Source organism: Megascapheus bottae, chromosome 2 (genome assembly GCF_031878675.1).
Source record: "Megascapheus bottae isolate mThoBot1 chromosome 2, mThoBot2.hap1, whole genome shotgun sequence".
Lineage (NCBI taxonomy): Eukaryota > Metazoa > Chordata > Mammalia > Rodentia > Geomyidae > Megascapheus > Megascapheus bottae.
This window is the reverse complement of record NC_143510.1, coordinates 6,017,227-6,089,315: the sequence shown is the minus strand read 5'-3', so window position 1 is coordinate 6,089,315 and position 72,089 is coordinate 6,017,227. Positions and strand designations below refer to the sequence as shown.

General features: G+C 42.3%; 1 pseudogene across 1 annotated transcript; it reads left to right on the top strand.

Moving 5' to 3' along the window:
* The first annotated feature begins 38,215 nt into the window (after positions 1-38,215).
* LOC150066303 (protein O-mannosyl-transferase TMTC1-like) lies at positions 38,216-49,912 on the top strand (annotated as a pseudogene). The gene is made up of 9 exons (XR_016534644.1): positions 38,216-38,357; positions 38,531-38,644; positions 41,014-41,118; positions 42,203-42,338; positions 43,146-43,291; positions 45,402-45,539; positions 46,679-46,801; positions 48,273-48,350; positions 49,269-49,912. The product of XR_016534644.1 is annotated as a protein O-mannosyl-transferase TMTC1-like (transcript).
* The last annotated feature ends 22,177 nt before the right edge of the window (positions 49,913-72,089 follow it).

Below are 72,089 nucleotides of genomic sequence, written 5' to 3'. Positions count from 1 at the left end.
AGTTACCACAAAGTATGTATAAAATAATGTGACTGGTCTCAAAAAATATTTTGGCAAGGTGGTAGTGGTGCACGCTTGTAATCTGAGCTCCCCAGCAGCCTAAGATTTTAGGATTGTGGTTCAAAGCCAGCCCAGGCAAGAAATTCCATGTTCCACACAGCTGGCTGGGCACTGGCTCTCCTCTAAGCCACAGCAGCACATTTCGATGAACCCCAGACAGCCAGTGAGAAGAACGCGGGCCTGCTCGGCCCTGTGCTAGTTGTGTCCTGTCTGTTTCTTGCTTATCTACCAACATTTATGTTCTTCTGATACACTTAATTTCATAAGGATGAAAAAACAAGATTCAGCATCAACTCAATAAGCAGTCCCACCTTGGATTTCCTAGATAGGGCCAGACCACAAGTCATGTGAAGGACTTTATGCAACCAGTGGGATGAACATTTATTCCCCAAATCTGGGGAGTAAGAAATCTGGAGAAGGGAGGGAAAGACTGGGAAAGAGTGAGGAAAGGGCTGTCATTGTCCAGAAAGTAATGAGTTCTTTGCCCGTCATAAATGACTGTAACCCATTGTACATCACCTTCATAAGAGCAATTAAGTCTGTTTTATTTAAATGTGAAAAGGTCAGATTGTCTGCACAGACAGGCAAGAACTTGAGGCTGGAGGAGTAAGCAGCGGCCAATTGAGCTAAGCAGTTTTGCTGGTCATTGGCAGTGTGGCTACAATGACGTTAAGTTTGAGAACCCTGGCTTCCATGCTCCTAAGAACTTTTTTAAGAAATCTGAGTGGACAAGAAAAGACATATACAGTTGTTACCATTTTAGATGAATGTAGGTATTTAGCAATCACAAGTTGATCTGGAGAACTCAGTGGCAATCTCAGCACTGGAGGAAACATGGTGTCCTTCTTAGCCTGCCAGTTCCCCACTGGGTTGAGAGGCCACCAGGTGTTAATGAGCTAATTAACTTATTTGCTACCCTGAAATGTCCAGACACCTAGGGATACGCTCTGCCCTTGCCTGAAGCAGAGAAGGAGCAGGAACCTGCCTTGTTCCATTTTTAACTAACTAAACTTTGCATTTTGAGGGTGCTGAGACTAGAGGCTAGAGAGCAAGGAGAGGTGGCAAAGCCAGGGAGCAAAAAGCATTTCAAGATAAGTTCCCAACAGGTTTGGGATTTTTGTTTTTGTTTTCTTCTGTTATCCCAGACTGAGCATTTTATAAACAGAACTCAGTTTGCTTTGCAGAAGTCTTCTGTGACAGAAGACGACATAAGGAAGGAGCTTGGTACGGTGTTTTGATGCAATATCCTTGAGAAGTTTCAGTTCCAGGCAATTCTACAGGCTCAGGGACCGCAAATTCCTATTGGACAGTCCTGCCTTTGTGAGGAGCACTGTTGTTTACACTCCTACTCCAGGAAGGCAGACAGGGAAGCACTGTATCACTGAGTGTCCTTTGATCTCAGTCTGATTGGTGTCATGCTTCCTACAGGTCTGCAAATGCCTGTGGCCCTGAAGACTCTGCACATTCTATCTCCATCTAGCTTCAAGTTCACTGCTGAGAGGCCAGAGTTCCTACTTTCATACTTTATTATATCTTTTCCTATTTTTTCTTATTGATCTTATTGATCTATTTTATCATGTTTATCCTGTAATATTGCAATGTGCCCTGAAGTCCCTGTTACTCACAAATGTGGGTTCCTTGTTCTTTTCATCACTATTAGATTTTTATTAATTAATATATCAGGATATCATTAGTATAATTATTAATATCATCTTATGTTCACACTAGGCAATTAACCAGTTCATTGAATCAAAGTGTACAGGCAACATGACTCGATTAGTTTTCACAAGTTATCTGTGATTGTCTACACCAGTGAGGAGAAAATGAGCATTGTAGGGAAGTCATGAAATGAAACAACCTGAATTTGAGGCTTTTCAACGGCTGCTCTGCTAAGACTGACCAATATTGTAATGACTCCGTATCTCTCACTAATATCATAGTTCAATATTCTAGGTGTGAGAATCAGAAAAAAAATTCATTTGAGCGCAGCATTCTCTGCAAGATCAAAGTAAAGATGTGGTCAAGATGAATGAGTAATTTTGAAAGGTATACCCACATGAACAGCAGAGCTCCATTTTGGAGAATGATGATCATCAACCACAGTATAATAATTAATAGAAAATTCACATCCAGGCAAGGCAAGTAAGAGAGATGAGAATGCTCTCCTGAGCTATAGCTGGTCATAGACAAAAAGCCTGGAGACCTGTGTCTCAATAAAGCCTGCTTTCTTCACCTCATCCCTAATGCTGTGAGTACCTCAAGAAGCAGGTGAATAGAAGCTGAGTTTGGAAAGATCTTACCAACTTCTGTTAACCAGTCTCCTGCCCTCTTCACATTCACAGTAATTATGCTACCTATTCAAAGAACAAACTTCAGAGGAAAATGTACATCTTTGCCAACGTTTTAGACTGCACCATTTTTAAGACAGTAATTGTCTCAGGCTAAGTTAATTTAAAGCTTCCTCTCGTGCATGTAGAGAAGCCTGAGATCTTTTGGCTCCAGTGCTCTCCCCTTGAGTGTTTCCATTTAAAAAATATCAGAGTGGCAATCACCATAACATGATCATTAATTATGTTTAATAAAATAGACGTATGGCCTTTCTCCTAGGGGAGGTGAGGGCAGGCAAAAGTGTGCTGTCTCAAGCAATTGGAGCAAGGCAGCAACGGGCTCTTCCTATGTGCAGAGGTCCAGCCTTTCCCAGGAAGGAGAGGTTTCAAGTTAATCCACCTCCTGATCTACTCAGTAATTTCCACATAAACAATAAAACCACCTTAGCTTTCTGTTTACAAGCACCAGACACCTGTGGTTGCTGGTGGCCCAGATCTGACTGCCAGTTCCAATAATCCACAGAGCTTAAGACAGGAAGGGAAGGGGGGAGGAGGAGGAGACAGCAGTTTTACAGATCCACTTAACATGAAAAGAGCAAGTTAATCAGAACAACAAGACAAGGGAGGAAAAGAAGGGAAACAACTCTGTCCTCAAGCCCTCTGCTCTTTCTGGTGCAGTTTCAGTTATACATTCCCAGTGAATTAAAGCATTTCTATTTCTCTTTCTCTTCCTACTGCTTGTCAACCTGCTTTCAACCCTGCAACACTTCTGACTTTAAGAGGCAAGTATAAAACTTGAGCCTAATGTGTGATACAAGATCATTGCCACTATGTATATGTGTGTGTATGTTTTGTTTGGAAAATAGGCATCCTAACACTTGTTACTTTGTTTTTCATGAACATAATAATTATACAGATTTACAGAGGAAAGGTGATACATATCTGAAGCAATGCACCTGTTACAAACTTGATTGATTATTTCTTAGCACACTGTGCAGAGTGGCGTTCGATTGTGTCTAATCTGTGGAGGCTGTTCTCACTCAGGGAGATTTCAGGGTCACCTTTAAAGACAAACACAGTGTTACTCTTTCTCTATAATTTCATCTCAGTTTTAGTATGTTTGTAGTAGTAAGCTATTGACTTCCCTGTGTAAAATCTGGAATGTACCAATGATAGAATATGCTCATAAAAGGTACACTTAAATAACTGACAAAAGCATGAAACCAACTAGCCAGATGACTCACCTAATTACTTTCTCTGAGGCCTCAGTTTTTTAGGAAAATTGAAGATTTCTATCCATTGCTTTCAACCTCACAGGATTGGCAATTTCCCAATATGGTAACAAAAAAAGAAAGATTCAAACTCTCTAAAAGGCACCAGGCAAATCTCAAGATGGAAGGTGGAAATATGTATTTAGTTGGCCAATCCTTTAGCAAATATTTACTCATGAGCTATGTGCAGCACCTACTTAAACATCACTGGATCTTCACCAGTAAACATTTTATATTTTGGTGGAAATTGGCATGAGCAAAAATAAATTGCTACTTATCTAGCACTTGCTAGATTTCGCCACTTATGCAGCACTTTCAAGATTTCAAGGGCTTTGTGCATGGTGGTCTCAATTATTCAACCTTCTTACGGCCGTTATCAACATGGCAGTGGTGAACTGAGGACTGACTACATGCCTGGTGCTAAAGCAAATGCTTCCCCTTCACTTACCCATCCTGGAACTTAGGAGAGGGACACATGCATCCAGGGAAGCTGATTCAGGGGAGAGGGCAGTTGTATTCACAGAGCTTGTAAGTGGCAGATTTCCACCCACCTCTACTGAATCCCAGAACTCACAGTTTTAGCAACCAGTCAGAAGACGTTTTTTCCAACTCAACACAGACTGAATTCATAGGGATGCAGATTCAATAAATGATACACAACACAGTGCCACGATTTGAGCCTGATTTTATATCCTTGCAAAGCTTGTCTTTCCTCCTCCATGACACAGTTTAGTAGCCAGACATCAAGAACTCAAACCATTCTGGGACTCAGAATGATAGTATGTGACTTAAAGAGGAATTATCTGAAACAGTTGAGCCTCAGAAAACTATTCTTTTAAAGCCATTTTCTTTTTAAAGACTGTAAGAAATCTTATTTATAGTGTTTAATTTCACATTTCATTTTATTTTCCTTTTTCTGTTATAACCTGCTGATTTCATAGGATGTCTTATTTTATGATGCATCCTTTAATTTTTTCTATTATTTCACACTGGGTGTTTTAATAGGTTTTGAGAAAATTTCCTTTTCTTTCACAGAAAGAGACTTCTTTCTTGGAAAGATTTTCTTTGGTTCATTTCCAGCTGTGGAATAGTCTCCTAAGCAATATCAAAGGTTGTTTGCACTGTTCTCTTCCATAGGTCTATGGAGATGAGCTTTTAATATTTATTTCCAAGGGCTGTTTTCTTTTCTCTGTTTATACCCTGCTGTTGAAATGAGCAGCTCAGTAAACTTCTTAATAAAGGTGATTGAAGCATTTCCTTTCACTTCTATTTCTAGTTTTTTGAGATGACAATGTTATATGCAGTTTCAATTTGAGTGTTTCAAACTTCTAGTGAACTTGAAATGCCCTATAAATGATACTGAAAGTATTAACTGGCATAGTGTCAGCTGAGTTTAGAATTATACTGTTTTGAGAACACAATTCTGCTTTAAAATGATTGTTTTGTAATTAATTCTCCATTGTCTTCTATAATAAAAGTTTCCTCTGGAACGTCCATAGTATATTTCAAGGCAGTAGAAAGTCTGATCCTAAGACACTAAGTGAGTAATTCACCAAAAATACAGTGTTAAAGGGAGAGACTCTAGCACAAAAGTTATTTCTTCATGTTGGGTAAAAGTTATTTCTTCATGTTTTTTGTTTTGCCAAGGCTTGATTATACCTACACATCCATCACCATCTCAATTAAGTCACTCCTTATCTTCCATACAGTTAAATAAATGATAGCCTACTATTAGCAAAAGTATTTACCACAACACAACTTGTTTCTTCTTTTCAATGGTTTACCAGGCTCAAAGTAGAAACTGGCAGAATGTGTCACAGGTTTGTTTAAAATTACATGTGCCAGAAAAAATCAGTAGACAGGTTAAAAGAAGCTTAGTGTTTCCATTATCTGTCCAGGATATACAGGAGTCAACATGAAACTGCGGACTCTGATACATGATCCAAAGGCAAAGTGAGTTCTAAAGATTAAAAGTGACCCAGAAGGGCTGCATAAAGCATTGGCTCTTAATCGCACCAAAGCCATCAACACCATCAATTTTAAAACTCTCTCACAACATGGTATTTGATGAAAACTTTTCTATAGTATAAAAATAAAATTAATGCTATCATGTTTATGCCATATATTACTTGAAGCTAGCTAAAAGAATGTCTCAGTCAAAGCTCTCACAGGATAATAAAATACCCAGTGTTCTGAAATGAAAGTAAAAATCTGTGAAATTTGAGTTCAGTGGTTCTAGAAATTTCTATATAGCAAATGCTAGAAAACCTGCAAGTTGGAACATATCCTCAAGTTCTTAAAAGGATATTGTTGATTGTTTGTGAATAGTGACTGAATAATTAAAAAGAAGAAAACTTTCAATGTGTGCTAAATCAAAGTCACTTAGAGGCAAGAAGTTCTGGAGTGTTACTGTATTATTTGGGGATTATAGAACACAATAATGTACTGTGTATTTCAAAAGCTACCAAAACTGTTCTTTAATTTTTACATAAAGTAGTAAATGGGGAAATGCCTATGCTTATTCTGATTTAAACACTGCACAAAGCAAACATACATCCAACCTGAGAAACAAATGAAGAAAAAGTTGCGGAGAGTAAAAAAAAATGTTTCTTAGCCTCATATAAACTATAAACTAAAAAATGACATAAAGAAAAGAATGGAAGCTAACCAATTTAGAAAATCATTGCATCACAAGAAAGAGAAAAACCGAGCATAAAATAATAAAATGCAGTTAAAAATATCAGTAGGATGTTCTTGTATATCCATAATTATTTTAAACGTAAGCAGATTAAATTTTCTAAAAAGACATCGAGTATTTGAATACAAAAAATACTTAACTATATTCTACCAGAAAAAGATGTATTTCAGTTTCATTATACTAAATAGATTTTAAATTTAAAAATGTAAAAGGAAACAAAAATATTTGTTATATAACAATCAAGGAAACTAATCAGCATAAAGACAAAATAGTGATATCATCTACATACAACTTCAGAAAGTCCAAAGGTAGAAAACATATATTTATTTTCTGGCAATTATTGACTGGATCATTAGCTTTCAAGTCAGTTTGTAAACTGATAGTCTTTAGGTACAATGGATAATTTTCAATGTCTACATTTAACATCTCTCAGTAGCCTCATGTCTGAAGATCTTTTGTAGGGCTACCAGTTCCTTTAGTGAGACAGATGTGTTTTCTTGGATAACTGAAGGAAGGCTAGACATTCGTGTCATCTCAGAATCCAGTTCTCGTGTGGGATCAGAATCATGGGTGGGTCAACCTCTTGAAGCCTCTGTACCATGCAATTCTCTCTGATGGAAAACCTTGGCCTCCTGTCACAGGGAGAATAATAACACATATTTGCATTCTTCTCTAAGCATCCAGTGTTCCTTAACAGAGCTTTATTTCTCTTTACAACCTATGCCATGGAAAAGTTGCACAAGATGAGAGACACCAGCTGTCTCTCTACTGTGGGGCCAAGATACTGGAGGCAGATATTCTGGCCCAGTGGTGACAAAGTGGTAACTACCAGTCACTTCTTTTATAGCAGATCACTTTCTGCTGACAGACGTTATAGGCCAAGCTAAGGGCCTTGATTATGTTTGATTAGTGGATTTTTGTATGAAAATGACTATTTCCTTTATAATATACTTGGTTCCAGGTGAACTACCAATTCATTAAATTATCAAATGCCACTAATTCTTCTATATGTGAGTGATGTTATAGACTTAGAAATAACCAGAAGCATAGTTTTAGTATGGACAAGTGTACTTTACTCAGGACAAAAAAAATAGTCATGAAGCATAAAACATATATATGTTTCGACTGTGAAAATAATCTAGGCAATGAAATAGAAGGGAGAAGACAGTGGAAAGGACTGTAGACTGTGTCTAAACTTGAGCTATTTTTCAACTTATCTACAAATGGAATTGATGGCAAAGGGATACAGAAAACAAATTGCACGGTCAGCCTGTACTAGGTTTTCAGAAACCAGGTGTCATTTTCTCCTTCTTCCTCTTCCTGGGAACAAGCCAGAGAGATTACAACTCCTCCCCAAATGCCTACCATGCCATCGTGTCACACGGGTAAGCCAGGACTGTCTGTGGGGACCACTGATTTGCTCAGCTATAGAAAGTGGAAAGCCTGTGATTGTCTTTGCTGGGGCTGGTGTTTAAGCCTGTCTGGATATACCACTCTCTAGCCAAACAAACCAAACTCAAAAAGAGGGAACTCTGCCAACCCAAACTTTCAAACCCAACATTAAAATCACTGGAATTACTGTCATGCTGCACTCCAATATAAGTGTTGTCACATTGGTCCAGACCAGCAGCTTGGGAGGGGCTGAAGGCGTTGGTGGAAAATCCTTCGGCGTCATTGACTAGCTCTTGTTGGCAGAGCCAGGGAATGTTGCTGGCCCATCCAATATTATTCTCCTTTCGTTTCCTTAAAGCCTGTGTTTTAGCAGGGCCCACTATTCTCCATCAGCCAGCTGAAGGACCCAGTTATTCTACCACTGCTTTGCTTCAAACCGTCTCTCTCCTGGGCCAGGTGGGCCCAATAAAATTCTAACTAGTTTCCCTTCTCCCTGTCTTACTTATATATGGTGTTATTGTTGTTGAGGATACAGTTCACAAGAGCACATTCCAGCCATGTTTATCTTCTCGAAATTCTTTAATGAGTTAGAATTCAAAAGTATCACTCCTTAAAGCTCTGAGCTCTGGCCATGTTTTCCACACAACTGTGAGGCCATTGTCTCTGGGCCATGTTCCATGGACCTTTTTCATGCACTTCCAGGGGGTCTGGGTTGACAGCCTGACATTTTAGTGACTCTTCTCTTCCTGGGGGTGTGACATCTCTGGAGAGAGGGTTTATGAGACGACAACATATCAGTGAATGATTGCTTGGACGGCATGCAGATGGTTCATGGAACACAGGGCTTTTATGGAGATTTTTTTATAGGGTACAGAGAAACAATGCAAAGAAACTGGACTGGTAAGGTAACCAGAGGTCAACCCCTACTTCCAAAAACTTTGCTCCATATTATTTGTAAAAACTTTAGCTTGTGTTTTAAGAAACTCTGAAGAATCTCTTTACCTTAGACTTCCTAACAGGGAAGATGCCAATCAGCTCTTCTGTGCTTTCAAGAAATGCTGTGTACATTCTCATGTTGCAATACTTATAACATTTTCTCAGGGATGGTTGTTCCTAAAATCTCTATCCTTCCATAGATAATTGATATTTCTCTTGCTTGTCATTATATTCTCTGAGCTTTCTGAAGGAGTTCAAACAGAAAAGGTTCATTGCCCGTTTGAGTACTATGCATAGTACCATTGGTGACACTTGTGAACTGTTTATTATTTTTGCACCAGGAACATAAATTTCTTTTGTCTTCACTCCAGAGATATCACGTTCTCCAGGAACAGAGGAGCTGCTGAGGTATCAACACTCCACCAAAAACAACCTCTGACTGCATGCAGAAAGTAGAGATCCTTGACATACGTCACTTCGTATAAGAGATCCTGAGAACTGGGAACAATGGCTCATGCCATTGCCTACTTGAGGGGCTGAGATCTGAGGATCCTGGTTCAAAGCCAGCCCAGGTACTAAAGAGCATGAGATTCGTGTCGCCAATTAATCACTACAGAAGGGGAAGCAGGGCTGTGGCTCAGGGGTAGGGTTGTAGCCTTGAGCTGACCAGCTCAGGGACAGCACATAGGCCCAGAGTTCAAGCTCCATGACTCACAAAAAAAAAAACCCACCACCAACAATAAAGAAACATATAGATCCTGGAACTCCTTCATATGGTTTTAAGATAGACACAGCCTGGGCTAGAGAATCTGTGGTCAATGTTATTTAATTTAATTATTTTAATTGATGCTCTGAATAGCTCTGCAAAAAGAGACAGTCTTATTATTCCAATTTTATCACTATTAAAACATATTTTATGTAGCCAATAATCAGTATTAGCTATGATTTATGATGGCAGAATCCAGAATTTTCTGCATGAGAACAATTCATGAATTGAGGCAGTTATCATCTCTGCAAGGCAATTTCTAATCTCTTCAGTGGAATTCTGACATACCATTTGTGAAGTCTATTAGATATCTTTGACCTATGACATGAGCATCTGCTATTCCATGAATAGAGAGTCAGTCTAGTAAAGCTCACCTTCCTGTTTTGCCCGCTGCCCCAGCTTGTAGCCATAATCAGCCCTGAGCTGAAAGCCACAGGAAGAGTTTTCCTACACTGGCACCATAGCCACATTTGCTTCATGCTTTCCCCTACTCCGCAATGTCCTGAGACATCAGATGGGAAGAATTCACGAGGACAGCATCATTTCAAAGAAACCCCTAGAATAGCAAACATAGTAGACTTCATTTGACATAGCAACTTACACCTATCCCTTGCACAATATGTACATAACAGCATATTGTGTTCATCTGTATTATGGGAAATTTTTATGTTGCATTTTAAATAATTGTAGTGACAAGGCATCATCTTGAGAAGATTATCATCCTGGGAAAAGAAGTGAAATCTTATTTAAGTATTGCATTTTTTTTATTTTGGGGGAATTTGTACTCAAGGCTTTGAATATCTCAGGAAAAAACAACATAAACCTGGGGGATAACCCTAACGGTCTCTGCTTCAGTTGCTTTTGATAGCCTTAGTTTGTACCCACGTGAGCTTGGACAGTAGTCCACTTATTTACTCCCGTTGACCAGCTAGGGTGTGAATTAGACCATGGAGCCCAAAATCCATTGCTCCAATTGGCTTTACACAAATTGTTTTGTCTGGACTGGCCTGAATTGCCACCTCTCTAGTAGCGAGGATTTCAGCTATGAGCCACCATACCTGCTCTAACATCGGAGGCTTGAAAAAGATAAAATCTAAGGCTCTGTCACAGAGCCAGCGTAAGCATTGGTATCATAACTTGAAGTGAGCACAATACATCTGAAACATATTCTTTTGCTATATATTACATTATCAGTCATATTTGGGATCTTATCTGAGTTAAGAAGACAATTCGATCACCATCTTGAACCTAAGCCACAAAGAGACACATGATTAAGAAATATCTAAAGACAAATAACTCATGTGAGAAATAAACAGTGTTGTGTGGTCTGGAGTGGGTGGGAACAGGGGCTCACGCAGCCTCTAGGGACAGACAAAATAGATGACAGTAGGTGGTAACTGATGTGATTAAAAAGTTAAGGACCATCTCTGGGGAGGTATTATTCATAAACAGGGTACGCAATACTCCTGTGCGCCTTTTCAGTCTGGACAGACACTGGCCAGATTCACACAGTACTGCTTCTATGATATTTAAGGAGCTTTCAAGAAGTGATCACTAAGATGTTCTACATGTGTTTTTCAAAAGCTCTTGTAGCTAAGCCAAATAACCAATTAGACCAGCCTAAACAAATTCTTAACCTTGGGAGAGTTTCCTCTACCTTAGGCACATGTAAACATTTACAGAATTATAAAAATTGTAAGACTGGGGAAATATAACTTAAGCAGCTGTTTGTAAAATAAAGTCTTCCTAACTTTCCATTTCCACAAGTTTCATAATTTCTTTTTCCTAGAGAAGTATCAGGATATTTTAAAAAACATTGCTCTATATCTACCATAAAACTTTAAAGCCATATAGATACTGAAATTGCATTATATATGTATGTTAAAAGTCCATTATTAGACTATAATTCAATCTTAAAATCAACTATAAGTAAAAAAGGAACACACCAGCTTAGAAAAATATATATGGTTCATCAGAACTTATACCCAAGCCTACACTATGGCCAATACACCTTTGTGGTTTCACAAAAGAAATAATTGATTTAAACAATGTTTTCTCCACTACCAATAAAGTCAAATAAAAACTTCTAAAATCCTTAAACTTAGTATTATATCCTATTTTTCCCCTTTTGCCAATCATGGGGCTTGGACACGGGGTGTGGGAGCTGTCCCTGAGCTCTTTAGCTCAAGGCTACCGCTGTACCCTTGGGCCTAGGTGTTGTCCTTGAGCTCTTCAGCTCAAATCTACTGCCCTACCCCATAAGCCACAGCCATACCACTGGTTTTCTAGTGGTTAATTGAACGTAAGAATCTCCTGGTCTTTAGTGTCTGGGCTGGCTTTGAATCTTGATTCTTAGATCTCAGCTTCCTGAGTAGCAAGGATTACAGATGTGAAAAAAGCTTCTACTTACTTTTGCTTTATGTTTTATGAATCATAACTTTATATGTAAATGTGTATCACAGTGATGTTGAAAAATTTACATCTGTTTGTCTTGGCAAAGGCTGTGAAACCAGCTCCTGACAGAGCTAGTTTAGGAACATGCTCTGGACAAATGGACCCTAAAGTGCTCATTCTTGTATCTCTTCTCAATGGCAAACACCACACCCCATTCAGAATTCCAAATGAATTATAACAAATTCAACATAGGACATTTTCTTGAAACCTTGCTTTTAGTTTGAATTTATGCCCATTTCAAATATTCTTTCCCAGTATAAGCCTAATTGTGAGGATAGAAAAGGGAAAACTTAATAACTATTATTGCCTTCTGCTCTCATTTTTGCTGCTCACTTCACAGTATTGAATTTCCTTTTCAAATTTAACTAATATTATTTCAACTATTCTTTCCCAATAACTTAGCTAAATTCATAAAAAAAATACTGAGCAGAAACAATGTTAAAGAAAAGTAAATATTTGTACTATTGAAGATCTTCCATTTTTAAAATATAATTAAAAAAATTATTTGTAAGTGAAAAAAACTAAACAAATAGTTTTTGGCAATAATAATAATAATAATAATAATAATAATAATAATATACATGTCCTTTAATTCTATTCTTTTCAACAACTATAATATATTTTTCTATAAAAGAGAGTTCAGAACAGCAGATGACTTCTAATTGTACTTGTAATGTAAGATCTTACAAGGGACAATTGAGGAAAATTACTTTGTATTTGTTTGGAAAAATATAGACAATGACAAATTAAAGGACGAGAATGTAGCTTGTGTACATGTCAGACAGATTCACAGAACAGAAAATGTGCCAAGGCATCTGGCAAATCAACTGGCTCTTCTCTTTCCTGTTAAAAAACTTGTTAGCACTCATCAGAGATGTGTCATTCTTTCTGACAGCAGCATAGAATTCCATTGTGTACAAATACCACAACTTGTTGATCCACTCATCAACTGAGGGACATCTAGCTTGGTTCCATATCTTTGCTATGGTGAATAGTGCTGCAATGAACATTGTTGTGCTAGTGGATTTAGTATGCCCTTGTTTCTGGATGGTTGGGTAAATGCCAAGTAGTGGTATTGCTGGGTCATAGGGGAGTTCTATGTTTAGCCTTTTGAGGCACTGCCACACTGCTTTCCATAGTGGTTGAACGAGTTTGCACTCCCACCAACAGTGTAGTAGTGATCCCTCCTGGCCACATCCCCTCCAGAATCTGTGGTTATTCGTTTTCCTGATCCTGGCCATTCTAACTGGAGTGAGGTGGAATCTTAGAGTTGTTTTGATTTGCATTTCTTTTTTTTAATTAATTTATTTTTTATTGTAATTAGTAAAAGGGTTACATGATATTTGCCAGATAGAAGGTGCATTAATTCACATATATTGATACCCTTTCACATGTCTTGGTACCCGTTTCCCTCCCCCCCCAGACCCCCACCCGTCTTGGTTTTCTCCCCTTCCCTATCAAATTTCAAATATCCAAATACAAATAAATTCAATTTATCAGATAACAAAGTGAGATACTATACCAATATGAGATAACCAAGGGACAGCAAAGGAGATGAGAGACAACATACTACATTAAGGACAACAATCATTCATTATATGGCTTTTGTTTCACTACCCTGGAGGTCCTTTCAATTAGCTTCACATTATATGGCCTTATGTATCAAGATTTTGCTCTATTGCAAATCTCTGCTAGTAGAGCCCAAGGTTTCTACTGATTATGACGAATGAGGGAAACCATTGAGCCTAAGTTCCTTTGAGTGTGGCTTACTTCACTTAATATGATTTTTTCTAAGTCTTTCCATTTCCTAACAAATGGGGCGATGTCATTCTTTCTGACAGCAGCATAGAATTCCATTGTGTACAAATACCACAACTTGTTGATCCACTCATCAACTGAGGGACATCTAGGTTGGTTCCATATCTTTGCTATGGTGAATAGTGCTGCAATGAACATTGTTGTGCTAGTGGGTTTAGTATGTCCTTGTTTCTGGGTGGTTGGGTAAATGCCAAGTAGTGGAATTGCTGGGTCATAGGGGAGTTCTATGTTTAGCCTTTTGAGGCACTGCCACACTGCTTTCCATAGTGGTTGAATGAGTTTGCACTCCCACCAACAGTGTAGTAGTGATCCCTCCTGGCCACATCCCCTCCAGCATCTGTTATGATTCGTTTTCCTGATCCTGGCCATTCTAGCTGGAGTGAGGTGCAAATCTTTTGATTTGCATTTCTTTTATGACCAGAGATGTTGAGCATTTCTTCATGTGTCTATAGGCCATTTTTGTTTCTTCTTCAGAGAAGACTCTCTTTAAGTCTTTGGCCCATTTTTTAATGGGATGGTTATTACTTTGGAGATTAGTTTTGGAGTGATTCAATTTTTTGAGTTGTTGATATATTTTAGATATGAGGCCTTTGTCCGTTGTTTGGTTGGTGAAGATCTTCTCCCACTCTGTAGGCTTCCTGATTAGTTTACTAGCTATGTCCTTTGCCATACAAAAGCTCTGCAGTTTAATGCAGTCCCACTTATCCAGCCTTTCTCTGATTTGTTGTGATTCTTGGTCCTTATTAAGAAAGTTTTGACCTGTGCCAAGGAGGCCTAGTGTATCTCCTATTCCTTCCTGTAAAGTTTTCAGAGTGTCAGCTTTTACCTCCAGGTCTTTGATCCATTTGGAGTTAATTCTAGTGCAAGGTGACAAAGAAGGATCCAACTTTAGTTTTCTGCAGGTGCTTAACCAGTTCTGCCAGCACAACTTGTTGAAGAGGCTGTCTTTCTTCCATTCTATTTTTTTGGCTCCCTTGTCAAAGATTAGGTGGCCATAGGTCTGTGGTTTAATATCTTGGTCCTCAGTTCTATTCCATTGGTCTTCAAGCCTGTTCCTGTGCCAGTACCAAGCTGCTTTGATAATTATAGCTCTGTAATAGTTTTTAGAACATAATCAAAATTAGGCTAAGGGTTTGTATATCATAGATACATATTAATTTATGAAATAAAATATTATGTCTCTAGAGTCATAGTCAAATCCCTTTCTTTCAACACCAAAATTTCAGGACAAATCTTTCTATCCCTATGGGCATTAAGCCTGTGCACTATAATTCTAGCTACCGAACAAGCTGAGTTCTGAAAAGAGAGGTTCAAAGCTAGCTCAGGCATAAACTGCCAAAAAGCCAGAAGTGGAGCTGTGGCTCAAGTGGTAGGGCACTAGTCTTAAGTAAAACAGCTCAAGGAGAGCACCTAAGCCCTAAAATTAAGCCACAGACCAGCACCTATATATATATATGCATATATATACATATATTCCTCAAGGGCTTTTCATATTCACAAAAGCAAACATATTTTCAGGACTCAATCTCTGGAAGGAAACATAATTGTGTTGACAATGAATGCCATCTTATATTTTCCATGTCATAATGCTAAGAATGATTGTACTGCTCCACAACTTATTGTGACAGCTCAGATGTTTAAATCAGTGTTCTTATTCCAAATTATTGTTGCTTTAGGTGACCATACTAAAGTATTTATAACTGTGTTCCCTACTAGGCTGCACAATGGTGTGGATATGTCTGTGTTTAACATTACAGATTTTGAACTAAGCAAAAAGAAAATCTAAGCCCTTCTCTTCCTCAACATATATTAAAAATGACATAGTCTCTCAGCACAAATGCCATATTGACCCAAAAAAAGTCACTTCACATCTGTGTGTTTGAAGGGAAGGAGTTTTATTTTTTATTTTTTCAAGTCTTTTTTATTCTTTTTTCCCATACATTTTTATTGTAATTAATAGAGGGTTACATTATATTCACCATATAGAGGGTGCATTACTTCACATACATTAATACCTTTTCTCATGTCTTGGTCCCCATTTCCCTCCCCCCACCCCCACCCCTCATCTTGTTTTCCCCCCTTCCCTATCCAATTTCAAATAACCAAATACGCATATATCAGATAACAAGGTGAAATACTGTAACAATATGAGATAACCAAGGGACAATAAAAGAGATGAGAGATAACACAGAACATTAAGGATAACAATTACTCATTATATGGCTTTTGTTTCTATATCCTGGAGGTCCTTTCATTTAGCGTCATACTACATGGCCTTATGCATCTATGTTTTGTTCTATTGTAAATCTCTGGTAGGAGAAGCCAAGCTTTTACTGATTATGACAGTAGAAACCATTGAGGGAAACCATTGAGTCTATGTTCCTTTGAGTCTGGCTTACTTCACTTAATATGATTTTTTCTAAGTCTTTCCATTTCCTTACAAATGGGGCAATATTGTTCTTTCTGACAGCAGCATAGAATTCCTTTGTGTATAAATACCACATCTTGTTGATCCACTCATCAACTGAGGGGTATCTGGGTTGGTTCCATATCTTTGCTATGGTGAATAGTGCTGCAATGAACATCGTTGTGCTAGTGGCTTTAGTATGTCTTTATTTTTGGACCATTGGGTAAATGCCAAGTAGTGGAATTGCTGGGTTATAGGGGAGCTTTATGTTTAGTCTTTTGAAGAAGGGAAGGAGTTTTAGAAATCAAATTTCCAGCTCTTATATCTTGGTCATTACTGAACACTCTACCAGTTCATGCTTCTCCAAACGATCTTGTAACTGAACATTCTAATCACAAATGTTCTTTCAGTGACTTTCTCCTAAATATTAAGCAAAGGAGCATTACAGGTTGAGAGATGGAATTTCAAATCCTGCTTCTACTTGGGGGCTCATCTATTTGAGATCTTATCCCTCTCTCCCTCCCTTCTTTCTTCCTTTCTCTCCCCAGCCTTCTTTCATTCACCAGTGCTGGGCTGAACTCAGGCCCTGGACGCTGTCCCTGAGCTCTTTTGCTCAAGCGTAGCTCTCTACCACTTGAGCCAAAGTGCTACTTCTGTCTTTTTGCTGGTTAATTGGAGATAACAGTTTGACTTTTCTGTCCAGGTTAACTTTGAATTGCGATCCTCAGATCTCAGCTTCCTGAGTAGCTAGGATTATAAGCATGAATTACCAGTGCCCAGCTCTGATCTTTTGCTAATCTACTTTAGTCCAGAGTCAGATTTATTGCTATATAAATACTGCCTTTGTCTGAGCACCCTAAATGTAGTCATTATTCCCAAATGCTAAAAGTTCTGTGATGAAGTATCCCTCAAGTGCCATTCTATTTCAGAACCTTTGGGCTCTTGTTCACACTTGCAGAATCATTGAATAAAATGGAGTCTTCTGTTTCTGTTCATTATAAACACTTGGCACTGAGTCTTTAAAAATGTCTTTTACTGATATTTTCAGTATACTTAAGAAAAATTGTCAGTACTTTGTGCTGAACTTTTAGTTCACAATCAAAGGTAAAAGTATAATTATGACATGGTGTGGCACTACCTGCCTATAATCTCAGCGCTCAGGAGGCTTAGGTAGGGCAATCACAAGTCTGGATTACATACTCTAAAATGTCTGTCTGTATCTATCATTTGTTTACACACACACATACACACACAGCCTCCTTTTGTAACATTTCATTTAATTTGTGTGTTCCATAATGACCCAGAAGGAAAAACAGAAATTTTCCTCTTCCAGCAGTGATGCATAAGGTCCAGTGAGAAGGGAGTGTATATGGTACATAAAAACTGACGGCTGATGGGGAATCTACCCTAAACATCATGACCCAAGATATTATAAGGACACCTGCTCAGCTATGTTCATCTCTGCACTATTCACCATAGCCAGGCGATGGAAACAATCCAGATGCCCTACTGCAGATGAATGGATACAGAAAATGTGGTATGTATACACAATGGAATTCTACATAGCCAACAGACAAGATAAAATAATGGCATGCACAGGGAAGTGGATGAATCTAGAGTGAATCATGTTGAGTGAGACAAGTCAAGACCTAAGGAGCAAAAGGCACATGTTATCCTTAATATGTGGCTATTAAATCCAAAGAGTACAAGAACGAGGACTCAATAACTGCATACCCAAAGTTATGGGCATGGTAATGGAAATAGAAACATAACTATATAGACATAAAAACCTATGACTCTATAGACATGTTTTATTTCATAAATTAATATGTTTTAATGACATACAAACCCTTAGCCTAATTGTGATTAAGTTCTAAATACTAAGTCCCAGTGATTGTAAATAGAGATTCCCTCCTTGAACACTTGTATGTTAAACTTGTCATTTAAAATATGATGTAAAAATCAACTTTAATAAATTCCTAAAAAAAAAACCTGACAGCTGATGGAGGAGGAAGAATGGTGTTTGATTTTCAATATCACATGACCACAAGAGAAGATGAAAATACATGTGCCATTCTAACTTGTCCTTGATATTAAATATCTTCAGGCCATCCCTGTCAAAAATAGTTCATGAAACAGATTTTTTTCCTTCTTTCTTGCTTTCTATTTTCTTTCTCATTTTTTTTGGCTGTCCTGGGGCTTGAACTCAAGGCCTGAGAACTATTCTTGGGTTTTCTCAAGGCTAGCGCTCTACCACTTGAGCAATAGCATCACTTCCAGCTTTTCTATGTATGTGGTACCAAGGAACTGAACCCAGGTGGGTCTTCGTGAATGCTAGGCAAACACTAGGCCAAACTCCTGGTCCCTCTTTTATTTATTTATTTATTTATTTATTTATTTATTATTTATTTATTTAATTGGTTGTGGGACTTGAACTCAGGGCCTGGGCACTGTCCCTGAACTACTTTTGCTCAAGGCTAACACTCTACCATTTGAACCACAACTCCACTTCTGGCTTTTTCTGTGAATAATTAAATATTAGAGCATCCTGGACTTTCCTTTCTAGGCTGACTTTGAACTGTGATCCTCAGATCTCAGCCTCCTGTCTAGCTAGGCTTACAGGCATGAGCCATGGATTCCCAGATTAGGCTTCAAGTTTTTCAGACAACAAATATTAAGGCAGAGAATTCTAGGCCATCATTTGAAGTCCCAGCATTGATAAATCAATAGTAACGGAAATGTAGCTGTGGTTCAAGGGGTAGAGCACTAGCCTTGAGCACAAAAGCTCAGGGATAGTGCCCAGACCCCAAGTTCAAGCTTCAGGACTAGGAAACACACACACACACACACACACACACACACACACACACACACACACACACACACTCAAATAAATTGGCCAATTAAATAATAATAATAATAATAATAATAATAATAATAATACGTATTTTCTTTTTTCTCTTTTGAAAAGTTCTCAAATCTGCCAGCTCTATAGACATCCCTCTCCCCTATTTGGGAATATGCAACTATTCTTGGCATAACAACTAATGAATGATTACAAAATCAGAAATTGTTTATTCCAAATTCGAGAAGTTACTGAAATATCATCTTTGGGAAAATAATATCTATAAAGCAATATTAGAAAATAGGGTTAATTTTCAAAGAGAAATGAAGTTTAGAGGTGAGTTTAACCATCTTTTCAAAAATACCTAAGTCCATGTGTCAGATTTTTCTCTGGCTGTTATATCAAATTACTGTAGACTGAGTTAAAAAAAAAAACAGATTTTGTTTTGGAGTCTGGAAGACTTGAATGTAAGGTGTCATCATTTAGGGTGTCAAGTTCCAATAAAGCTTTCTTCCAGGTTTGCTGTCTGCCCTTCCCTGAAGGACACAGAGCCCTAGAATTCTGAGCACCCAATTCAGGAAGTCTACAACTACAGTACGTAATTGGAGCTGCTTTCATGACTCCCCAGTTCAAAAACTAGCTAGAGGCAGAAAAATAGCTCGCCCTCCACACTTCCATTTTGTATCTCCATCCTTTGCCTTGAACAATTCTCTCTTGCAGTCACTTCGCAGATATCTTGGAACGTTAGGCTATGAACCAGGCAGCAGGGATGTACTGTAACATGGCCCCACCTTGAGCAAACCTGAGCCAATACATGTCAGACCCTTGAAGCCACTTCTGATGATCAGAATACACCAGTTATGGGAGTGTTTGACCATGTGTAGCTCTCCTTCCCTGTCCACAGTTAACCTGTAGCTTATGTCCATGCCTTGAAGATGGATGCAGAGGGAATGGAGTACTGACTCACTATGGCTAGTTGTACCAAGTAATCCATCTCTTTCTTCCCTTTCCTGGGTCTCTTTATATCTGGTTGTACTTAGCCAGACTAGACTTGTGGAACTCTTGGAGTATGGGTCTGGAAGTGGAAAACAACAGTTTCACAACCTCATAGCCTAATGATCTCCCAAAGACACCCCATCACATTGGGGTTGAGGATTACATGAATTTGGGGAAGTATGCAAACATTTCATTCACTCATCTTAATGAGTAAAAGTAAGGGAAAAAATAAAAGAGTCAGAGAAGGGGAAAGGAAATGGATTAAAGTAAAAAACAAAACAAAACACTATTTGGCCAAGTGCCTGTGGTTCATGTACTCAGGAGTGATTTAAAGTTCATCATGTGGTCTTGAAACCCTGCCTGAAATCTATGTATATGCTCCTCTGCAGTCTCAATTTCCACAGGGATAAATAGCAATGAGCTCATCCCACAAAGTCATGATACATCAGCTGAATACTAAAGACATTTACCTTCTTTTCCAAATAGCTCTAGATGCATCTTAACAAGTGTTTGTTATCTGTAATCTAACCTCTACCTTAAAATATGATGAGGAGGAAGAATAAGAGGAGGAAGAATAGGATGTTGTTACTGGGGAGATTATATGGCTATCATAATTAATTCAAAGAATTTGAGAAGCCATAGCAATTGCCAATCCCTTCAATGATACAGAAGAGAAGGGTACAGGGCCAGGAGTTTGGCCTAGTGAAAGAATGCTTGCCTAGCATGCATGAAGACCAGGGTTTGATTCCTCCACACCACATGCATAGAAAAAGCTGGAAGTGGTGCCATGGCTCAAATGGTCGAGCTCTAGCTTTATGAAAGGAAAGTCCAATGATAGTGCTCAGGCCCTGAGTTTAAGCCGCAGGACTGGCAAAAGAAAGAAAACAAATAAGAGAAGGCTACAGGCATGCGAGCAACAATATAGAATGGGTACTAACCAGAAAAAGATCAACAGATCAAGGACTCTATTCTTTATTCTGACTAAATCCTTGGTATTTTCAATTCTGCTTTATCTAGTAGTCTGTAAGGAGATGAACTTTACTTTTCCCTGAGAAAAATTGTTAAGAACATTACATTGCCTCTGGGTTAAAAAAAAAAAAGAAAGAAGAAAAGAAACCAACTATGAAAACAAATTACGTAATGCTATTCCTGGAAGAGACAGAGAAAAAAAAATATGTGTACACACACACACACACACACACACACACACACACACATATTGTTTTTGCTTTGACTGTCCTGACTTTAACTTAAGGCGTAAGCACTGCCCTTGGGCTTTCTCAAGGTTAGAGCTTTACCACTTGAGCCACAGAACCACGTCTGGCTTTTTCCATTTTTCTTTTCTTTTTTGGGGGGGGGGCAGTCTTAGGGCTTGAATTCAGGGCCTGAGAACTGTCCTTGGGCTTTCCTCAAGGCTAGTGCTCTACCACTGGAACCACAACACCACTTCTGGCTTTTCTATATATGTGGTACCAAGGAATCGAAACCCAGGTCTTTGTGCATGCTAGGCAAGCACTCTACCACTAGGCCAAACTCCCAGCTCCACAAGTACATTTTTAAACACACATTTTCAGAAGAAAATGTAATGATATTATCATTTCTTGAAAGGCAGTAAAGATGTATGTATATATATGGGCTGGGAGTTTGGCCTAGTGGTTAAAGTGCTTGCCTAGCATGCATGAAGACCGGGGTTCGATTGCTTAGTACCACATACATAGAAAAAAGCCAGAAGTGGTGCTGAGGATCAAGTGGCAGAGCTCTAGCCTTGAGAAAGTCCAAGGACAGTGCTCAGGCCCTGAGCTCAAGCCCAGGACTGGCAAAAAAAAAGTATGTATATATGTATGCAATGTATAAATACATATGTATCTATTATGTATATATATATATGGCACCTTATTATATTTGTTTTTCAAAGGCAGATGCCCCATTGTAAAAAAAAATTAGGGATTTCTAGTCTGTACAGGTTAGGGAATTTGTCTTACAGTTAGGGAAAAAATCACATAATTTCATCATTTGTCTTTTAAGTAAAAAGTTTTTCCTGAGAATTAAATTGTAGGAAAAATCTGTTCTGAGTTCTGCTCCAATAAGCCTCATAAATATTCAATTCTGCATGTAAATCTAGGTGTTTGGTGTTTAGTTTTGTAAGTACATTTCTGTTCAGAAAAAGGAAATATTTGTGGTCAAGAAGAACTCTCTGGTTTTGCTGCTTTGACAACGATTCTGGATACTGAATAGAGCATATCAAAGAATCATGAAATAAGGCTTGCAATTTCATAAAATCGAGGGAGAGAACTGTCAGGGAACTGGAAAAATATTTGCCTTAATATTGTTAGAATCACAGTCATGAAACGAACCTGGGTGTTTTATTTAACTTTCTGTTAATCTCACATGGAAATCATCTTCCACAAAAAAATCCTGCTGTTTGTTCAATTCCCAAGTCAAAAAAGAATTTTTGACATCCCAAGAATTGATCAGGACAGAGCACATGTTTGATGGACATTTGGCTTTACTATGAAAGTATTTCTTCTATGTTTTATATACATTTCTGTCCCTAAAAGGGTTCAAGGCTTCTACACCATGGCCTCTATAATAATAAATAAAAAGTAACCTCTGGTTACTACTATTTTACCCAAATTCTCTCCGCTAAGATCTAGGTTTGTTCACTTTTGCCTTTCTCACATAAGCCACGGTAGCCATTTTATCCATTCTCCAATTACTCTATGAACTTTGGCAGATTTTTTTTTTGGTGGGTCATGGGGCTTGAAATTCTGGGCCTGGGCGCTGATCCTGAGCTCTTCAGTTCAAGGCTGGAGCTCTGTCACTTCAGTCACCGCTCCACTTCCAGTTTTTTGGTGGTTAATTGGAGATAAGAGTCTCACTTTATTACCTGGGCTGGCTACTTTTTGCCCTGCTACTCTGGCAGGTTTTTTAATCCATTTTTTAGTACCAACAAGCATTTATTAATTGGATTTTCCCAGGGAAAGATAAAAAAATAAGGGTTAACATGCATTAAAAATAATTAGAGCACTGAAAAGAAAGTAAGTGCTGTGATATAGCAAAATCCATCATGAAATAAAGCGCTCTGGGGCCAGGGTTACTTACTTAAAGCTGAAGGGCTCTAGTCTTCAGAAAAGAGAAATAAATAGGGAGGTAAACCAGCAAACAGACACACAGTTCCCCAAACTCTTTCCCCGTAAATTCAGAATTTCATCTGGGTGCCTATGTAATCCTTGCTGCTCAGGAGGCTAAGATCTGAGGATTGCAGTTAGAAGCCACCTTGGGTAGGAAAGACCATGAGACTTAACTCAAATTAATCACCAAAAAAACAAAAGAAGCTTGGGGATAGTGCCCAGGTCCTGAGTTTAAGCCCTAGGACCAGCAAATACATACATACATACATACATACATACATACATACATACATACATACATACGTAGGTACATACAATTATTTCTCTTAAAATGTTCATTCCTAGTAGTAAAAATGAAATTATTTTCATCTGACTCTTATCAAACATTCTTGTTTTTATACTTGTATACAAGTTCCTGAATAATTTGAATATTCCCTTTCCTGGTCCACTGACCCCAATTTCTACATGGAAGAATCTCTGATTACTTTTCTTTACCTTAGGATTAAAGCATAAATATATTTGATCATCCAAACACATCAGTTAAGATCAGTGAGAAGTGAGAATGAGCTTAGCAGGCTAAGAGCAAGGGGTGGACAGGTTTAGCTTAGTTTCTTCAGGGTTTTTGCTTAAGTCATATCAAAGTTCAAAAGATACTCCAAAGAATTAAGTGTGTGTGGACATGAGTGTACAGGTTTCCACTGGAGGGAGATGGTGGGATGGAACTCATTATTAGGACAGATGATCTAGTCCAAAATGAGAACTAGGAAAAGGAGAGCTGAAAAAAAAATAGTGGTTCAAAATGATCACTTTAGGGTACCCCAAACTTTGATGCAGAACTTCTGTCCCAGATGTTTTTTCTAGGTGGCTCACTCCTTTTTTTTTTTTGGTGGCTTACACCTGTAATCCTAGCTACTCAGGAGGCTGAGATCTGAGGATCACAGTTCAAAGCCAGAAGAAATGTTTGTGAGGCATTTTTTTTAAATCTCCAATTAACCACCAAAAAGCCTGAAGTGGAGCTATGGCTCAAATGGTAGAGAGCCAACCTTGTGCCAAACAAAACAAAACACTATGCTTTTTCTGCCAGTTTTTTACCTTTACAATTAAACAGGGCTCCCAAATGTCAGCAAGGTAAGTATTATTAAAATCATCATCTTCATCATTGTTCTCATCATTTTTCCAGCTGCAGTGGCTCAAGCCTATAATCTTAGCTGTTTGGGAGAAGGAGAACACTGATATTCATGGTTCAAAGCCAGCCTGGGCATACAGGTGAGTCTCCATGCACACCAATAGCTGGATGTGATGGCACAGGCCTGTCACCCCAAGTTCTCAGGGTGACATGGTTATGCAGTGGCGTGCACAGGAAAGTATACATAGGAATATTACAGTTCAGGTCAGATTAGGTATAAGCTGAGACTTAACCACAAAACGAACCAACTAGCTCTAAAACTAACTCTAGCTGCTTGAGTGGCTATGCTTGTATTTAGTGTACATAGCAAGTAGGAACCATCATTTTCTCTTGTATTATCTACAGTAATTCAATAATTTTATCTGTATGTCTGTGTGTGCTTGCCAGTCTTTGAGCTCAGTGCTTAGGCTCTGTCCCTGAGCTTCTTTGACTCAAGGCCAGTGCACTAGCACTTGAGCTGCAGCTCTGCTTGTGGCTTTTTGGGTTCTTACTTAGAGAGAAGAATCTCACAGACTTTCTTGCTGAGGCTAGCTTTGAACCATGATCATCATTAGCCTCCTGAGTAGCTGGGATTACAGGTGCGAGTCACCTGCACCAGGCACAAATGGTAGAGTGCTAGATTTGAGCAAAAACTGCTCAGATATGGGAGTTCAAGGCCAGGCCTTGAGTTAATACAAACCTAAGACCTGCAGCAACAATGACAACAACATCAGCTGCAGCACAACACAAAGTCAGGTATAAATTCTAAACATGTAATAAGCAGAAAAAGAAAACAGAAAGATGATTTAAAAAACAAAAAAATGGCAAAGAGTCCAGCCTGGTGGCTCAAACCTATAACCCCAGGGTTAGGGAAGAAGAGAAAGAGAAAAAGGAAGAGAAGGAGGAGGAGGAAGAGGAGGAAAAGAAGAGAAGAAATGTTCACATAGACAGCATATATACTAAATTGGAATGCTATAGAGAGGCCCAGGACAGCATCATATATGAATTTGGCAGGCATTCCACACTTTTGTTTATAATTGTGAGAGGATTCTGAAGTAGGAAAAGAAGATATTAGGGGCTGAAGAACACAAAAATATATTGCATCTTTGAAAGAAGGTAACAAAACAACTCACTGTGTAACCGTAAACCTTCTATACATTACCACAATAAAAATTTCTTTAAAAACTCATTGAAATTTACTGAATAACTGCAGTGAGGAAATTCAGAGGTAATGAGGGAACAATCTCATCAAAATATTTCCATTGCACCAGATCAAGCTGCCATTCCAGTTCCCTTTGAAAGTACTTACGAATGATTAAAGCATTTTAGAGTAAGCAAAGGAAGCTGAGAGTTTGGCCTAGAGGTAGACTGCTTGCCTAGCATTCATGGAGACCAGGGTTCTATTCCTCAGTACCACATACATAGAAAAAAGCCAGAAGTGGAAGAGCTCTATCCTTGAGAAAGTCCAAGGACACTGCTCAGGCCCTGAGCTCAAGCCCAGGATTGGCAAAGAAAAAAAGAAAAAGCATAGGGAACCAATTAATTTTAATCTGTGTTTTGATTGTGAGTGTGTGTGTGTATGTGTGTAGGACTTGTAGGGCTTTAACTCAGAGCCTGGCATTTTCTTTAAGTTGTTTTGCTCATAGCTGGCCCTCTGTCCCTTAGCCACAACTCCATTTGACTGTTTAAATTTTTTAAAATAAATATTGAATCTACTGAGTTTTCAGTATTTTCCAAGGCTACCTTTCTTTTGGGGGTGATGGGGAGGGCAGTCCTAGAGTTGAACTCTGGGTCTAGGAGCTGTTTCCGAGCTTCTTTTGCTCAAGCCACTTAAGCCACAGTACCACTTCCAGTTTTCTGGTGGTTATTTGGTCATAAGAGTCTCACAGATTTTTCAGACTGGCTTTGAACTGCATTACTCAGATCTCTGCCTCCTGAGAAGATAGGGTTACAGGTGGGACCACTAGCACGCAGTTCCATGGCTCCTTTGTTAATGCCCAGTTGTCACCTGGGCACATGGAAGCCAACACCCATTCACAACACATCTGCCTCATTACAAATTTTTCATTGCAACATATTTCAATTAAAGACAGAAAATAACTCAAATGGGGGGAAGAAGCCCCAGGACTGGCCAGAATAAAAAGAAAAAAGAAAAAAAAGAAAGAAAAGAAAAGCAAAAAGAACAAAGAAATAATGATCATTGGATGATCTGGGATGAGGAGATTTTTAGATTAATGCACTACTTTGCTGAGAATTTAGGATGGAGTCAATCTACGTTTATCCAATAGATATAAATTTGGGGGCTCATAGGAAAGACCTGGGACTCCAGAAAACACAACAACACTCTCCCTGATGAAGATGTCTTTGGAAATTACAGGTATGTTTGATTACTTGCCATAAAATACTCTGCGGGTGTGATTAGGAATACTCTGCGTGACTTGGGGTGGGGGGAGGGTGTGACGTCATCACGAGGTCCTCAAGAATGAAAAGCCTCTTCTCTCAACTATGGAAAGAGGGCAATGTGACAGTACAAACATGGCCTGGAAGATGTAACACGGGTGGTGTGTGTGTGTGTACGACACCAATCTTGGGGTTTGAACTCTGGGACTGGGCGCTTTCCCTGACCTTTTTTGCTCCAGTGCTCTACCATTTGAGCCACAGCTCAACTTCTTGTTTTATTGGTAATTAACTGGAGATATGAGTCTCATGATGAGCTTTCTTACCCTAGCTAGCTTTGAACCGTGATCCTTAGAATATAACCTCCTGAACAGCTAGGATTACAGATATATAACATGGATAGTTCTGAAGAGAGGAAGAGAGGGGCGGATGGAGACAAGGAACAGAAGCAGACTCCAGAGGCTACAAAAATACGAGGAGATACATTCTCTCCCCAAAGCTCCAGGCATCAGAAACACGTCACCCGTTTCCGACACTTCCATTTTGGCTCTGCAGGACAGAGTCCTATGCACATTTCTGGGCCCAAATCATGGAATCAGAGCCAAGATGAAAAGTGTCAGGAATGGGCTTCGGGTTTGTGATTTCTGACAAAGAGAACAAAGGAATCCAATTAGAGAATCCACTTACCAGAACTGAGCCCAAACAAACATATTTGTTGTGTTTTAAGTTAAAATACGAAAATGTCCACATGTTTATATGGTATTACATCTTATTTTACTGATTTCAATGAACCGACAGCAATGTCTCTCAAGCACAATGCGCAAAAAGAATGATAAGCGGGTGTGCAGGTATTTCTATCCCATGCTTGTTTATATTGCTTCAGGGGTGGTGTCATAAGATCATATTAAAATTCTATCTTGGGGCCAGGAGTGTGGTCTAGTGGTAGGGTGCTTGCCTAGAATGCACAAAGCCCTGGGTTCAATTCCTTGATATTACATACACAGAAAAAAACCTAAAGTGGTGCAATGGCTCAAGTGGCAGAGCACTAGCCTTGAGAAAACTCAAGGACAAGGCCCAGGCCCTGAGTTCATGCCACAGGCCAGGCAAAAAAGAGAAGGGGAAAGGAAAAAAATCTATCTTTAGGACTTTAAAAAAAATACACTTAAAAATACATTTAAAAAAATGTCATACACTGTGACATTTGACATGAGACTCTCCAGATTCATTCATCCGAAGGAAAGGTAGAGGTGGGACTCAGGGGTAGAGCCCAGCTTAGCAAGCGTGAAGCTTTGTCCCCGAGGACAAACCCAGTACAATACTGGGAAGTGGCGTGCAATCAAAATTTCCTCATGAAAAAAAACCCCAAACAAGGCCAGAACACAAGAAATGTAGAGTGTTGGTTTATGAACACTCTGATTTTCACCTAATCTGTCTTTGCCCCAGTTCATCAGGGCCACTGGCATTGTGTTTTGGCACAGGAAGTCTCACGGGAGAGATGGTTGTTTAGATCAACAGAGAAGAGCCATGTTATATATAGACGCCTCTTGTCTCAGAGGGGTTTCACTTCTTGACTCATTTCCTCCTTTAAAACCTTGCATCCTATGCTTGGTACGTTCATGCCAGCATGGCCGGGGAAGGGGAATCCTATGGACAGCCTGAGCCAGGCGCATTTGACTTAGAGCAGCGCTGCTGTGACCCAGAACAAAACCAGTTTTCTAACAGAGCCTTCCACTCCTCTGTTGAAATATGACTTGTGCTCCTGTGGTACTGTGGCTGTTGGGCCAAAATCAGGATCCCAGCTCCATGTCTGTTCCGTAAGCAAGGTGGGAATGCCAGGCTAACTTCTGTCATCTGAACTGCTCAGGAGACTGACATCAGAGGCTCACAGTACACAGCCAGGCAAGGGTAGAGAAGTCCATGAGCCTTTTATTTCCAGTTAACACAAAAAGAGCCAGACGGGGGATGTGGCTCAAGTGGTGGAGCCACCAGCATTGAGCAGAACACCATGCAAGAGCTTGAGGGCCTGAGTTCAAGCCCAGTATCAGCACCAAGAAGAAGGAAGAAAGCGGAGGAGGAGGTATTAACGTGGGAGCAAATAAGTGAGCAACTGTTTGGAACAGTAATTCTGTGTGATCTCTACATGGATTTAACCCACTCACCCTAGGCTGCCTGCCAGCCCACTTGACCTTGACTTACATCCACTCCACCTTCCCTTCTCATCTTGATGGAACCTTTGGCTGGCAAAAGACTGGGGCTTTGAACTGACATCTTGCCTCCCCCCCCCTTTCCCACCTGTGACCCTCCGCACACGCCATCTGTCATGTCTCATGATTAGTGACTTTTGTAGCAGCCCCCACTAGACAACTCTAGTACTCCCAAGGACCCACTGGAAATTCCTGACTGTATACAAGGAGTGAGTCCATAGCTCTGGCTGAAGCTCCAGCTCCGCCGTTTTGCCCCCCTGAAAGCCTATACAGGTGTTGAGCCCCTGTCTTTTCTCCATGGCTTTTGAAGCTGGTGCTGTGGTCTTCCAGAACTTGAGCTGCGAGAGTGGCAGTAAGGGACTGTGGGGATGGGGGGTAAACTCAGACACAGCTGGGCTGACAGGTCCACTCCAGGGCCCCCAAGAGGTCCTGCTTTACAAGGTCTCAGCATAGTCTTTCTCTTATCCTTCAGGGATTGGGGAAACCATTCATCCATCCATTCATTCATTTTTGGTTTGAACGCAGAGCCTGGACACTGTCCCTTAGTTTTTCACTCAAGGCTGGTGCTCTACCACTTGAGCCACAACTCCACTCCTTGCTTTTTTGCTGGTTAATTGGCGATAAGAGGCTCACAGACTTTCCTGCTCAGGTTGGCTTCAAACTATGATCCTCAGATCTCAGCCTCACGAGTAGCTAGGATTACAGGTGTGAGCCACAGGGCATACCTAGTCTCTCATTTTTAAGGCCACTGAAGCTTTAAAAGTGTAAAAGATCACATAGAAACAGTCAAAATAAATGCTATTGTGAGTGAGTTTTTTGGACTTGAGATAGAGGGGAAAGCCCTTTGCCAATTGAATGAATTTTTGGTTTTCTTTTTTCTTTTCTTATTTTAATTTTTGGCATTAGTCCTGGGGCTGGGAGCTATCCTTAAGCTTTCCTGCTCAAGGCTAGCACTCTTTCAACTAGAGTCACAGCTCCATGTCTAGCTTCTTGCTGATTAATTGGAGTCGAAAGTCTCAACAAATTTTCCTGCCCAGGCTGCACTTGAACCATGGATCTCAGCCTCCTGAGTAGCTAGGATTACAGATATAAGCCACTGGAGGCCAGCTTGAATTATTTTTTTTATGGTGGGTTTTTATTAACAGAATCTATTGGAATTTCCTTTAGTGCTTATTTTAGTTCTAGGAACCCCATGCTGTGAGCCTAAGTTGTACCACTGCACTTATTGTCCTTTGTGGCAAGGTGGGTTCTCTGGGGGTGTGTTGTTGGTTTCTGGAGGTGTTTGCTGTGAGAGGACATGATTTTATTTCTCTCTGATTCTGCGTGCCTTTTTCACCCAGCTGCTGTGTGCCCAGGCAGTCCTGTCCTGAAAGACAAAGACTCTGAAAGCATCCAGAGTGAGAAGCAGGGTTACCAGGGAGCACACACAGTGCCGGGCTGTGGCCAGGGACTGCGCTGTGCCAGTACCAGATGCTTAGGGTGCAGATGTGCATCAGACACATGCATGGGTGGATATTATGACACCTGATGTGTTGCCAGGGGGTTGTTGCAGAGATGATGATCTTGGCATCTCCAACAAAGAATTTTGTACACACACACACACACACACACACACACACACACACACACATATACACAGAGGTGCTAGGAGAATGGGAGGCGTTCATGGGTATGATAGTGGCTGGTCTTAGGGAGATGGGGTTGTGACTTGGATAGATGGTTGGGAAGGGATCTGTGCATGTTCTACTTGCCATCCCACAGTGTTCAGTAAGCTTGAGCCTTAAGTAGAAATTTGTTAGGCAGAGAGAGGTCAGGATGAGGACTCAAAGGTTTACTGGCCTGGAATTCCTTCCCAGAAGAAGCTCTAACTGACCACTAATTACGCACGGCAGGAGCAGCTGTGGGAGGACTAGGGGTGCTTTTCAGGACATGACTCTAGAGGGAGGGGATTGGTTTCAGCGTTCTCTCTCTACCTAAGCTGCCTCCATTCCAGCCTGGAGCCTTCGGTGCTCATCTCAGTCCTCATCCAAATGTGTGTCACTCGTCATTCTTCCTGGGCCCTACATGTGACTGTGGAACTAAACAAGTCCCTTTGTCCTCCCTTCTGTGTTTCAGAGGCTGGAGCATAAGGAGGTGCTGGTGGGCCTGCTCTTCCTGGCATTCCCGTTCCTTCCAGCCAGCAACCTCTTCTTCAGGGTGGGGTTTGTGGTGGCTGAGAGAGTCCTGTACATGCCCAGGTAATTGTCCTACTTCCGTCCCCAACTTGGGCAGCTGCAGAGACAGTCTACTGTGTATAATGACGCCTGAAGTTGGGGGGAGGGGAGAATTTAGCTTCAAGTGATTTCAACAACAGCTTTGTGCAAATATATATTTTTAAAGATTTTATTAACACTGATTTTTATATCATATTTCAAATGTCATGTTTAACAAACAAGCATTCAAGAAGGGAATCTATATACAACCACTGGCACATAGATTGTAGAACATAATTAAAATTAAGCAGAAGGTTTGTATGTCATAGATTCATATTAATCTATATAATAAAACATTATGTCTATAGAGTATACATCCCATCATAGATTTTATGTCTATGTAGTTATGTTTATATCTCCAAGACCATGGCCATAATCTTGAGTTCTGAAATATTGAGTTATTGCTCTTGTACTGTTTGGATCTAATATCCACATATCAAGGAGACGATGCGCCTTTTGTTCCTTTGGTCTTGACTTACCTCACTCAACATGATTCACCCTAGTTTCATCCACTTCCTAGTGAATGCCATTATTTTATCTCGTCTGTTGCATACATAGAATTGAAATATATATATATATATATATCCTGTAGTGCAGCATCTGGGTTGACTGTTGTGAACATGGCTAAGCAGGTGTCCTTATCATAGCAAATTTTTTTTTGCCAGTCTTAGGCCTTGAACTCAGGGCCTGAGCACTGTCCTTGGGCTTTTTCAAGGCTAGAGCTCTACCACTTGAGCCTCAGCACCATCTCTGGCTTTTTTCTATGTATGTGGTACTGAGGAATCAAACCCGGGTCTTTGTGCATGCTAGGCAAGCCCTCCACCACTAGGCCAAACTCCTGGCCCACAAATATAATTTTTATGTGCCAGTACTGGTGCTAGCCCTCCACCACTTGAGCCATCGCTCCACTTCAGGCTTTGCTTTTTGCTGGTCAATTGGAAATAAGAATCTCATGGACTTTCCTGCTTGGGATGGCTTTGAACTTTGATCCACAGAGCACAGCCTTCTAAGTAGCTAGGATTACAAATGTGAGCCATTTGTGCCTGGCCAAATATATTACATAAAACCATAAGGATTTTTTTCAGCTGGGTGCAGTGGCTCACACTTGTAATCCTAGCTACTCAGGAGGCTAAGATCTGAGGATCAAGGTTCAAAGGCAGCCCACGCACAAAAGACCTTGAGACTCTTGTCTCCAATTAATCACTAGAAAACAGGAAGTGGGGCTGTGGCTCAAGGGTAGGGCAGTAGCCATGAGCTGAAGAGCTCAGGGACAGTGCCCAGGCCCAGCGTTCAAGCCCTATGACGCACAAAAAAAAAAAGAGCGAGAATTTCTTCATAAAGATCTTCCCCTCTGGGGTTTTTTTTCTGTTTAAAACCTCAAAAACATTCATTCATATGGAGGAAACTGATTTTCAAAGAAGCCTTGTACTAGTGACTTACACTTGTAATCAATCCTAGCTACTCAGGAGGCTGAGATATGAGGCTCATAGTTCAAAGCCAGCCTGAGCAGACAAACCTAAGAGACTCTAATCTTCAGTTAACCTCTCAAAATCCAGAAGTAGAGATGTGGTTCAAGTAGCAGAGTACCAGCAGTGAGTGAAAAGCCAAGCAAGAACACCAGACCCTGGGTTCAAGCCCCAGTACCAGTACAAAATCAGTCACTATGAAAAACTAACTGGCAAGTATGTTAATGTGGCACTGAAAGCTCACCTAAGACAAGAGAATGGCCTTTGGTAGCTATGTAGTTATGCCAAGCTAGGGAATCCAGGGCCCACTTAGTAACTTTGCACCTGGGCTTATTTTTCAGCATGGGCTACTGCATCCTGTTTGTGCATGGACTGAGCAAGCTCTATACATGGCTAAACCGGTGTGGAGCCACTTTGTCTGTGTCCACAGTGCTGCTACTGCTTCTCTTCTCTTGGAAAACTGTGAAACAGAATGAAATATGGCTGTCCAGAGAGTCCCTATTCAGGTATGAATAGATGGGCAGATGGTTACCAAGCTGGATGCTGAGGGCTCACATCCGTCATCCTCCCTATTCAGAAGCCCAAGGATTGAGGTTCAAAGCCATTTGAGCAGGCAAGTCTAGGAGACTTGTATCTCCAGTTAGCCAAGAAAAAGCCAGAAGTAAAGCTATTGCTCAAATGGTAGAGGGCAAACCTTGAGGGCAAAAGCTCAGAGAAGTGTCCAGGCCTTGAGTGTAAGCCCCAGGACTGCCACCAAAAATAAATACATATAATAGATTTCAAACCATGGGTAATAGTTTTGATCCATAAAATTGCATTTACTCCTGGGTATCAGTGGCTCACACCTGTAATCCTGGCTACTCAGGAGGCTGAGTCTGAGGTTCTTGATTCAAAGTCAGGAAAATACATGAGACTTATTGCCAATAAAGAGTACTAAAAACCCAGAAGCTGAGCTGTTACTCAACTGATGGAGTGCTAGTCTTGAGCAAAAGAGTCTCCAGGGCAGTGCCCAGGCCCTGAGTTCAAGCCCTAGGACTGGGTCAAAACCTAGAATAAGTTTTAACTTTAGTTGTTGCTTTTTTTTTCCTCCCCCGATTTGTGTTTTTTGAGTATGTTTGTATGTACTGATATTGAGGCTTGAACTCCAGACCACTCTTCCTTGCTTTTTCACTGAAGGCTGGTGCTCTACCATTTGAGCCACAGTTCCAATCCCTGCTTTTTTTGTTGTTGTTAATTTGAGATAAGAGAATCTTAGGCCAGTTCTTGCCTGGGCTGGCTGGCTTTGAACTGTGATCCTTATATCTCAGCCTTCTGAGTAGTTAGAATTGTGTGTGAGCCACCAGGGCTTGGCTAATCTTAGATTTCCAAAATGATAGTCTAAATGAATGTATGAAAATAAGACACCTGGGAAAGCTTTGTGTCTGTGAATTCAGGTGGAAACAGCCTGCTGATGAGCCAGGCTGTGAAGTCAGCCATAAACAAAATGAAACCAATAAGCCTAATGTCATTTTTTAGTATAGTGAGTGTCAAAGGCAAGAACCCAGCAAGGAGGAAGAGAAATACAATGCATCTGTATAGAATATTCTAGTGTGTTAAGCAGTGATCAGTTCTATTTGCCCTATTTTGAACACTACTTTTGAATGAGAAAATGAAAGATTTTTCATCTCCCAGGGTGTGAGTATGTTAGATATAACCATGTCACGTAAGTGGGGTGTTGGCTCGGACTATGAGTTCCTGGATGCCTGTTTCTGAGCCTCTTGCAAAGTGGGATTTCTCATCATGTCCTTCAGAATTCCCGAAACTCCTGCCTCTTCTTTGGGTGAGGTACCCCCAGGTCTGTAACTAGCTCCTGAGAACAAGCCTCGGCAGATGACCACAGTGTCTTCAGGTTCAGGTGTGCCTCCGGCGTATTTATTTTTAAGCCCTTCTAGCCAGCACCAGTGGCTCACACCTTTAATCCCACCCACTCGGAGGGCTGAGATCTGAGGATCACAGTTCAAGGCCAGCCCAGGCAAGAAAGTCCTTGAAACTCTTATTTCGAATGAACCACCAGAAAACCAGAAGTGGAGCTGTGGCTCAAAGTGGTAGAGCATGAGCCTAGAGCAGAAAAGCTCAGATAGTGCCCAGGCCCTGAGTTCAAGCCCCAGGACCAAAACAAAACAAAACAAAGCAACAAAAAAGAAAACCCTCTTTTTAAAAAAATTATATTTTATTGTCAGGGTAATGTACAGAGGGCTACAGTTACATTAGTCAGGTAGTGGGGAAAAACTTCCTTATAATGCATGTATTTCGGGTCTGGAGTTGAGACTCTGCCACACAATGCCAAGGATCATTACAACTACGCCAACTTCCTGAAGGACCAGGGTCGGAACCAGGAAGCTGTGTACCACTACAGGACTGCCCTCAAGTAAGCACGTTGCCAGGAACATGTCCCGGAGGTGGTACCATGCTTGAACTCTGTCTCAGAAGAGAAGCTCAGGGTTCCAGCCTGCTCTAATGTGGCAACTCTTGTCTATTTCTGATTCAATGTTTTATTTGTTTGGTTTTGTACTAGTAATATGCCTTTAGCTCAGGGCCTTATGCTTTAACTTAACTTTCTCCACTCTACCACTTGAGCCACTGCTCCACATCCAGCTTTTTGCTGGTTAATTGGAGTTAAAAGTCTCACAAACTTTCCTGCCTGCGCTGGAAAAATTACAACTAGCATAAAATTCTTATTGATGAAGAGAGCTGAAGTCAAGAGAACATAGTAAAGTGTCTCAATTGCGATATGATCGGTGGTGTTTGCTACTAAAATGGAATATGAGCAGATCTTTAAAAAATATGCAGTAGTTGGGTACTGGTGGCTTATGCCTGTAATCCTAGCTATTCACAAGTCTGAGATTTGAGGATCATGGTTCAAAACCATCCCAGGCAGGAAAGTCTTTGAGACTCTTACCACCAAAGAAAGCTGGAAGTAGAGCTGTGACTCAAATAGAGTGCTTTCTCTGAGGGGGGAAAAATAAATCTCAAGGATAGCACCTAGGCCCTTAGTTTAAGCCCCAGAATGGGCAACAAAAACAAAAATAAAAACAAAAATAAACAAAAAAAATCATGGTGTATCTAGGTATGACCAGGGCATGGTGACACATCTAATTATCTAAGATTCCAACTTTGTTTTTGGTTGAAATGATATTATACTCATACCATGGCTGCTAATTAATTGTGCTTGAGTAATGTATAGATCCTGTATATTGTTAGCAAGGGAAGAACCTTGTCCCAGTGTTGCCTTTACCATCGTGGCTGCACTCCACACGGCTAAGGCAGAGGACAGCCACACAGGAAACCCTATGTCCAGAGCAGGCTTTATGAAGCCCTGTTCTTGTTTACATTCCCTTGCAGGATTGGAAGTCATCATTTTTTCCATGCATAAATATTTTTAGCAGAGAATAATTACCCAGGCCTGACTCCTTTGCCAAGTACAAGTGTTTGCAGGCATCTCCGGTGCCTTGTAAGTCATCCCTGTCCCCTCAGGCTCCTCATCTTTCCTGGGTTCACTTGTACTGGAGTTCCCAAGGCTAGGGAATGACAGAATGACTTAAAAAGATGGGGCAAGGAGAGAATGATTCAATTAAGGTATAATAGAATAGCAGTAGTCACTGAACATTTCCCTTTTCTTCTGGCCCTAATTCTCATAGCCTTATATAGAGCTAAAAGTCAACTCTACCTTTACACAAAAGGAAAATTCTACATAGAGGTTTCGTGTTTTTTCTCAATACTTAAATTTGAACCTCAAGGTCTTACTTGACCTTTTTCGCTGAAGGCTGGAGCTCTAGTACTGGAATCATACCTCCACTTTGAGATTTTTGCTGATTAATTGGAAATAAGAGACATTCAAGTTTGTCTTCCCTATGGCCTCCAACCTCAAACCTCAGATCTCAGCCTCCTGAGTAACTAGGATTACAGGTGTGAGACACCAGTGCCTGGTATAGTCAGTTTACTCTTGTAGAGAAATTCTCTTAACTGTTCTGACATAGCTCATGTGGGACAGACTTGAGGTAGTCAGAATGGGTAGCCGTGGAACAATATTCAGAGGATGAATTATATGAATACAGTACAGTCGTGTGACTGTACTGACTCTGAATGTTGTATTAGAAAACTGAGCACAGCAACAATGATGTCTACTCTGTGAGCTGTTGTGTGAGAATTAAACGAATAATGTGCTGTGACATTTCATGATATACAGTCATTACTGAATCAATGGAAAGGGAAAGCATAAGCACACTGTTCTGTGGTGTTAATGCTTAAGCTGGCATTATAGACCATGCACTCTCCAGACTTCATTATAATGTCTAGTGCTAAACATTAATTACATCAGTGCTTGTAGAACTGCAGTCATCGCAAAATTATCACTGCCCAGTGTCTGCGTCTGACTCAAAGACATTGAATTCAGGATAACAAGCCAGTGTCTCTCCGTGATACTGCCAGGAAAGAGAACCATCACACAAGAGAAAGTAGACATTAGAGCTTGATCCTCCATAAGAGCAAGTACAATCGCTAGGTAGAGACCTAAGTGCAAAAGACAAAACAAGGCAGAAAGAGAGCCTGGCTGGGCCATCAGGGCAGAGGCCCCTCCTGCAGGTTCTGCATTCCCCACTACGTCTTTGAACAGCCCTGTGCGCGGGCCTCTAGACGTCGGGTCACCATGGCAGTGAGCAGTCACACACACAGGCTCATGGTGCATCTCTTTATGACCCATTGCCCTTGAAAGACAAGACTGACAGAGGTCTTTGCTGAAACAGGCACCAGTTAGAGGGACTAAACAATGCACAGAGATCTGTGGGCTGTGTGGAGCCTCTGCTTGAGTCTGGGGACTTCTGTCCAACGATCTTGAGAGTCGCGTAGCTCTCTCCTAGAGTTCCCTTATTAACCTTGTTCACCGCGACACCTCTCCTGTCTAACGGGAACTCTGCTTATCATTTTCTTCAATGAGTCTTGGCCATTTTATTTCTCCCCTTGTGTCTTTGAGACCATCAAGGCAATCCAGACAAAGGCCATGCAGGTTTTCAGCATCACAATCAGCCCAAGTTTTTAAGAAAATGTTCCTGAGGGCTGGGAGCATGGCTAGTGGTAGAATGCTTGCCTAGCATGCACAGAGCCCTGGCTTTGACTCATTGGTACTGCATACACAGAAAAAGCTGGAAGTGGTACTCTGACCTTGAGAGCTAGCCTTGAGAAAGCCCAGGGATGGTATCCAGGCCCTGAGGTCAAGTCCCAGAGGTGGCAAAAAAAAAAGAAAAGAAAAAAATAGCTCATGAGGGTAGGGGTTGTGGGGGGAGGGTAATGGGTACAAAGACATGTGAAAGGGTATCAATGTATGTGAATTAATGCACCTTCTATCTGGCAAATATCATGTAACCTTTTTACTAATTACAATTTAAAAAAAAAGCTTAAAAAATAGCTCATGATTCTTTGACAGCTGGTGGTCACACCGTTTTCTGCTTTCATAAATTATATATGTATTTTTTTCTTTTTTGGTGGAACCAAGAAATTAACCTTGGCAATTTGCCCTGGCTTATCCTGGATTGGTAGCTTGTTTTCCATTCAAAATTGTGTCTACCGTGGTAGATAGAGGAGTTGAAATCATCTCCATGTCGTTGTTCACATTGCCACTGGTTTCACGCCACCCAAGTGGTGTCACCGCGTGGCCACCCATAGGACCAGCTCTTCCTGTTCACAAACTCACAGATGGTTCAGGGGAGCTTAGAAAAAGTGCAGAGCAGAACACAGAAGGTAGAATTTGTAGATTCTTCCACAACTTCACATTCCTTTCTAATGAGAATTCACTCTCAGGAAAAATCTAGTATTAGTATATTCACATGCTGTGATTTCATTCACATACAGCCAAATCCAAAATGAATTGCCTCCTGTTTGATCGAAAAAATGCAAATTCCAGATCTAATCAGAGGATTTCTGCAAAGTGTTCAAAACAGATATTCTTGCCCTACTGAAGGATTCCATTAAATACGGCCCAGAGTTCGCAGTTGCATATTCAAGCCTAGCTTCACTACTGGCTGAGCAGGGAAATTTTCTTTCTCTCCTTCCTTCCCTCCTTCCTTCCTTCCTTCCTTCCTTCCTTCCTTCCTTCCTTCCTTCCTTCCTTCCTTCCCCTCACTCCTTTCCTCCTTCCCTCCCTCCCTCCCTCCCTCTCTCTCTCTCTCCCTCCCTCTCTCTCTCTCTTCCTTCCTTTCTTTCTTTCCCTTCCTGGGGCTTAAACTCAGGGCCTGGGCAATGTTATAGTTAGATTAGGATACCATAACATATAAACATAGAGGATTAAGAAATATTCATCACTATCACTAACATGAGACGCTCTTGTCAAAGCCCAATTTACAGGGCAGCCTGTCTCTTCTAAGATATAGATGATTTGAGATGGAGTCTCATTGCCTTTTCTGTCCATGCTAGATTTGAACTATGCTCCACCAGAGCTCAGTCTCCAGAGTCACTAAGATTACAAGGCTTAAGCCACAGACATCCAGCTAATCTCTGTCCTTTGAGTTTCTGTCTTGGATGGCTTTTTGGGGAAGTTGTTGGCCTGCGTTCAGTGATTCCTAGCTTCCTGGTCCCTGGCTGTGGCTGCTTCCTGTTATGAACTCGAGTGAAGACACTTCACAGCCCCAGGGACATGGTGTCAGCACTAGCACAAGCTTCTTCTACTTAGTGGAAGACTGTACTCCATTTGCAACTGTGATTGTCCACTAAGCCTATAGTTGGCAGTCAAGTGTAAAGGAGTCTTCTGGGATCCAGAAATCTGCACACATGAAAAATACCTGCTTCTTTCGATCATATTTTTTGAGTCCAAGGTAATTTGCTAATGGACATCTGATGAAACTACAGTTCTGGAAAGGCTGGTAAAATATTCTTCCCTCTCCAGCGGAATCCTAGGGAAGTTTCCTTCCTGTATTTCAATCACCCACAAAGACTGCAGAGAGACACGTGGAAGCAGGGACCAGTGGCTCAGGGCTGTCGTGCGCACTGCTCAGGCAGCTGAGCCCTGAGGGTCCCAGTTTAACCATCCTGGGCAAACAAACCCATCAAAGAACCAGCCAAAAACCAATCAGAAGGTAGAATGCCAGGTGAGGAAAAGTGTGTAAACCAGAGCAGGAAAGAGAGAGAGAACCAGTACAAGAAGGCAAAGCCCTTTCTGCCATCTGGATCACATTCACCATCTCTATTTTGAAATACTTCCAAACATGTTGAAAATATAAGTAGAAAAGACAGCTATTCCTGTCCCCAGGCTCCCTGTCTTCCCGTTCAGTTGCTGTCCCAAAGTATCCTTTTGCATTGCAGTACGGTCAGTTTTCATTAGAGGCAAATCCTGTTCAAGCCACGGCTTTCAGGCCTTTTCAAAACATTGATCCTATTCCATTGTCTGCCCAAAGGGAACTAAACACAGATGGGAATTATAAGTACAGTAAGCCTGCCTTAGTCTAGGATTTATTGCATCTGAGTGGGGGGGGGGGGTGTGCCACTATTTGGGCTTGAATTGAAGGCCTTGCTCTCTTGCTTGGCTTTTTGCTCTAGGCTAGCACACTAGCACTTGAGTCCCTCCTCTACATCCAGCTTTTCACTGATTAACGAAATAAGTCTTGAGGACTTTTCTGCTTGGCCTGGCTTCAAACCACCCTTCTCAGAGCTCAGCTTTGTAATTAAGTAGGATTACAGGCATGAGCAACTAGTCCCCAGCAGTATCTAGTTTTGACCAACTGCAGTCAAATAACAATGATAAAATGTTAATGAGAAATTTAAATAAGCAAATAAAATCTGAAAGAATGGTTTAAAAAAAAAAGAGCTTCCAAAAGCAGTTTTTAAATCCTGTGCCCAAAGCCCAGCTCAGATGCCGCTGAGAAGGTATCAGCCATCTCAAGTTATTGCTTATTGCGATTAAATCATTATGATCTGCTAAAAATGTCATTTTGTGAATTCCCCCTCTTCCCAAAAGCAAGGTGATAGTGAACGAGCCTAATTAACACGATGGAGTGAAAAGCTGAGATGTGGTGGAAGGTGGCAGGTCTGTAGAAGATGTGTGGGAAAGTGGACCAAGCAACCAAAACACAGCACTGGCCCATGCGGCCTGAGCATGCCCAGTAGTGCGAATGAATATGCCCCCTGCGCATGTGCGGTTCAGCCTTGATCCCTGACCACCGCCCTGACCTCTGAGTTCTGAGCATGCGCAGGTCTTGTTCCTTTGGTCTCCTTGGAGTCATGTGTGGACCCACAGAAACCACTAAAGCTTAATCATGTTGGCTACCGTCCAGGGATTCCAGTTCATAACGATGCAGCTCAGTAGCTGACTTCTTCCCATCCCACCCCACTATGCAGGTCTTTGTTTCTGTGTATTGATTTTTGTAAAACTTTCTGATTTCTTTCTCTTTGTTCACCGTTGGAAAGGCGAGATTTAAGGAAGCTGAAGAAGTCTACCAGGCTGGGATTAAGCACTGTCCAGACAGTTCAGATTTGCACAACAACTACGGGGTTTTCTTGGTCGATTTTGGTAAGTGAAATTCAAGAGAGCCTGTTCTGTGAAGATAAACATGCTCTATCAAGCAAAACGGCTACAACTCAGATTATCCTTCAGGAATGAACTCCACTAGCCCAGCAGAATGTTCCCAGTTGGTAGTCACCCAGAGACCTCGGTGCTCTCATTTCCCACATGGCAGGCAGTAACCTTGATTTACAAGCTCTGGTTTCAGGCCAGCCTGGAAAAAAAGCTGGTGAGACCCCATCTCAGTAAGCACACTGGGCTTGAGTTTGCTGATGCCATTCCAGGTGCTCTGGAAGGAAAGATAGAAGTCTTCACTGTTGTAGGGCATCCCACACAGAAGATAAGACCCGATCTAAAACAATGAAGCTAAACTGGTCACAGGTATGGGTCCACCAGTTAAGTGCTTTCCTATCCGCATATAATGAATACCTAGGAGTAATTCAGTGACACATTTAATACAAAAATACTTGTTCTTATTTACTAATAGACCAGCTACCCTGCAATAAAACACAATTTCAATTATTTTTTTCAATAGATAATGCTTGAAAATATTTTTCTTTTCTAGGGAATGTAAAACGTGTTTTATGCAGAATAAATTTACATTCTGGTACCTGGAGAAAGACTTTTGTTGCATACAAATTGGTATGCAATGCCCCCTGCTGGTGGATGAACGACTTTACAACAAAGCAAACTTACCTGTATCATTTAAACCACTGCTTTATTGCATCAGTGCCCCCTAAAGTGAATGACACCTGCATGGCCTCTGTGACATAATGGCTTTTGGTGTCTTCTGTTCAAAAAAGACATAATCAGGATGATAATGTGATCAACAAAAGACCTGCTCTGTGTAGAACTTGAGGCTGTTCTAAAGCCTTGGCACTCCCAAGCTTCTCTGGGGGGCTAAGAGACAGTAACTAGGCCCTGAGTTCAAATAGGGACACACACACACACACACACTTGAAATCTCCTTGGCAGTAAAAACGTGTTCCCCATCCCTGGATCCAAGTGAGGCCACTATGATTGTGCTTCTAAAAGAGAGCCAGAGCCATGCAGTGACCACGGCCTTTCCTTTTCACTCTTCTCCTGGTGGCAGGGTCTCCAGAGAAGGCAGCTGCCCACTACCGGGAGGCCGTCAGGCTTAGCCCAGGCCATCACGTGGCCATGGTGAATCTGGGCAGACTCTACAGGTCCCTGGGAGAAAACAGCCTGGCTGAAGAGTGCTATAAATGGTACCGTTGCTTTTCTATACTGTTTAACTTTCCCAGATACTTTTGCAATCTCACACTAACTTTTCAGTAAGTTGAAACACACAGGCTCTCAGAATAGGGACAATTATTGCCAATTTGAGCTACACCAATTCTTGTTTCCAAAGAGAACAATACAGTGGTGTAACTAGTGTCCTAAGAGTGACTTCTGTCTTCCTGCTGGTTAGACCAGGGGAGGAGTCCGTGTCTGTGGTAGTGAGTGCAGAGTGTTCTGGATTCCATTTCAGAAGTGAGGGTGGATGAGGACTAGATTGGCCTCAGAACACCAGCACGTTCATCTCCATTAAGGAGACTGTCCTGCTGCGGCTAGGACAGTCCAGCAGAGGGACAGCTGAGGTCGTTAAGTTCTGGGCTGCTCACGACCAGCTTCTTATTAAACCTTGATCTGGACACAAAAAGACTAAAGAGGAAGCCAGCCACTTGTGCTCATGCCATTATCCTAGCTGCTCAGGAGGCTGAGATCGGAGGACTGAGGTTCAATGCCAGTCCAAGTAGGAAAGTCTTGGGGACTCTTATCTGCCAAAACCTGGAAGTGGAGGTGTGAATCAACTAGTAGAACGCCAGCCTCAAGTGAAAAAGCCAAGGAAGGACACAAAGCCCTGAGTTTACTTCCCAATACCAGCACCCAAAAAAAAAAGAAAGAAAGAAAAAGAAAAAGAAAAGAAAGCAAAAGTTGAAGCAGAGTCTCAAAGCCTAGAAGTCTTTCCTCAATCTGCTTCTGGAAATGTGCGTCTTAGAAAACAATGATGCTTTCTCTTTTCCCAAACGCAGTGCCCTGCAGGTGGCACGCAGGGCTGAGGTCTTGTCCCCAACTGGGAGCTCTCTACTACAACACGGGCGGGCTCGAGGATGCCCTGCACATTTACAGGGAAGCTGCAGCACTACAGCCTTCACAGAGGGAGCTGCGCCTGGCACTGGTGAGGGGCAGGAGAGGAGGGGCGCTGGGGATAGCCCCTTATGCACACACATGGGGCTGCAGGGACGGTGCCAGAGACAGCATCCCTTCTGTCCAAATTCCTGACTGGGTGCAGCCACCAGACACTACATCCATAGCCCTTACGGCAGTTTCAGGACTCTCTTTGTCTCCATACCTCCCTCCTTTCGTTTGTCTCCTTCCTTCCTTCCTTCCTTCCTTCCTTCCTTCCTTCCTTCCTTCCTTTCTTCCTTCTTCCACTCTTCTTTCCATACTTCTTTTCTTCCTTTCTTTGTTGCAGTGCTGGGAATTGAACTCAGGCTTAACACTCTAGTTTGACTTTTTGCTCAAGGCTGGTGTCCTACCAATTGAGCCATATCTCCAACCTGGCTTTTTGCTGGCTAACTGGATAGAGAGCCTCAAGGATCATTTCTGCCTAGAGTGTCTTCAAACCACAATCCTCAAATCTCAGCCTCTTGAGTCAGCTTCTTTTTTACTTGCAGTGCTAGAGATTGAACCCAGGGCCTTGCACTTGTTAGGCAACTACACTATCAGTGAGCTAAATCTTTGGCCCTAATTACTGTTGTTGTGTATATCACCATATCTATGCAAGCATGTATACATGTACATGTTCACATGTGTGTATTTATTTTCTGGCCCATGTGAGAATTACATATAGGTATCATTTTCCCCTGAGGTCTAAATATGTTAGCATATAGCTCTGAAAAAGGAGAAAATTATGTAGCATGCTTGCAGGGGTGTGTGAAAGTAAGAAAAAACAGCTGAGCACTGATCACTCATACCTATAATGCTAGATAATCAGGCGCTTATTTGAAGCCAACCAAGGCAGAAAAGTCCAAGAGATTCTTTTCTTCATTTAGCTAACATAAAGCTAGAAACACAGTTGTGTGTCAAGTAAGAGAGCAGCATTCTTTTATTTTTTTTGTTTTTGCCTGTCCTGGGCTTGAACTCAGGGCCTGGGCTTGAACTCAGGGCCTGGGCACTGTCCTTGGACACTTTTTGCTCAAGGCTAGAGCTCTGCCAACTTGAGCCGTAGAACTACTTCCAGTTTTTTCTATGTTTATTGTACCAAGGAGTTAAACCCGGGTCTTGATGCATGCTAGGCAAGCAGAACACCATTCTTGAGTGGAAAAGTCATATAGGAGTGCGAGTCCATGAATATGAGCACCAGTAAACAGACACACACACACACACACACACACACACACACACACACACACACAAATCAACTTTGATACCAATAATAATTTTATTTAAATTTTGAAATCTCAATTTTTTTAGATGTATCCAAATTATACTAGCCTTTTGATTACAATATTGTGTTAAAATTATAAGAAAATAGCCAGGAATGGTAGTCCACAACTGTAATCCTGTCTACTCAGGAGGCTGAGATCTGAGGATCGAGGTTCAAAGCCAGCCTGGGCACTCAAGATAATGATATCCAGTTAACCACCAAAAAACCTGAAGTGGTGCTGTGGTTCAAGGGGTAGGGCGGTAGCTTTGAGCTAAAGAGCTCAGGGACAGTGCCCAGGCCCATAGTCCAAGCCCCATGACTGACCCCCCAAAAAAGGAAATTAGAGTTTTCTGCCACTTGAGCCATAGTGCTACTTCCAGCTTTTCTTATTGGAGATAAGTCTCTTGGACTTACTTTCTTCGGTTGGCTTTGAATTGTGATCCTCAGATCTCAGCCCCCTGCGTAGCTGGTATTACATACGTGAGCTACTCATGCTCAGCTTTTGTCACTTTTTTTCTGAAGAGGCAAAAGGCATTTCTCTGGACTAATGCTGTCATTCCTGCCAGTGACAGGCCTTGATGTACACTCATGCCTACATTTGGACCTACCCAGGAGGCTGAGATCTAGAGGACTGAGGTTCCAGTGCCAACCCCTGCAGGAGACACCTTGAGAGACTCCTCCAAAATAAGCAGCTGTTTTAGCCTGGCTGCAGGTGTGGTTCAAGCAGTAGAACACTAGCCTAGAAAGGAAAGGGAGCAGATGGGAGGCCCTAAGTTCAAGCCCCAGTACTAGAAATAATTCAGCAACCAAGCAAGCAAAGGCATGCACCCTGAGACATGAGAGCCCCGTGATTCTGCAGGCACAGGTTCTGGCAGTGATGGAGCAGACACAAGAAGCAGAGCAGATTGTGAGTCTCATGGTGGTGGAGGAGGCAGAGTGCCTCGAACGCTATCGCCTCCTGTCCGCCATTTACAGCAAGCAGGAACACCACGACAAGGTACAGACCAAGCTGGGCCTTAGGAAGAGATGTGCATGTGTGTGGGTCTCCAGCTGAGTCCTGGTCAGAGGAGGGTGACTTCGTTAGTATTGGATCTTAGCAGCTTTGCACAGGTATCCCTGAACTCCTGAGCTCCTTTGAAATATGCTTAGCTCCTTCTTGGTCTTGCTATCACCTTTTTCTCAGGCTAACTCTGGAAAGTGTGGTATTGGTGGGCTATATCTTCTGCCTGGTACTGCGTGGAGTCCTGTCACAATCCCTTAGGGCATATCCACTGACCACTGCCAGGATTTTCTCAGATAGCCAGTCCAGTGCTGGACTCATGCCTGCAATTCTAGGAACTCAGAAGAATCATGGCTCAAAGCCAGCCTGAGTACTAAGTCCACTGACATTTTTTTTGCCAGTGTTGAGCTTGGGCTCAGGGCCTGAGCACTGTCCCTGGATTTTCTCAAGGCTAGGGCTCTACCACTTGAGCCACAGCACCACTTCTGGCTTTTTGCTGCGTATGTGGTACCAAGGAACCGAATCCGGGTCTTCGTGCATGCTAGGCAAGCACTCTACCACTAGGCCAAACTCCCGGCCCCTCCACTGACATTTTTTTGGCCAGTTCTGGGGCTTGAACTCAGGGCCTGGCACTGTCCTTGAGCTTCTTTTCCTCAAGGCTAACACTCTACTACTTGAGCCACAGCATCACTGTCAATGTTTTCTGTTTATGTGATGCTGAGTCAAACCCAGCAAGCTAAGCAAGCTCTCTACCACTAAGCCACATTTCCAGCCCCCCCCCACGGACTCTCATTTCCAATTAACTAGCAAAATGCAAGACTGGAGACATGGCTTATATGGTTGAGCACCAGCCTTGAGAAAGAATCTTGGGAGAAGCTTTGGGGCTTAGGAGAAAACTAAGATCTGTTGGTGCTATGAGGGAAGTCTGCTCCACCAGAGGGCAGTGGGGACTGGCCCATGAATAGAACACATAGATTTTTGTCAGGGCCGTGAATGCTGCATGAGGAAATCAGAGGAGATGAAGAGTGTGGTTCACCCGGCTAATAGATGTGAAGAAACAGACTGAATCTCATCATCTCTGCTAGGCTTTCTTGATCAAGCTCCATTGATCAGTTCTCCCTATGCTACCTCTGCAGGCGCTCAGTGCAATCGACCACGCTCTGCAGCTGAAACCAAAGGACCCCAAAGTGCTGTCTGAACTGTTCTTCACCAAAGGAAACCAGCTGAGAGAGCAGAACCTTCTTGACAAAGCATATGAGGTATGACTCTTGAAATGATGCCAGTACATTTGTTGATTCAGATTAAGAATTCATAGTCTTGTGTGTGTGTGTGTGTGTGTGTGTGTGTGTGTGTGTGAGCACCAGTGCTGGGCCTTGCATTCTTGCTTGGCTATTTTGCTCAAGGGTGGTGCTCTAACACTTCAGCCACAGGTCCACGTCCATCTTCATGATTGGTTGGAGATAAGAGTCTCTCAGATTGGTTTATGTCGACTAGTTTTGAACGGTACCCTCATATCTCAGTCTCTTGATCATCCTGGATGTTAGGTATAGGGCATCAGCACCAAGCTTCGCATTTCCTATCTACAGGTTTGAGATAAGATTTCTGCATAGTATGAAATCAAGAAATAAATTAAATACAAACATTACGAAAATGCCACCACTCGTCCTGGTATCTGATAAAGTCACCAGTTAAAATTGCTGATGTTATAAAATTACACTAAACACAATACGGTAGATAGTAAAGTATCAGGTCATCGTGTGAGGAAGCTAGCAAATGACTAGTTATTGAAATATTATTTGCAAACATCAGTGGCTCATACCTGTAATCCTAGCTACTCGTGAGGCTGAAATCAGGAGGATCAGTGTTCAAAGCCAGCCTGGATACAAATGTCTGAAGACCACTCCCATCCCTAGAATCAGCAAAATGTCAGGCTGGAGGCACAGCTGAAGTGGTAGAGTATCCACTGAGCAAGTACGTAAGAAACTATGAGCTTAAACTCTGGTACTGGCCAAAAAAATGAAACAAAAGAAATGAAAAACTATCCCCCAGTACACACATCGTGGCATTAATCCTAGGTTAAACTTCTTAAAAATTCTATGTTTTGGGTTTCTTTTTAAATTGTATTATAGTTTTTCAGTGCTGAGGATTGAACCCATAGCCTCATGCACGCTAAGCACCTGCTATATAATATGCTCTGCTTTGGCCTTCGGATTTTATGATTTTGAAAAAACGTATTTTATTACCAACTCCATTTATGATAGAACATGCCTAAAAGAGCAGTTTTCTTATAGGTGGAGAAAGGTGTATGGGAAGTGCATTGTTACTACAGAAATCACCTGATCACCAGCAGAGGGCTTGCATTTCCTTTCAGTCCACAATGACAGTTATCAGCTTTGAAAACCAGAAACAACATGAGCCATGGCTCAGGCCTGTAATCCTAACTACTCAGGAGGCTGAGATCTGAGGATCATGGTTCTTAACTATCCCAGGCAAATAAATTCATGAGACTCTTATCTCCAGTTAACCACCAAAAAGCCAGAAGTGGGGCTCAGGTGGATGTGGTGGAATGCCAGCCTTGAGCAGAAAAGTCAAGCAGGCTCTAAGTTCAAGCCCCGTCCAGGCACACAAACACATGTCAGACACTGACTTGGGTGGAAGGTGTTTCTGCAGTCCCGCTGGGTTAAATGCAGGCTCTCCTTTCCTAACCTGCTTTCCTCTTGGTGTCTTTAGAGCTATCAAGCAGCCGTGGAATTGAATCCAGATCAAGCCCAGGCCTGGATGAACATGGGGGGTATCCAGCACATGCAGGTAGGAGTATTGCTGCTGTCTTCTCTTCTGCTTTCGTCTCCATTTTCCTGCCCATACTAGTGTTTCATCTCAGGACTTGGTTCTCTCAGCTTTTGTTTTTGCTCATGGCTAGTGCTCTTCAGCCACATCTCCACTTTTCACATTTTGCTGGTCAGTTGGAGATGAGAGCCTCACAAACTGTTCTTCCCATGCTGGCTATCAACCAAGATCCTTACATCCGCCTGAGTGGCTAAGATTGTAGGCAGGAGCCATGGGGGCCTGTTGTACTGGTACTAAGAGTTGATTACAGGCCATCGCCTTCTCATTTGCCATTTTCACTCAAAACTGATGCTGTATTTTTGAGCCATACCTCTACTTCAGGCTCATTGGTAGTTAATTGGAGATAAGGAGTCTTTTACATTTATCTGCCCAGCCTGACTTGGAACGTTGATCCTAAGAGCTTAGCTTCCTAGGAATCCAGATATGATTCACCAGCATCCAGCCATACTGGCACATATACCACACACCTGGGGGGGCAAGCAGATTGGAAGCCATCTCCATGTCAACCTTTTACACATGCAAAGCCTACATTAGAAGTTTTCTTTTAAGTTGAATGTTAGACTAATTCTTACTAAAAAGATCATATTTATTGATTCTTGTTTTCAGCAGTGGCTCCTTTAGATTTCAAAGGACAGTGCTCAAGCCTTTGGAGTCCTGAAGTCCTGGCCTCATCTCTGGATTCCTAGAGTTGACTTCTGTTTCTTTTCTATTTCCCTAATGGCGTGACTTGGCTTTTCAGATGATCTGGTGCTTCAAACAAACGGATTCTTCCTAAGCACCAAGCTGCTGGGGTGAAATTACAGGCAGGGCCAGGTCCCCATCTCCCAATCCTCCAAGGGGTTCTGAGAATCAGGTTGAATTGTTCTTCTTTTCCTCCAGGGAAACTATGTGTCTGCAAGGACTTATTATGAGAGAGCCTTACAGCTGGTTCCAGACAACAAACTACTGAAGGAAAATCTCCACAAATTGCATCACCTAGAGAAACGATTACAAGAAGTTAGAAGAAAGGACCACACATAGCCTGCTGGAATCCGCTCTCTGGGCCAGCACCGATGATTGGAGAGACCTAAGGCTCAGGCCTGCTCCACACCCCCACAGTACATCTGGACTCTGCCGCCCGGCACTCACTTCCTGCCCCAGGGCAGCACGGGGACATCCACTGCTGACCCAGCCGAAGGACTTGCATTCCATGAGAAAGAACAGAGAAGGTGAAGAGTGGACATCAAGGCCTGAGGAGGATGGGAATCAGCAAGTAGACGTCTTACAGGTGGTTGTTTGGTTTCCCTCCCAACTTCCCTTGACATCTTCTTGTGAGTCGTTCTGACTAGAGATCTAATTTCAATTCTTCATTTAAACAAATTCACAACAGCTCACACAAGTTCAAAATGCTATAAAGGCAGAGTACCTCTTCCATTTGGGGTAAGGTAGTTCAAACAGCAGCAACAAAATCCCTCTAGGATCAGCAGATGGGAAAGGGGGAGGTCCATGGGGACATCTTCATCGAAGTCTGAGATCTAAGAACCTTGCAGAATTTACAGAAAAGGGCACTGTTCAGTGAGCTTTATCTAACAACCTCTGAAGGCTATTATTACTAAAGGTCTTCTGAGAAGTCATAAAATTCCCTTTGATGTAAGTTTTTTTTTAACTTACATAATATATTAAAAGGGAACCTTCTAGATCTGTATGTGGATATCTTTATCCCTACAGGAAAATGAAGGAGCTTGATACTCTTAATTCTTTATAGAAATGTTTTAAAACATTTAAATTTTATTCTGAGTATTACTAGAGGAAAGATTATACTCTAACATTACAAAAGTGCATTTCAAATTATATATGTTCCTACCTTGAAATATAATCTTATTTTGGTGGAAGGAAAAAAACAATATTCTACATAGAAAGTATTGAAGGTGTTAACTGAGAGAAATCTACTTTATTATCTTAATTTCAAGAAATCATGAGATTATTTTTTTGAAAAATATATTCAACCAGGGAGGAATCTTTACAGTGCGTACAGAAATATTCATAGATGCTTAAGTCGATAGAAAGAACTCCATTTCTCTTGTCAGGCCCGAGAATTCCATGATTACATGAGTGACTGAAATGCAGAATCTGTCTACATTGATAATTTTGGAGATTTCATGGGGAATACTCCCAACACAGCGGGAAAAATATGTAAACTCATAATTTTGACAAGGTATATTTATGTTTAAAATATAAGAAAGGTAAAGATGAACTTACAGTTTAACATTTATTTTTAGAGTTATTTATTTCATAACTTAAAAATATTTAATATATACATATATATATATATATATACACATGATCACTATCTTCTCTACATAGTGGTTTTCATAACAGCTCCCAAAACAAATCACCAAAAGTATAAATCCAAATGACAATTTACACTTTAAGTATCTGTCAAAATAATTGTATTGATAAACTACCAGCTACAATTAAAGAAATTAGGGGTCAGATTAAAAGAAAAGACATTTGAATAACTTGTCATCATCAAACTTGTCATTATAAAAAGCAAGGAGAATTGCTAGTAGCTCCTATCTATAATCCTTTCCATTCAGGAGACTGAATCCAACCTGATCCAGCTAACAACCAAAAAGCCAGAAGTGCATCTGTGGCTCAAGTAGGAAAGAGCCAGCCTTGAGCAATAGAGCTAAGGGAGAAGAAGCAGCCCTGAGTTCCAACCCCAGGGCCTGTACACACACACAAACACAAACACACACACAAAATAAAAAACACTTGCCGGCAGTTGCTGTCCATGGTGCTGACCAGATGCAGTTGCCCGAAAGCCAATAATCTCTCACCCGTGTAGGCCAGGGCAGAGGTAGACATTTCTGCTTTGTATATGATAGAAAAGGCATTTCCTGTCTGTGACATTTTTGAGGACAAGGCAAATAGAAATGAATGAGAAAGCTGCTTTGTAAAGAGATGATGGGAGCTGTTTTAAATGCAGGATGACAGAATTTGAATTAGCATGCATCTGTTTCTATGCCTCAGTTATCCAATATTGTATATATTGCCTCTGTGACCTTCCATGTCTGATAGTGTTTCAGTGTTGCATACCAAAAATGTACCCAACATCTTCAAGTACTTACTCTTGTGAAATTTTGCTTTTAGATTCCCAAGGTCCCTCCAAAAATGTGCTGTGGTGTTTATTATAAAATAAACCCCAAATTCCCAAATCAAAAAAGCGAACCTTGCTTAAACAGCAAGGAGGATCTTGGTACAAGTTCTCAGAATATTTTCTAGCCAAAGCTCATGCTCAGAGCGTACATAAAAGACGTGTGCTAGTGACTCATGACTGTAATCCTACTCAGGAGGCTGAGATATGAAGATTGAGGTTCAAAGCCAGCCTATGCAGAAAGGTCTGTAAGTCTAATGATCAGTTAACTAGTGTGGGGTGGATATATGGCTAAAAGTGCCAGCCTTCAGAGAGTAACCAAGTGAGAATGTGAGCCCTCGCCTACCCTGAACTCAAGCCCTCGTAGTAGCATAAAAGTAACAGGAAATTTGAACCTTACTTTTCGGAGCAATTATGCCTTAAAGTGCTGCTAAACATCATTACATGTCCTGTCCACCCTGGCCTCCCTTTCCTTCTGTTTGCCATTCTGTTCAGTCTCCCCACACCAACACCTCCTTGAACATTCAACATAAGCACTGCTTTTTTAGATCAGATATTTTCTTTACTGTAATATGATCAATGAAATGGTTTCCATATTTGAAATAGTTCTGATAAGAAAATAAATCACATGCTATTTTTCAAATTGTTCAGTGTACCTTGTAATATTTTAGTTTGATCCTTACAGCACAGAATGGTAAGTGGAACTCATCCTTATCCTAGTCAAGATGGAGAGCCACCACTGAGGTACCGTCCTCTGCCCTTCGTGCCAGTGTGATCGGGGTGTGGGTATGCCTTCCTGGATTTGTGCTTGTCTAGCCTCCAGCCGTCCTCCAAGCACCCTTTGCTTGGTCAAATTGTGTGCTGATAATTTGTTTTTGGTTTGAGGTGATTAAACTCAGTACCTCTGACTCCACTTTAAGCCCATAGGTGGTACTGTACATTTGAGCCACAATTCCAGCCTTGCCTTTTACTGATGAACTGGACATAAGTGTTTCAGGGAATTTTCTACTTTAGGTGACTTCAAACCAAGAGCCTTCTGATTTCTGCCTTCTTAGAAGCTAGGTGTGAACCACTGGCATTGGCCTGAAATTATTTTTGGGCAGGGGGAGAGGGTCAGTAGTGGGGCTTGATCTCTAGGCCTGAGCACTGTCCCTAAGCTCTTCAGCTCAGGCTAGTGCTCTACCACTTGAGCCACAGCCCCACTTCCAGTTTTCTGGAGGTTAATTGAAAATAAGAGTCTCATGGACTTCAATGCCTGGGCTGGCTTTGAGCCGTGATGGCACTGAGGCCAGGCTACAGAGTGAGGAAGGACTGCCTAGAATCAGATTAGTTCAAGGGGAGAAACTGTCCCTGAGTTCCTCATCATGTCTTCAAGGCTAAGCATCATGGATTTGGAATTATTTTCAATGAGATCATGTTAGACAAAGGTATGAACAAAACTCTGTCCATCTATTTGTGTGTGGGAGTGCGCGCGTATGTGTATGCAAGCGTGTGTGTGTGCACTCACTCATAGATGCACATCTGTAGCAGTGCTGAGTCTTAAATTCATCTATGCACCTCCACCTCCATGGTCATTTTGTAGATTAAATGGGCACTCAGCATTGTGGGAAAAAGCATCCTTTTTGAGGAAGCCCAGGGAATGGTGAGAAGAGAAACCATGATGACCTTTTATCTTGCGTTGGTTTTGTCCCCCTGCCCCCCATTTTATACCTATTAACCGCACAGTAGCTTTTATTGCCTTACTGAGCAGATCAAGAAAACTTGCAGAAAAGGACTGACATGAAAGTTATCCCCGAGGCTGCTGCTGACGAAAAAATTGTCAATTTACACTCCCCCCTCCCAATCCTGGGACTTGAATTCATGGCCTGGGCGCTGTCCTTGAGCACTTTTGCTCAAGGCTAATGCTCAACTACTTGAGCCACAGCTCCACTTCCAGCTTTTGATGTCTTTGTGGTACTGAGGAATCGAATCCAGGGATTTATGCATGATAGGTGAGCACTCTACCACTAGACCACGCTACTGTCCCCTATTGTCATTTTTAATGACCATGAGGTAAGCAAGCCTCAGTGGCTCCCTGCTGTCTTAGATGCACAAGACACTGAGATCTAAGCAACATCATTTGAAGCCAGCCAGGGCAGACAATTCCTTGAGACCTTTATTCCAATTAACCAGCAAAAAGCAGGAAGTGCAGGTGTGGCTCAAGCAGCAGAGCACTAGCCTTGGATAAAAAAGGTCAGGGAGAACATGAGTTCAATTCCCAGCAATAGCAAAAGTACATCTTTCTTATATTTTCTCTTCATATATATATATATATATATATGTATATGTGCATATACATATATACATACGTTCATCTGGTGTCAAGTACTATGCTCTAGTACTGGGAACAGAGCAGTGAAGAACAGGAAAGCAGTCGGCAAGACCCAATACACCTCTGCCCCCAAAGCCTCAAAAGCAGAATCTTGTTGCAGAGAGTGCTTTGGGACGAGAACTCTGCTGTTCTGCTCACCGAAGGAGCGGAGGGACTGAGGTCCTGAGATTCCTTTCCCCTCTGACGCCTCAAGGCTCTCAGAGGCCGCTCCAGCCATGGTTCCACAGGAAAAGGCTGCAGAGTGAGGCCTGGTGGTGAGAATGACCTCGTGGGGGAGGCTGGCCCTCTCCTTCCTTTCCTGTCAGCAGTGTTGTGTCCTGAGCTGGCAGGATGGACTGGCCCTGCACACACACACAGTGCAGGTCATAGAATTTCAGGCTTTCTAATGACATCTATTAGTAAGCTAACAGCCAGGAGGAATGGAGTGAAATATCTTATTTTATTCAACAAAATTATATGCTATATATGACTTCAGCATGTTTCAATGTAAAATATTCTATACTCTATCTTTGTGGCTTCTTACATTTCTTTTACAATAAGTGCTATATTTGATATGTAGTTTTGAATTACAATATATCTCCATTCCCATTTTTGCAAAATACTTAGCTTATATGTTTTCTTTTTCTTATATTTATTCACATTTCCAGTTTGCCAATTATGGCATTTGTAACAAAAATAATAAAGTTCACTATTGCCATAGAAGGTAAGTGACTGCAGTGTGGAAAATGACACATAAATATCCACTCCCATGGTAAAAAATGAATATACACAATAATTATAAAACTATATTAACACTTACATTTTCCCAAGTTCCATACTGAGGACACTTGTCTTTGTCAGTCCTTACCACCAGCCCTTCCCCTCAGTGACTCAGCAGGAATTCTCTTTCTTGGTTCAGGTTTGATTCCACTGCTCACATCAGTCTCCCTCTGTGAGCTCTGAACATAACAGTTAGTCCCACGAAGGCTGGGGCAGACTTCAGTGTCCTCTGACAAACGTGGACCATGAATACACTGTCATTCAGCTTCACACAATCAGTATCACAAATACAATGATATATTATGTTTTGGAGATAATATAATCAACAGCAATGTAAAAAGTCCATATATAAACTAGAAAGCCTTAGGAAATATAAAGTAACCGTACATTATGAGAGAGGAATGTAAAGGTATTCCATTGCCCCAGTTGGTCTCTGAGGAAGTTTGTTTTTGAGGACTCCACCCTGGAGTTGGTCCTTCCCTGGGCACCCAGGCTCTGCTGACGGCCCTAGAGTTGGTCCAGTTGCCCAGGGTCAGGGCCATGTGAACTGCAGTTCGCTCTTCCATGAGGAGGTCTGAGAGGGCGGGTGCAGTGGACCTGCCCATGTGCCTGTGCCAGGCAGGAACCCAGGGCACTGCTTGTGCCATGCTGTCCGGCCTTGTTGGAGACCGCAGCGCAAGGATTTGGGGTGTCGGGAACTGGGGTGACAGGGGTGGTGTGGGGCCGAGCCCTGCCCCGCTCTCGGTGGCCCTCGGACCTCAGGGAAGCACCACGACCTCCACCAGCTCATCGTCGGCTGGGCAACGGAGGGCAAACTTGTCATCCATGACTGCTTGTGCCACGGCCTTCAGGAGCTGGGGCAGCTGCAGGATGTGACCAGTGAGGCTCCCGAGGCTCCAGGCCCGGCGAGGCCCAGGAAGGGGCTGTGGGTGGCCAGCGTGGCTAGGCTCCCGCTGCTCACTGCGGTGCTGCTCAGGGATGGGGATGAGCACGGGGCGGGCGCCATCGGGACTGGGCAGGGCAGCAGGGGTCTGGGCGGCTGCCAGCTCCTTGGCCTGGCACTGTGGGTGCTGTGGGTGCTGTGGGCCCAGGGCCACCTGAGGCGCCTGCAGCTCCTCCTTTTCCTCCTCCTGATCCTCATTCTCCTTCTGATCCTCCTCTTTGGCCTCCTCCTCCTGTTCCTCCTCCTTGCCCTTCTCCTCCTCCTCCTGGCTCTGGCCCTGAGCAGACAGGCTGTCCTGCATCTTTTGGACTCTCATCTGCAAGGCCTCGCTCCCTCTGTGGAGATGGCGCAGGGCGTCCCCCAGCTGACCGGCTCGGATCCTCGCCCTGCCCACCTGGCTGGAGAGATCCTGCAGCTGTGCGTGGACGGAGGCGGCGGCCTGCAGCACGCGTGCTAGGGCGGTACCCATCTTGCCCTGCTCAGCGGGCCCTGGCACAGTCTGCTCAGTGTCTTGGCGGCCTTTGGGAGGCTCCTCCGGGGCCTTGCACTGTTCCAGGGTGGTCTTGGGGCTCCTGCAGGTTCGGCAGGTCTTCATGGGGTCACTGCTGGGGCAGGCACACCGGGCAGCGCCTCTCAGGATTCCTGCAGCTGTCTGGGCTCTGGACACTGGTCAGGGATTGGTGTTTAGACAGCAAGGGCTGGGAAGGGGAAGGTGTGGGGCTGCCCTCGGGACTGCCCCCAAGACTCAGTGATCGCTGCTCCCACAAATGCCAGAGCTGTGTCCACCTGGTCAACTGTTGGCCAAGTGAGAGCCTGAAGAATGGAATCCAAATGACACTAGGCAACCAGGCTTGTTTGTGGGCGTGGCTTAGATGCCCCCAGGCCATTGGTCGATTGGACGTATGCAAATGAAGGGGTGTGGTCATCCTGAAGTCTCCCACCCCGCAGCCAGTGGGATGGGTGACATCACAATGGAGTCACATGCCAGGGGCTCTGGCCTCACCTGACCCAACCTTGGCTGATTTAGAGGCCACAGCACAATCAAATCTCAGGAAGGACATGCACAGATGCACAGGACACCACTCAGTGCCTCCATCACCTACCGAGTAGCTCCTGACTCAAGGAACATGCCTGTCTCAGGCCGCCCTAGATGTTTCTATGTAGAGCATTCTCACATCCCTAGACACATCCTAGGCCTAAGGACATGGTTGAAGGATGTGGCCAGTAGTTCATCCTACTCTGGAGATGTCTGCCATGTAATCAATTTACTTACTCTACCCTTCACTATGTCGCTGTATTTGTCATAAGAAGGGGCTAGAACTACCTAGGAATTCCTGGGGTTTGGGCCTGGTTTGGTTTTAAAAACACCATTATATGGCCATGCTAACCCTACGATCCTCTCTCTGTATGTGCATCTTGGGGTGGGGTTGGGAGAGTAGCTCAATGAGAGGATTAATTTGTAATGAGTAAAAATGTCCTATCCATTGTCTCTAGTTTAAAAACTTTGCAGCTTGTATAATATTACCATTTTGGCTCCACTTTTAAGTCAGATTTGCATGCCTCGATGCAGTGAGCTGAAAATAAATGTCACATTCCCCACCCCAATCTCTCTCTCTCTCTCTCTCTCTCTCTCTCTCTCTCTCTCTCTCTCTCTCTCTCTCTCTCACACACACACACACACACACACACACACACACACAAAATGGAGCTGCACTTGGTGTTGATAGGCCATCCTGTAATCTGAGCTACTCAGGAGGCTGAGATCCGATGATGGCTATTCAAAATCTGCCTGAGCAGGAAAGTTTTTGAGACTTTTGTTTACTATTAGTCACCAGAAAACTGGAAGTGGGCATGGCTCCAAGAGGTAGAGCACTAACCTTGAACAAAATATCTCAGGTATATTGCCCAGGCCCTGAGTTCTAATTTTAACCCCATGACTGACACAAAGAGAAAAAAAAGATGGAACTCAGTCCAGTTGAAGCCACCCATAATCAAAAGAGGAAGCCTGAACTAGAATAACCTAAGTCTATGTGCAGTCATTGTCAGAACCTAGACCCTATCTCAAATATGATCATTGCAAAAAGGGCAGATGACTCAGCAATAAAGAGTGTATCTAGAAACTGTCTGGACTTCACATCAAATTTCTCTGCTGCCAATTTACATACACACACACACACATATACATCTACATATATATATAGACATCTCTATATATCACTCATAAATGAAAATTTAAATATATATTTAACTATAGTTATACATATACCATATATATGTCAGATTTTTTTATGTTAGTACTGGGCCTTTAACTTGTGAGCTGGACAGTGCCACTGAGTTATCTTGCTTGAGGCTAATGTTCTATTATTCAAGCCATAGCTCCATTTCCATAGCTCCATTTTCATACATACATGGATAGCTAGCTAGACAGTTACCATCTCTGTTCTCCAATATTAATGCTGATTTCTGTGTGTGTGTGTATGTATGTGTGTGTGTCAGTGAGTGTGTGTGTGTGTGTGTGTGTGTGTGTGTACATGCAAGCATATGTGAGACCGTTTCTGCCGCTTTATTTCTGTGGGGCCTAATAACATTGAGGACAGGTGTGGGAAACTGAAGATTTGGCCATCTGTTTCATGCTTGCTTTGACTAGTTTCCCTGTGCTCTTGCAAAAAGAATTGCCTGTTCTCGTAACAAGGTACTTTGTTTCTACTTAAAATGTTTTTGTGGTTTAGTTGCCTGGATACCCATTGACCTTCAATAAGGAGAACTTCCTTATTCCTAATACCCTATATCTACTCTGCTTTTACCCTGAATAAACGAGACTTGAACAGACACCTGTCTTGTCTCTGTCTCCTGTGTGTCTTGTCTCTCCATTCTCACTCCCCATCTAGGATCTCCGTTGACATAACCTCAGGCCGGGACAAGTGGCCCCCAATGTGGGGCTCGAGCACCCGGGATTCAGTGAAGAACGCTGCTCAGAGGGGCCGGCGTTACAGTGTTTTAGAGGGAGAGAAGCATGGGAGCCTGCTATGTCTTCTGAACCTCGGTAAGTCGAGCAGCAATTATGGGACAAGATATTAGTTAGCATGAATTATTTGTAGAAGGATTGGATAAAGCTTTAAAGACACGAGGGGTAAAGGTTAAAATCAAACAGTTGTGTGACTTTTTTGATTATATTAAAGATGTAAAACATGAGACTGTGAATAAAAACTAAACTTGTTTATTCTGTACTATAAAAGCCGTGCTAATGTTAGGACAATTGTCATTAATTCTGGTTTGGAACCTCTAGTTTTGTGTTCTGTATTTGTCTGTAGGTTCTGGGTTGGTTGGCAAGAGGTCCCGGCGGACGCCCTATAGGATAGGACAGCCAACGGGGCCAGCAAGAGATGTCCCCTGCGCCCTTCTGGGGGACTATCCTAAGGATGGACTTGTGACCATTCCACTGTCTGATAGCTCCCTGCTGGTTTACAGCCGGGACGTGCATGCGATTTAAGTGTTCTGTCTTGTTGAATGATTGTCTTATGTCACGTTAAGTGTTCTTAATTGAATAATAATAATAAAAAAAAACTAACAGCTAAATCCTGGAGACAGTTTGCAACTGGCTGTGCTCTCCTGAGTGACCTGGGAGAGCAGAGAAGGGAAGGGCACTCAATTTAAATGTGGAAATTAGAGAAAGGTAAGTAAGTTACACTTTGCAGTGAGAAATGTCCCTCCTTTGAAGATGGATGGCCAGCTGAGGGAACTTCTGATCTCCCCCTTGATTAAAACACTCCCCCCACCCAGTTTTTGTCTTGACCATCGGCACTGTGCAGCACTTCTTTATTCTTTCAGTGTGTATTGTGTGCCTAATTGACTTTGTTTCAGCAGCCCTGGCGTTCGTTTGCTTTGTTCTGTCTTGCATATAAATCTTTACAGGATAAATTTGTTACTTTTTGTTCTGTAAAATGACTCACATTTGGGGTCGGATGGCCTTCGCCGGCCAGCTGCCGGAGAACAGAAGTCTCCACAGGCGAGGCGCCCCCTGAATTTTCAAGGCCCTGAGGCCCTCACTCTGACTGCTTCCAGGCATGCCATCAAAATTTGGGGTTACTTAAAGGTCTCTGCTACTCGGTCTTGTTTTGTTAAATGTTTTTTGTCCTGTCCGAATTTGTTTTCAAAACTGGTACCAGTCCTAAATATGGATTCTTGTTTTTTGTATCTTTGTCACTAAGCATTTGAAAAAGCTTCAGCCCCAGTGGAGTAGGTCTCAAGCCTGGTATGGCTTCTCCCACTCAGCTGCAATTGAGGCAGGCGAGACAGCTGCAAGCCTAATCTAGTTATCTTTTTCCTAACAACCTGGCTAAAGTGACAATCTGGAGACAATTGGTGGCAGGACATAGGCATCAGTCTTGGTTCCCCCAGGTTTGAATTTGGTCTTGTAAAGTGGTATGTGAGATGGCCTAGTCAAAATTGGGAAAATGACTAGAGTTATGCTTCAGGTGGGCTAAATTTGGCACTGGAAGACTCCCCACCAATGAATAATTTTAACTAAGTTGCCTTGTAAAAAGTTTTGTTTTGAACCTGGTTCTCACCTGCAAGAGTAAGATTGGCAAAATTCTCTTGACACAAGCTTCTGGAAAATAAACAGACGCTATTAATTTTGTGCGCTTTAAGATCTTTGAGTATGAATATATATATATGAATGGGTGCGAGTGAACATGTTCAAGGTTAAATTTTCAGCATGCTGTGTAAAATAATAGGTGAATTTATACTTGAAACACAAATACAGTTGTGTAAATCTAAGTCTAAATTTCAAGAAAATGATTAGGTTTGAATATTTCCAATGTCTCAAAAGATTATTGCATTGTTTTAAAGAGGAACTGATTAATAGGATTTTTCTAAAGATTCTGAAATTTGCATTAAAAATCTAGTATTGTAATGCACAGAGATATTTACCTTGTAAAAATTGTACTCTGTTTAGTACAGAGACATTAGGAAATTTGGAATTTATTTCCTGAGTTAAAATTTGGACGTAATTTTAAACGTAAATTTATCAATGTCAGAAACTTTGTCTGTCTTTTAAAACTGTTTAGGTAATCAAATGCCAAGAGAAAGGACTGGGAAAACTTAGGATAGTCCTGTGTGGCCATCTTTGGGGGTAAGAGATGAACTGGCAGAGGTGCAGCTCTGGGTTCCCATGGTGGAAAAGTCCCTAAGGGAGGGTCCATGCATGGTGGAACAAAATAAGCTGGCACAAAGGATGCTCATCTAAACCGGGTCAGATAGACTGAATGGACCATCTTTGTCCTTTTTCCTTGCAGACTGACACTGAAAATCTGATAGCAAAATGTGGGTGATGTAATTTGTATTTCTTAAACTTCCCCCTAAAATGGATTAATTGGGGAAAAAGTTTAAAGAAATGTTTAAAGGTTTATCTCCTTATGAATTGGTTTCATGCTACTTTATAATTAAATGTATTTCAAAAAAAAACAGAAGAAAAAAAGAGGAAAATTAGGACTACCAAAATGATTGCTTAATTGCTATTTCAGTTTGCTCTTGTAAGTTTCTTTATGGCAATTTCCAGCTGGACCATGGAAAAGGACAACAAATCCTTATTCAGATGTAATTTTGGCCCTTACCAAGTTCCAGGTAAGATTATGCTTAGAGACTATTTCTGTGTTGACCACCTTGTTGCTTTAATTGGAGTAAAGTGGCCTTTTGTAGGACTCATTGATCTGAAAGCTGCAGTTCTGAGCCAGCCCGGCCAAAGCAAAGTCCTTGTGAGACTGTGGTGTCTAATCTAGTAGCAGAGTGCTAGTGAAGTAGAGTTGCTTTGGAGCTCAAAGTGGTAGAGTGCTAGCCTTGAGCTGGAGAGCTGAGGGACAGTGCCCAGGCCCTGAGTTCAAGTCCAGAAGCCAAGCAAGTGATATGCCCAATCTCTGTGTAGAGACACTCCCAGGACAAAAGCAATGAAGCATCCAAATGCAGTAAGCCACTGCTTGGATGGTAGAGATGGTGTTACATCCTAGCATCACTTGTGCTTGGCCATTCAAAATTAATCAGAGCCGGGAGGTCATAGAATAGTTTGTAAGCATGCCTTACTACTGTCTATGTCCATTTATTCCATAACTGGGCAGAAACTTGTTAGTCATCTCTAATAGTAGGTAGTTTATAATCCTGAACCCCATGTTTGTTCAAACCCCAACCTGAGCAAAATCTGAGTTGACACCAGCCACAAATTCTGGAAAAAGTTTGTGCACCTGAGGCTGTGTCCATATTAATCTATATATAGGCTTATATAGGTAATTTGGCATTGTTAGGGTCACAGAAACTAAGATTCCCCAGACAATCAGAAAAAAGCCTTTGTAAATGGGTGCTAAGTAAGATACACTGTTGTAGCCAAAAAAAAAGGGTTTGTGCAGTTGTTAAATGTTGTGGCAATGCCTTGGTAAAATTGGCTAAGCTTTTAGGGTCCCTAGAAACAATGCCCCTGAGTCAGCTTGAAGAAGTTACAGAACATGGATCTTCGCCCATCAACTCCCCTCTCCCTTTAAGATAAAGGGACAAGTCATTTTGAAAAAAGAGACAGGGACTGAATTGATAAAGAGGATTCAGTTTTCCAATGACAGGTAAGGTTTATGCAAAACATAGTGCATGTATCCCCAGACCTAAGACAGGCACAGTCCCCTCAAGCACTCTTACAAGCATGCTTCCCATGGCCTAAATTTTAAAGAAAAGGGGGACCAGTGGGAAACTGAAGATTTGGCCCTCTATTTCATGCTTGCTTTGACTACTTTCCCTGGCTCTTGCAAAAAGAATTGCCTGTTCTCATAACAAGATACCTTAAAACATTTTTGTGGTGTGCCTGGATATCCATTGACCTTCAATAAGGAGAACTTCCTTATTCCTAATACCCTATATCTACCCTGCTTTTACCCTGAATAAACGAGACTTGATCAGAAACCTGTCTTGTCTCCGTCTCCTGTGTGTCTTGTCTCTCCATTCTCACTCCCCCTCTAGGGTCTCCGTTGACATACCCGTGGGCCGGGACAGACAGGAAACCTTCTTACTTCTGTTGCTTTCCCCACACAGTCTCTTCCACATAATGGCCTCAGAAAATACTTTCATTGTTTCTTGTTAAGGAATGATCCACTGCCAAACTTGGTCACTTGGTTGCTGGGTGTGCGTAGGTCACACCTGCAATCCTACCTTCTGAGGAGACTGAGATCTGAAGATTTTGAGTTGAAGCTAGCCCATGCAGGAAAATGAGTGACACTCATGTCTCCAATTATGTACCAAAAAGGCCATTAGGGGACTCGTGTCTCAAGTGGTTCAGCACTAGCCTTGAGAGGAAAAAGCTCATGAGCAGTGCACTGTTCCTCAGGACAAACAAGAAAAAGAAGCAAAAGGGGAGAAAGAAAGAAGGAAAGAAGGATGCCAGTGACTTGAGGAAGCTGCTGCTTATCATATGCAGGAAAACAGAAAGATCAAATTGGGTGTCATTATTAGAAAGCCAGCAACTGCATGGTTGACTTATGCCTCAAAGACCAGCAGCCACGAGCAGAGCTTGAACCAACTTTTTAAAAACAAAAATCATATACTGGATGTGGAGAGCAAGCGTTAACAGCCTTCAAAGAAGTATTATACATAAAACACAGCAATGTAGATGTGGAGATTTACTTCTAATAAAAGGGTCACGAACAGGCAGAGTAGACTCTAGGGAAATAATCAGAAGTGCAATTATCCACAGGCAACATGTTTCCTGGAGCCTAAATCATGACATTTCTGCAACTAAAGAATGTCTTCTATTACCTCCAGAATTCTCAGAAAGTCTCATCTTCTCTTACTTTTTATTAAGATGGCAAGATGGCATTTCTTAGCTCAAGCACCCTATTTCATTCCTCACTGGTATTATGTACATGAAATCAAATCACTGATTACCTAGTGAGAGAGCTTCACTGGGCTCTTAGTATCATGAGCCTGGCCATGATACTTTCACCAAAATTTACAGAGGAGTTTATTCCAAGGCTGTCCGGAACTCCCCTTTAATTTTTGCCTGGATTTTTCCCACCTGTAATTCAAGAATTCTCCAGCAGTTAAAGCTGGTTCCATATGATGGAAACACATACAGTGAAGAGATTTTGAACATGCTTTTCCAGGCCCAGCTGGATAAAGTTTACAGATCTGGGAGGCACAGAAAGAATGTCACAAACCAAAAGTCCAAGTTCTAGTAGATCCGAAGCAGTCTTCCATCAGGACCAGCTGCATGTGCTGGAGTCAGGCAGGGGTCCCACCTACTTTCACCATGGTGGGGGTGGTCAGGATGACAAAGTCGATGGCTGGGAATCTCCAAGTTGGGAGGAATGGGCTGGATCCAGGCTGGTCCATAAGCAACGTGTAGCATCATCTCCCAGACAAATTGCACACCTTCTGCTGAGCTGCCTGCAACTTAACTTAACCTGAGGTGGGAGCCTTATTTCCATGAAGTCTCCCAATACTTTCCTGGTTGCCACTTGTGAATATACCGGCTCTTGATTACAATGCAAATTGCTTTATGCATTAAAATACCATTAAATGTTTTCCTGAATATATTTATTCATACACATACATACTTGAACACAGGATCTTCAAGTGTACAAAAATGAGTATGAGCCACACAATTTCTGGAATTTTAGTAGCAAGTGATACTTTCCCCAATATTACTCTTATGGATAACCAACATTTAAGACAAAATTTTTTAACCAGTTAACAGATCACCTTCCCATACCCAGCCCAATTTCTCCAGGGCTTGCTTGGTGGCCAGGCACATGAACATACCAATTGACCTTTGAACACCTTTGAGTGACAAGGGAAGCCATCTCTTAGCCCAGATGGTAAAGTGTCTTTTACCAATATTAGCCAGGAGCTCTTTACAATTTTACACTGCCAAGATTGTTTAGATGTCCCAACCAAGGCTGTGGTGGCCCCACCTCCAAATGTGGCCACAGGAAGGGGCCACAGCCTAAGGCTAGTGGATTTAGCCATTTTTCTAGAATGCTGTTTTCCACCAGATGGAGATGCAGAAAACAAGGTTCCATGTTGTAAAACAGACCAAACAAAACAGAAACACACAAAAAAATCCTGTTCACCAGATCTCCTCTGTACCCTAAAATCCTGTCCTCACTAATCACTGAGCCCTGATTGGGGTTTCTTGAACATATTGGCTCTCCTTTCCCAACAGTTCCAACTGGATAGATCCCTAGTAAACACAAAATGACAGAAAACAGAAAGCAGAGACAAAACTTATTCTGGTGCTGGAAATGTGTCTTAGTGTTAGAGTGCTTACCTAGCATGCCCTGGATTCAATTCCTCAGTACCATATGATCAGAAAAGTCCAGAAGTGGCACTGTGGGTCAAGTGGTAAGAGTACTAACCTTGAGCGAAAGAAGCCCAGGGACTTGCCCTGGCCTGAGTGCCAGCAACAGGACTGGCCAAAATCAAAACAAAAGAACAAGAAGCCTATTCTGGGGTCTCCTGAGGGACTCCAAACTCTAAAAATATTTGGATGGTGTGTCTGGCATCCATGAGTTGTGTCAGAGCAGATACGCCACAGAATTCTGGAACATCATAAGAGTCATCTCCCTTGTGGGGTTCCCATGCTTTAGCATCCAGCTTACCGAGGTCATCCATGAGTGGCTTTTTCATTTTCTGATTTATTTTTTTTGTGGGGGGGGTCTGATGTAAGCCTGGGTGCTATCCCTGAGGTCTTCAACTCACAGCTAACCCGCTACCTCTTGAGCCACAGCACCACTTCTGCTTTTCTGGTGCGTAATTGGAGATAAGAATCCCACGGACATTTTAGGGCCCAGGTTACCTTTGAACCTTGATCCTCAGATCTCAGCCTTTTGAGTAGCTAGGATTACAACTGTGCGTCACTCTTCCCAGCTGGCTTATTTTTCTTTAGGTTGGTCGTGGGGGTTGAATTCTGGGTTTGGGCACTGACCCTGAGCTCTTCAGCTCAAGTCTAGCACTATACCACTTTGAGCCACAGCAGCACGTGCCATTTTCTTGTGGTTAAGTGGAGATAAGAATCTCACGGACATTTGTGCTGAGCTGCCTTTGAACTGCAATGCTCAGATCTCAGATTGCTCATTAGCATGACAGGAGTGAGCCATGGGTGTCCGGTCCACAATGCCTTTTCTCTTTTTAATTAATTGTTTTGCCTTACCTGGGGCTTGAACTCAGGTCCTGAGCATTGTTCTTGAGTTTCTCAAGGCTAGCCCACTACCACTTGAGCCAGAACACTACTTCTTTTTGTTCATTGTATGTGGTACATAGGAATCCAACCCAGGATTTCACGAGAAATAAATGAAAGAAATAAAAAGAATCAGTTAAGAAGAGGAACAATCCAAGATGGTGCTCTCTCTAACCAAAAAAGGGCCTTGGGATCCCAACAAATAGTTCCACCAAGAAACCGACAGCAATGAACATGCTATTACCCAGAACCACTACACAGAAAAAGTTCTGTGGCTCAAGTGGTAGAGTGCTAGCTTTGAGAAAGACAACATTAGAAAGACAACGTTGAATGCCTAGGCCCTGATTTCAAGCCCTGACACTAGCAAAAAAAAAAGAAGGAAATGGATGAAAAAACCATCACATCACACCTATAATCTTAGCTACTCAGGAGGCTGAGCTTTGAGGATCCTGATTCAAAGCCAGTGTGGGCACAAAAGGAGCTGAGACTCTTATCTCCAATTAACCTCCAGAAAACTGGAAGTGGGGCTGTGGCTCAAAGACAGGGTGGTTGTTTTGAGCTGAAAAGCTCAGGACTGCACCCATGCCCAGAGTTCAATTACTAAAAGACAAAATAACAACAACAGCCAAAACAAAACATCAGAATTGCCACAAAGGCAGAGATTTGCAAAGACCCCTACCCACCAACCCCTCCACAGATGATAGAACACGAGGAGAGAACAGAACCCAACACAAGGACCTCCAAAGCACCTGGTTCCAGATAGAGACCACAGGCGAGAATAGGTGAACCCCAGACTCGAAAGCCCCCACTGCCGGCCTGCTCTGCTCACGACCAATGCAAAGCAGCACCATCCCCACAGGGCAGGATGGCCTGCCAGGAAGATTAAAAGATAAAAGTAATGCTTCCAAAACCATAAATGGCTCAATTGCCACAATGCAAAGCACAATGGAAGCTATAGGAAACAGAATAAGATGAAAAAAAGTTTCAGGAGTAGAGGATAAAATGGAGGAGCTGGAGCAGAAAGTCATAGAAATGGAAACACACACACACACGCACGCACGCACACACACACACACACACAGAGAGAGAGAGAGAGAGAGAGAGAGAGAGAGAGAGAGAGAGAGAGAGAGAGAGAGAGAGAGAGAGAGAGAAATTACCAAAGGGAAGTTCAATGGCAGACGAACCAAGGAAAGCAAATATACATACAGTCAAATCTACATACAGTCGGAATTGATGAGGGAGAGGAGTACCAGAACAGCAGAATGCAACACCAATTCAATAACTATCAAAGAAAACCTCCCCAATCTGAAGAGAGAAAATCTCACCCCCATAGCAGACGCATGTAGGGCACCTGGTAGACAGGATCCAAGAAGAAACATTTTTAGACACATAGTAAAAATATTACACCATAGCATGGGGCACAGCAAAATCAAAGAAGGAGCTATATTAAAAACGGGGGAAAAATCAGAATAACTGCAGCCCTCTCCACACAAATCCTCAATGTGTAGAGAGCCTGGAAAGGTATGATTCAAGCTCTGAAGATCACAATTGCCAACGCAAACTCCTCTAAGCAGCAAAGCTAGCCCTTACGTTGGATGGCCAAACTAAAACCTTTCAGGATAAACAAACACTAAAGGAATACATTAGAAGGAAAACAGCAATACTAAAAATAATGAAAGGAGGAATAGAATATGAACAAAATAATCAAGGGAACCACATCAGACAGTACTTAGTAGAAGATAAATGAAGCAAGGACAACGAAAACAAACAGTAAAAACTACAATGCTAGGAAATACAACATAGCTCTCTATAATAACCCTAGACATTAATGGACTCAATTCTCCAATCAAAAGAAAAAGAACCACCGATTGGGTCTGAAAACAGAATCCAGGGCTGGAGTGTAGCCTAGTGGCAGAGTGCTTGCCTAGCATGCAGGAAGCCCTGGGTTTGATTCCTTGGTAGCACAGAAAACCCGGAAGCGGTGCTGTGGCTCAAGTGCAAGAGCAGTGTGACCACATGAGGACAGTCTTGGGAGAAAGAAACCTGATTGTAATCCCCAAGAACCCTTCATATGTACATAAAATAATATATAGAGTGAAGGTAACCCCAAGGATGTGGTACAGAGGGCCTCTTCTTAACTTGTGCCATGGTTTGTGGAGGGCTCTGTATTCACGACCTGATACATGGCACAAACAAGTTCACATCTGTAGGAAGATGGAGGAGGGCAAAGGATAAGTGGCAGGTGGACTGATCAACTCAGGACCAGGGAGAGGAGGGAGGGAAAAGCAGGGAGGAGGGAACGGCTGATGCTAAGCAACAGGAACAGAAAGAAAAAATCATCAATAATGATCCAAAAATTCAACTTTTTTCCTATATAAACTTGAGTTCTTTGTATTTTATATTAGTGACAGGTTTGGTAAATCAGAAGGATGATTCTTAACAGTGTGAATAGAAAAACATGTATATGATTCCCCAGGCTCAATAAAAGAAAGATTCAGTTACTTAGTGTTGTCTGTTGTGTTAAAACTCCGTGATCATCTGAAAGAGCAAGGACACTGTGGACGTGCCTCATTGCCCAGATCAGGTGGAGACACCAGGTAGGTTGAAGACAAGATGTGTACAGAACAAATTACTTCATGTTAGGTGGAAATCACCAAATGTGAAAAGTCAGCGCTGACCTGTGCTTCCTGAGCATGCACAGTAAGGTATGGGCATATGTGTTTTGAGCATGTGCAGTACAGACATGCTACTATGCGCTCTGAGCATGCGCAGGTCGTCCTCCTGGCGGTCTCCTAGGACCCGGAGCCTGACATGGAGACAGGGCGGCTCCCACGTTGAGCAGAGCTGATACCCACGGAGCTGGGCTTCTCCAAGCGAGGCCTGGCCTCCACTCCGTGCAGATGGGGACAGGACGACTTCCTTTAATGCTCAGGTGAGCAGCTTTAACAACTTGCGTCTCCTGAGGTTCCGTGGCCGCAGTGGTTTCTTGGTGCGGCTCCCCCAGCCCGCAGCGGCCATGGCGGGCAGGGAATCCTCTTGGGGTGGGGGTGGAGATCTGCCCCGGCTCGGTGCCCCTCGCCCAGTCCGGTGGAGGTGGGGATGGCCGTCAGGAGGACTGGCTGTGCGGAGGTGTGAGGATGGTGCTCTCCCCAGCCAGGCCCTCCCTGCAGAGCCCGAGCCCTGCTTCTCCAGAGCCGGACATGAATGGCGCCCCCGGACACCCAGCGAGCGCTGGGCGCCAGTCTCCCCCCCACCATCCCCTCCTCAGCCCAGCCTGCGGCCCACGCCGGCCGTGGGGCTCGGTCCAGGTGTGGAGGAGGCCGTGGGAGCCTCTGTGCAGAGCGAGCCTCTGTGTCCACTGGCTCCTGGGTGGTTCTGAAGCTCGGCCGCAGCGAGGGCCCCACTCACCAGCTGCTTGGGGACTTCGCTCAACCGGAAGCCTGGCTCCCAGGCTGAGCTGCTCCTCCACCGCCCCAGCTCTTCATCAAGACTCTCAAGTGAACCTTTCTTTACTCCTTGGAGTTTGCATTTAATATGATCAGTGGTTATTGATTTTTTTCTCTGTTGTGTTGTCCAGTCCTGAATCTTGAACTCTGGGCCTGGGCACTGTCCTTGAGCTTTCTCAAGGCTAGAATTCTACCACTTGAGCCACAGCACCACTGCTGCTGTTTTCTGTGTATGTGGTACCCAGGAATTAAACCAGGGCTGTGTGCTTTCTAGGCCAGCGCTCTACCCCTAGGTCAAACACCTAAATGTCCCTAAATGTCAGGCACTGGGATCCCAAGCCTGGAATCCTAGCTGCTGGGGAGGCTGAAATTGCAATGTCCAGGTTGAAGCCACCCTTGGGAGAGAAATCTAGGAAATTAATCTCCATCTAATCAGCAAGGGCTGAAGTGGTAGAGTTTCAACCGTGAATAAAACTGCTTAATCAGCACATCTCCGTGACTTCAACGTCTGTACTACCAAACACACACACACACACACACACACACACACACACACACACTCCACACACACAGGCACACACACCCATAATCCAAGCCTCTGTGGCAATGAAAACAAGGTGCTCTAGACTTGTCCTAAGTAAGGCTCCTTTGATTCTATCAAAGTGAAGGAGAACCCTGAAGTTGAAAGAGAAGAACTGGCTGTGCCTCCTATCAAAGGACTTTCCGTCCTCTCCCCCCCTCTGGGGGAAGGGGGGAGAGGCAGTGGTTGCCAAACAGGGCAGGACTGTCCAGGATTCAGAGACCATCAGACTAAACCAGGTCCTAGCCTGGGCAGGGTGAGCCTGGCAGATATTACATGACCCTTGAGAATGCAGCCTGGCTGAAGAGTGCTGTAAACGGGCGGTTGCTTTTCTATACTGTCTAACTTCCTCAGGTGCATTACTGTTCCCCATTCACTAACTTTTTCAGACACTTTGGAAATCACATCCCAACTTTGTAGTGTTTGGGACACTGAATGTTAGATTAGGAACAATTGTAAAATAGAGTCAAAGGAGTGGCTTTCATTTTCCTCTGGTTAGACTGGTCAGTCATTTGTCTTCTCTTAGAAATTCACACTGGGCAATCATGGTTTGACGTCAGCCAAGGCAAAGTTAGTGAGGCTCTACCTCAAAAAGAAAATATAGACCAAAGGACTGGAGACCTCATTCAACAAGTACAGTGTTTGCCTAGAAAGCACAAATCCTATAGTTTAGACTGCAGTAGTGTACAACAAAGAGAAAAGAATTCAGAAAAATAAGAAAAACAAATACTCTATTGTTCAACTTGTCTTTGTGTCCAAGAGGAAAGCACCCGTGCCAGAGCTGGAAAGGCAGCAGAACTTCAGAAGATGTCCATGTGGGCTGGGCTGCCTCTCTGTGCTGTGCTCTGTGTCGACACTCATAAAAAATAGGCGACCACAAAGGTTTTGCTCTTCCTTACTTTTAAGACTGCTCCTGGGCTGGCCATGGCATGAAGTGGTTAGGGAACCAGCATAGCACATGCAAGGGCCTTGCTGTAAGTCAACTCCTAGCACTGCATACACTGGCCAACGTTCTTGCTACACTGGGCACGGATGACTAACACCTGGAATCCTAGCTACTCAATTGACTGAGATCTGAGTATCACAGTTTGAAGCCAGGTGAGGAATGAAAGTCCATGAGACTCTTAAATTCAAATATCACCACCAAATATCCAGCAGTGGATCTATGGCTCAGGTGATAAAGCTCTAGACTTGAGCAGAAAAATTAACAGAGACAGTACATAGGCCCTGAGTTCATCCACACATACTCAACAACATTCCCTCCATTCATATCTAATTAACATATTCTCATCAACCTCAAGAGAAATAATCTCAAAATTTGCTGAGCTTATTCTCTCTATTGGCAAGAAGGGGGAGAGAAAATGGCACGTAAACTCCACAAAAGGGAATATAGTGACCTTGTCCTGTTTCACATCCTCAGGAATGAGCACAGTGCCTGAATTAGAAATAAATGAGCAAATATGTGAATGGACAACAAATGAACCCTCAAATCTGCACCTAGAGGACTTGTTAAAGAAACATCCTCATATTAAATTCTAGGTAAATCATACAAATAAACAGTACCATGGCGCTGTCAGAAAGAATGACGTCACCCATTTGTAAGGAAATGGAAAGACTTAGAAAAAGTCATAGTAAGAGAAGTAAGCCAGACTCAAAGGAACATAGGCTCAATGGTTTCCTCATTTGTCATAATCAGTAGAAACCTTGGGCTCTCCTAGCAGAGATTTATAATAGAACAAAACCTAGACACATAAGGCCATATGAGATGACGCTAAATGAAAGGACCACCAGGATATAGAAACAAAAGCCATATAATGAGTGATTATTGTCCTTAATGTGCTATGTTATCTCTCATTTCTTTTGCTGTCCCTTGGTTATCTCATATTGTTACAGTATTTTATCTTGCTATTTGATATATTTTATATATGCTCATTTTGTTATTTGAAATCAGTTAGGGAAGGAAAATAACAAGATGAGGACTGGGGTTGGGGGGGGAAGGGAATGGGGGCGTAAACATGAGAAAGGGTATCAATGTTTGTAAAGAAATGCATCTTCTATCTGATGAATATAATGCAAACCTTCTATTAAGTATAATAAGAAATATATGAAAAAATTAAAAAATACTCTTCCCGGTTCAGCCACACTATTGTCAATGGTAAGATGTCTTTGGGTTTATCAATAAAAATATTTCTTTCTTTGTGTGCATACCTATTACAGATATATGTAATTAACATAATACATTTTATATGTATTGT